The 60,948-nt window shown below is 44.3% G+C and overlaps 2 protein-coding genes across 3 annotated transcripts; both read left to right on the top strand.

Moving 5' to 3' along the window:
• Positions 1–1,503: 1,503 nt before the first annotated feature.
• Positions 1,504–33,878, top strand: HAO2 (hydroxyacid oxidase 2). Of its 2 annotated transcripts, none has more exons than XM_002715392.6 (8): positions 1,504–1,660; positions 18,368–18,506; positions 21,259–21,410; positions 23,075–23,358; positions 24,583–24,792; positions 29,994–30,152; positions 30,493–30,562; positions 32,013–32,307. In XM_002715392.6, exons 2-8 carry the CDS (start codon positions 18,376–18,378, stop codon positions 32,066–32,068), a joined length of 1,062 nt encoding a protein of 353 aa, XP_002715438.3. In that variant the 5' UTR covers positions 1,504–1,660; positions 18,368–18,375; the 3' UTR covers positions 32,069–32,307. The 2 variants fall into 2 exon arrangements, with proteins under 2 accessions (XP_002715438.3, XP_069933907.2); XM_070077806.2 differs by lacking the exon at positions 32,013–32,307 and adding an exon at positions 33,439–33,878 and having other exon boundaries at positions 1,536–1,660.
• A 5,379-nt stretch (positions 33,879–39,257) lies between these two features.
• On the top strand, positions 39,258–50,281 carry LOC100347914 (3 beta-hydroxysteroid dehydrogenase/Delta 5-->4-isomerase). Its single transcript, XM_002715686.6, has 4 exons — positions 39,258–39,307; positions 39,429–39,658; positions 45,961–46,125; positions 49,065–50,281. The coding sequence occupies exons 2-4, from the start codon at positions 39,508–39,510 to the stop codon at positions 49,874–49,876; spliced, it is 1,128 nt and encodes a 375-aa protein (XP_002715732.3). The 5' UTR covers positions 39,258–39,307; positions 39,429–39,507; the 3' UTR covers positions 49,877–50,281.
• Positions 50,282–60,948: the final 10,667 nt, after the last annotated feature.

Here is a 60,948-nt window from a genome sequence, read left to right as displayed (position 1 = left end):
AGTTGGTGGCACTGCACTTTTGAACTCAGTGCCAGGACCATGGCTGGTTCATCTTACTCATGAGATGTCAAAGTCCCTAAAATAGCTCTGCTTGTGGCCCTGTATCCTTCCATTGAGATGAACTCAGACTAAGCTACTATATAGGCTAACCCTACAGTGAAGAAAGAATATTCCTTAGCTCACAGCAATGATCAGATTCAAAAACCCCTCAGGATGGGAATTCATTCAAACCTGAGACCTCCACTGTCCTGTCGACTGCATTATCTTATAGGTATCAACTCGCCTCCTTCTATGACAGTGGGAGATGCTTGGAGAAAATTCAGGCATAGAGAAATGATAGAGTAATATGGAGCAAGAAAGTGACTACAGAGTGGAGCTCTGGGCTTGTGTTCTGTGTCTCTTGTAAGCCACCACACTGTACTGTCCTCTGGAAAGGAGGGTTACGGTCCAAACTTGGAAACCAGCAATGGAAGATCTGCACCCAGGGCAGGCCATGAGCAGGCTGCGTGACGTCAGAGTTGAGTGTGGACATGGCCTGGAGGCTGTTGGCTGTGGAAAAGGAAATTTCCCCAATTATGGCCTCTTTGGAAAGCATCTTTGAGGTAATTCTGCCATCTAGTGTCAAGACTACAGGTAGCAGTGACTCCAAGCAGATATGGAATGAGCCCGGAGTGGGGAAGCTATGGCAAATCAGGGGGAAAGTTATTCTCACTCCAATGACAGGCTCCAAAAGGCAGGCAAATCCCACTGCCATGGTCACCAAGCAGCCTTGAGAGCCATAAGCGAGGTTCAAATCCCAATTCTGCTCATTACTGTTAAAGGGCTTTTGGCAACTTTAGTCACCTCATTTTCTCTTAAGAGGAGAAAATTTCATCTCGCCATTTGTCTGCTGAAAGGATCAAATGAAATAACACACATAATGTGCCTGGTACACGGTGAGCGTTTAATAAACATTCGTTGCTGTTGTAACATGGACAGGTGGCCAGTGCTGGGTTAGGAGAAGAGAGCAAAGGGTCTGGACGAATTCACTAGTGACCATCTTAATGAACACCCACAGGACTCTTTTTGCAGAATTAAATCTGTGTAGTTTTTTTTATGTACTTTTACGTCTGCTTTTCCCAGGGTTCATCCTACAATGCTGAACCATTTCTCCATTCTGCCTACTGTATCATCATGGATTGTCTGGTCAGGCACAGGCAGGGTGGTGCTGGCCTGAGTCCCCACTGCTCCCCTGCCTGTGGGCTCACAGGCTGTGGCTGCCCTCCTCCCACCCTTTACCAGCTCCCAGACAAGCCCTTGCAGTTCCAACACTGGGGCTTTGGTCATTCACCTGCTCTCAGCCCTCTTTAATGGACAGTAGCTAAGATACAGTTGGGGAGAGAATGAGAAACTCGCTTATTTAGATGTGTTTATTTTGTAATGAACCTCACTTTGAGACAGATTTGAAAGCCAATGAAGTTCATTTCAAAGTTAACCTTGCTCTGGTCTGGTTGTCCATTTACTACCCTACTGCATATTCTCATGAAAAGATTAACTTTTAGTCTTGAACTTCTCATTTACTCCTAAGCTCTGAGTAGTCGCCTGCTGTTTTCTAGCCCATCCAGCAGTGATCCAGGCCTTTAAGGAGCTGTTTGTAGACGCCTGAAGACGTTAGATTCAGGTTTGTTGTTGGGTGTCTTCTGGGTGCTTGGGGCTGGGCAAGGAGACAAAGCAGTAGACAAGGGAGAAGAGAGAAGCTTGAGAGCATTGTGGGAGCTGAGTGTGAGTTTACAGGTGAGAACATTGGCAAAGAGGGGTCACATAGAGACAGGCAGCAGGGGACACTCAGGTACTGGCAAAGAAAGATTAGGTGTCAGAAAGACCACAGACAGAGTAAGTGAGGTCTAGTGAAGTTAAGTCATGGAACCCGCCAGAGGAATGTCAGGAGACTTCAAAATGTTCATGGACGGATGGAATGAAAAGATAAACATGAATTGTTTGAAGAGCCCTGCTCATATTTCTGAGTATGCCTAGGAGGGAGAAATGGGTCAAAATGTGTTCACTTGAAAGGGTTCTGAAAATCTAAAAGCCAAAATCCTGTATTTGAAAATTGTGTTTAGTACTTTGACCAATGCTCCCTGGTCACAGGGAGAGGAAAGCAGCAGCAGGGCTACGGCTTCTAAAGAGCAAAGAAGTTAATATTTCTCAAACAATTGGACTGCTGTGGTTTATTTGCAGAAAAAGCTTCTTAGTAAAAATTCCTTCAAACAAGAGTCTCCTGGGATTGTGACTGAGTCAAGTTGAATCTATGGATCCAGTTGGGAACCACTACTCTAGAGCAGTGATCAAGACAAGGCAGTATTGGTATAAACAATAGAACAATTGTACAGAATAGAGAATGTGAAAATAAGATCAAAGGAGAAATGCCTTTTTAAGATCTACCTCCTAACAGGAAGCAAAACTCGCAAATCCTTAACTCTCCAGTCACTGGTATTGTTCAATTTACAAGAACCTTTGATTCTTAGAGATAAAAGAGAATTTGGACTTAACTAGAATAGAAGAAGTGGACATCAGCTATGGAATATTATTTGAGAGGCAATTGGAATATTCCCAATTATACTTAGTATAAAGTTAATTGAAAATAAATCTTAGTAAAAAATAAGACTGGGAATAGGAGAGGGAGGAGGAAGAGGGGTGTGACTGTGGGTGGGAGGGGAGGTATGGTGGGAAGAATCACTATATTCCTGAAGTTGTATTTATGAAATGCATGAAGTTTGTATTCCTTAAATAAAAGGTTCTTTGGGGAAGAAAATAATTAAGTTAGATATCCTATAATAGAATTAAATTAGATGTCAATAACAGAAAGATATTTGGAAAATCCCCAAATATTTAGAAGTTAACCAATTTTTTTTTTAAATAACCTCTGGTTCAAAAAAATCACTAGATATATTAGAAAATATTTTGAGTTTATAAAAAGAATTTGGGAGGATTCTGAATAGTTTGAGAAGAATTGGAGTTAGTTCTTCTTTAAATGTCTGGTAGAATTCAGCAGTGAATCCATCTGGTCCTGGGCTTTTCTTTGTTGGGAGGGCCTTTACTACTGTTTCAATTTCTGTCTCAGTTATGGGTCTGTTTAGGTTTTCTATGTCTTCCTGGTTCAATTTAGGTAGGTTACATGTGTCCAGGAATCTATCCATTTCTGATAGAGTTCCCTGTTTGCTGGCATACAAGTCCTTGTAATAATTTCTGATGATTCTTTTTATTTCTGTAGTGTCTGTTGTTACGTTTCCTTTTTCATCTCTGATTTTATTGATTTGGGTCTTTTCTCTTCTTTTTTTTAGTTAGTTGGGCCAATGGGGTGTCAATTTTGTTTATTTTTTTCAAAAAACCAGCTCCTCATTTGGCTGATTTTTTGTAATTTTTTTTTTGATTCAATCCTGTTGATTTCTTCTCTGATTTTCATTATTTCTCTTTTCCTACTAGATTTGGGTCTGGTTTGCTGCAGATTTTCTAGATCCTTGAGATGAATTGAAATCTCATTTATTTGCTGCCTTTCTAATTTCTTGATGTAGGCACCTATTGATATAAACTTTCCTCTTAACACTGTTTTTGCTGCGTCTCATAAGTTTTGGTATGTTGTGCTGTTATCCTCATTTACTTACAGAAAGTTTTTGATCTCTCGTTTAATTTCTTCTATGACCCATTGTTCATTCAGGAGCATGTTGTTCAATCTCCATGTGTTTGCATATGCTCTAGGGATTCCTGAGTTGCTAATTTCCAACTTCATTCCTTTATGGTCTGAGAAGCTGCATCATATGATTCTAATTCTTTTGAATTTGCTGAGACTTGCTTTATGGTCTAGTATGTGGTCAATCCTAGAGAAGGTTCCATGTACTGCTGAGAAGAATGTAAATGCTTTATGTGTAGGATAAAAAGTTCTGTAGATATCTGTTAGATCCATTTGGGCTATATTGTCGTTTAAATCTACTGTCCCCTTGTTGATCTTCTGTCCGGATGATCTGTCTATTTCTGAGAGTGGAGTATTGAAGTCCCCCAGTACTATTGTATTGGAGTCTAAGTCTCCCTTTAAGTCCCTTAACAAATCTTTTAAATAAACCGGTGCCCTGTAATTAGGTGCATATACATTGATAATTGTTATATCTTCCTGTTGAATTGATCCCTTAATCATTATATAGTGCTCCTCTTAGTCTCTCTTAATAGTTTTTGTGTTAAAGTTTATGTTGTCCGATATTAAGATGGCTATGCCCACTCTTTTTTCATTTCTGTTGGCATGGTATATCTTTTTCCAGCCTTTCATTTTCAGTCTACATGCATCTTTGTTGGAAAGATGTGTTTCTTGTAAGTAGCAAATAGATGGGTTTTGTTCCTTAACCCAATCAGCCAATCTGTCTTTTAACTGGACAGTTCAGGCCATTAATGTTCAATGCGACTATTGATAAGTGGTAACTTTGCCCTGCCATTTGCCAAAGATATTTTCTAATATATGCTTTGAACTCCCTGTGACCTTTTGCTGTGAGGTTTCCTTCCTTTACCTTCTTTCATATTGATGACCGTGTTTCTGTGTTTCTGTGTGTAACACATCTTTAAGCATCTTTTGCAGGGCTGGATGAGTGGCGACAAATTCTTTCAATTTCTGTTTGCTATGAAAGGTCTTTATTTCACCTTCATTCACAAATGAGAGCTTTGCAGGATATAATATTCTGGGCTGGCAGTTTTTCTCTCTTAGTACCTGGGCTATGTCTCCCCATTCCCTTCTAGCTTGTAGGGTTTCTGGTGAGAAGTCTGCTGTGAGTCTCATTGGAGATCCTCTGAGAGTAATCTGACGTTTCTTTCTTGCACATTTTAGAATCATTTCTTTATGTTTCACTGTGTTGAGTTTGATTACAACGTGTCGTGGTGAGGATCTCTTCTGGTCATGTTTACTAGGGGTTCTATGATTTTCCTGTACTAGGATGTCTCTGTCCTTCTCCAAACCAGGGAAGTTCTCTGCAAGTATCTCACTAAAAAGGCCTTCTAATCCTTTCTCTCTCTCCATGCCTTCAAAAATATAACACATCAAAAAAAGAGGTGGTATGAAAGAGAACCTCTCTCTCTCTCTCTTTCTTTCTCCCTTTTTAATGTTCATTTATTTGGAAGGCAGTGACCAAGAGAGAAGGAGAGACAGAAACAGAGATCTCTCATCTGATGGTTTACACCCCAAACAGCTGCAAGATCCAGGCCCGGGCCAGGCTGAACCCAGTTAAGCTACTGCTTGGCACCCCCTGTATCCCCTAGCAGAGTGCAGTTCCAAGTCCCAGTGTCTCTGCTTTAGATCCACACACTCCTACAAAAGGGAATGGTGACAATGGCAGTCAAGCAGTTCCCCAAGGAAGCTATAGGTGGCAGCACAGGAGCAGCCATGAACACCCAGCTCTTCAGGGCTCACAGAGAAGCCTAAAAGGATGGGCTGGCTCCCTGCTCTCTGCTTTCTCAGGACAAAGTAGCTGCTGCACTGAAATGTTACTGCAATCAGAAATCTTTGTATTTATGGTCAAGCAAAATGGATTAAGAGGACCTAGAGATGTAGCTCAGCTCCATCTGATTTCTGGTGGCTTCAAATCTACTGTGGATTAAAATAAAATATACAAAATCCTTTGGTGTTTGTGTTTCCACACAAACAGAAAATAAAAATGAGAAGAACTGGATATATTGATAGCAAATAAATAAACTTTAAATCCAAAAATTATAAAAAGAGATAAAAGGACGTTGTATTTTGATTAAATTTGATTCATCATAAAGACAGACCAATCATTATTATCTATGCAGCCAACACAAGATCACCCTGATATAACAGAAAATACTATTAGACCAAACGGAGAGACACTCCTATACAATAACAGTGAGTAACTCCTACAATGCACTCTCATCAATGGACAGATCATCCAGATAGAATATAAATAATGACACACCAGAGCTGAACTATTACATCAAGTAAATGACCTAACAGACATTTATAGGACATTTAACCTAAAAGCTACATTCTTCCCATCAGCACACTCAACTTTTTTTTTAATATACCATATATTAGGCCACAAATCAATTCTCAGCAAATCTGAAAAGACTGAAATCCTATCAGGTAACTAGAAATAAACTATAAGAAGAGCAATAGAACACTCATAAATACTTGGAAATTAAACAAAATGCCACTGAATGATGAGTGATCACTGAAGAAATTAAAAAGGAGATAAAACCTGTCTTGAAAAAAAATGAAAGTAAAGCAGAACTTCTCAGTCTCTCCATGGCTGGGACAGGCTAGTAGGGAGGAGTGGAGCCACTGCACCCTATGCTGTGGGAGTCCTGGGTACTGAGACTGGGACATCTGTGACTGCAGGAGAGGGCACAGGGTGTAGCTGGGTTACCAGGAAATCAATGTGTGCCAGTTCCACTAGGGTTGGTCACTGCAGTGGGATCCGAGCTCACAGTGAGGACTGCACAGATCCTTTGTACAGTTCATGTGGAAGCACAGATGAGAATAGCACAAACTGAATGATAACACCTTTGAAGAGGAAAGGTGAGGGTGTGATTATGCCAACAGAGGTGACCATGCCTCCCTTTCTGTAACAAGAGGAGATCTTTTTTTTTTTTTTTTTTTTTTTTTTTTTTGACAGGCACAGTGGACAGTGAGAGAGAGCGACAGAGAAAGGTCTTTCTTTTACCATTGGTTCATGCTCCAATGGCCACCACAACCAGTGCGCTGCAGCCAGTGCACCATGCTGATCCAAAGCCAGGAGCCACATGCTTCTCCTGGTCTCCCATGGGGTACAGGGCCCAAGCACTTGGGCCATCCTCCACTGCACTCCCGGCCCACAGCAGAGAGCTGGCCTGGAAGGGGGGCAACCGGGACAGAATCCGGTGCCCCAACCGGGACTAGAACCCGGTGTGCCAGTGCCGCAGGGAGAGGATTAGCCTATTGAGCTGCGGCGCCGGCCGAGAGGAGATCTTATACACCCAACTTGAGTGATACCCTGAACACTTATTCCACCCTCGAGCACTGAACAGAGCCCCAATTCCATACCCAACACACACCTCTGTGTATTCACTTAAAGAGCAGACACTCCACTAAACCACAGAGGCATAGCTAATATACAACAGCCATCAGAGGAAAATACTAACAAGTATCTCCACAAACACCACAAAATAAATGCAGAAGTTCAACAAACAAGAATAAGGAAGACAACATGAGCCCTCAGAGGAACACAACACATCGATATTAGAATGTGCAGATGATAAGAATGATAAAATGCCTGAAATGGAATTCAAAATATTAATCACAGGATTACTCAGAAGCAAGGAGATGTAAATTCACAAACTGAAGAGATCCATACATGACATGAATAAAAGCTGTCCCATGAAACTGAGATTCTGAAGAGAAGTTAAAGAAGTAACAGATATGCAGAATTCAATATGTCAAATCAAAAATACAATAGACAGCCTTAACCACAGAATACATGAGATGTAAGAAAGAATATCTGAGCTAGAAGACAAATCTTTGGAAATTTTAGAGTCACACTAAAAAAAAGAAAAAAATTTAAAAATTATAAAGAGCACAGGAGATTTATGCGATACCATCAACATATGGGTCTTAGGAGTTTCTGAAGGCATAGAAAGAGAGAATGGATTAGAAGGCCTATTCAGTGAAATAATTACAGAAATCTTAATTAATTTGGAGAAAAAAGTACACAAGTACACAAGGCAGATGGAGCTCCTTATAGACATGACCAAAAAAGATCTTTACCATGACACATTGTAGTCAAACTTTCAAAAAAAAAAAAAAATCCTTTGGTGTTTCAAACAAGCAAACTGAGGCCCATAGAGGAGCAGTTTGCTTCTTTTCTCATCATAAAGAAGATCAGCAAATTTCTCCCTGAAGCAGGCTGCCTTGCACTGCTGCAAACACTACCCCACCAATGTCACGAAGCAAGTGTTTATTCTGTGCTTACAACGTCAAGAGCAGCCCCCTTGGGCGATACTGGCTGAGCAGGATCAGAGGAGTGGGGACAGTGAAACCTGGTGTGGGTGAGTTGAGTCACTAGAAATCTTAGGTCTATGCTGTGAAGCTAACTCTCAAGTCAGGAGGGCCAATTCGAGGTCATGCTGTCAGGTTACTCAGCAGAACTGCAAGAGTCAAATCCGGCAGAAAGAACACCGAATGTAGATGCTGGAGGCCAGCGTTCATTGTTGAATTTCTGCTGTGAAACTCATGCTTCTCCATCTCTCCAAGGTCCCTCCCAGCTCCAACAAGTACAACTGTTCTAATTGTCTTCCAGTCCCAGACAGGCAGCATTTCTGGTTGTTATGGCCTAGGGAGGTAGCTAATGGCCTACTTAGGTTATGGAGCTCCAGGATGAGCAGGTTCCTAATGCAAATGTACCTGCACCCCATACCTCAAGAACTCTTTCAGAAACCCCTAGTACCCTAAGCTCCAAGAGTAAAACAGAGATAGGAGTCAAGGCCCCATCACAACTAAGGGGGCAGACCTGAGGCAATGTTATGTTCCTTGGGATATGTGGACATGTCCACAGATCAAGAGAGAAAGAATCCTTTCTGGGAAAGAAAACAGGCCCATGAGAGTGGTTGAGGGGCTGGTGGGCTGAAGAAGAGAGGTTGTTATTACACACAAGAGAGTAAGACAAAACATGGCCATAATAGCTTTGGAAAGGGCCTGAGTCTTTTACTCACTGATCCTGTGCAGACATACATAAACTGCAATCATGTGAACAACTGAACCTGCCAGACCCACCTTGGCGCCCTTTCTCCCTCACTCCTGTTCAGACTGGATCCTTGGATCCTCAGGCCACTCCTGGGCTAGGAACAGGCTGGTCCCATGTTTACTTTGTGGCTTAAACCTGTTACTTGGAGTCCTTTCCCCTTACATTGGGGTGGCCCTGGAGGCTCATGTGCCTCAGCCACAGGAAAATGATGATTTTCCACCATCACTGATACCTTCCTTGGCCACGGCACCACTGTCACTTGTGGGCTTACACTGGGCTTCTTCTCCCTCTGCTACCATTCCTGTTGCTGGGAAAGCCTATACTTGCCCCAGGCTCTCCCTGGACACCTCAGTTGCTATTGTGACGCCTCTACCCTTTGTATCCACATTCCTTGAGGCTAGGAAAGTCAGCAACATACAGTGATTAAAGTGTTTTCAGCCAACCTTAAAGAGTTCCATCTGTCAAACCAGGCCCCAAAAGCATAGCCTTGGATATTATCTCTACCATTCTGTTGGGAAACTTGGCATAAGTTCCTAGGGAACCCAGGCCAGAGGAACTTCAAGGACACCACCCTGTGGCACCAAGCAGGTGCAGCCTAAAGGAGTCAGGAGAAGCAGACTTGTTTACTACTAATTTACCATGGCCCACTGTGAGATTTTACCCCGAGACTGCCTGCAGAATGGGTAGGCAGTTTTCCATACAAGCATATGCTCTGATAACCCAGAGAGTTCCTACCGTGACACCACCATGAATCACGTAAGAAACAGGAAATCTTCAGAGGAAAACATCGCCTTATTGACACTAACTGCATCAACTTGGATTGCAATATTGAAGAAAGCAAAGTCTTCCTCAAAGTGCCTTCCAGCTCTAGTCTGTGCCCTTCCCTTTCCCTCCTGGGTCAGAGGAGAGAATTTGGGCTTGGGGCTGTGAGCAACAGGTTCTTCTGAATAGCCTTGCTCTTAGATTTTCACCTCCTTGTCACTGGTGTGCCAGTTTTATCTCACCATTTTTAACCAAGGGACTAGAGCTGTGACTACAATGCACAGTAGTGTGTTATAGACTGGTTAGTTCATAGGCTCCAAACACAAGGTAAGGATAAGAAGAATGACAGGCTGGTTGCCAGGCTTGATTGGTTTATGCTGTCTGTATGCATGGAGGTACTGCATTGTACCCCATGAAAATGTACAAGTGTTAGATGTTAGTCCAGAATTTTAAATAGCAAAAAGTTGGCTGATGCCGTGGCTCACTTGGCTAATCCTCCGCCTGTGGCACCAGCATTCTAGTCCCAGTTGGGGCGCCGGATACTAGTCCTGGTTGCTCCTCTTCCAGTCCAGCTCTCTGCTGTGGCCCGGGAGGGCAATGGAGGATGGCCCAAGTGCTTGGGCCCCTGCACCCGCATGGGAGACCAGGAGGAAGCACCTGGCTCCTGGCTTCAGATTGGTGCAGCGCCGGCCGTAGTGGCCATTTGGGGAGTGAACCAACAGAAGGAAGACCTTTTTCTCTGTCTCTCTCTCACTGTCTATAACTCTACCTGTCAAATAAAAAATAAATAAATAAATAGCAAAAAGTCTAATGAGGTTAAAAGAGCTGAAGTTTCTAGAACAATATATAGCACTTTAACAGTATACAAGAGACGTTTATTATTTTATCTCTGTCTCTTCCTCTAGGGTAATTGGAGCAGAAGAGAACAGGAGAAAAATACTGACATAGAGATAAAATAAAATGGGAATATAGGGGGAGCACCTGACATAGTGGTTAAGATGCTGCCTGGGACACCAGCATCTCCTATCAGAATACCTGGGTTGGAGTCTGAGCTCCCCAGTTCCTCTTCTGAGTCCAGCATGTTGCTAATGTGTATCCTAGGAGGCAGCAGATAATGGTGCAAGTACTTGGGTACTGCTCCAATGTAGGAGACTGAGGTTGAGGTACAGGCCCCTGCTTGGCCTGGCTCGTGTCTAGGTTGTTTTACGCATTTAGGGATAGAACCAGTGATGGTGGAATCTCTCTCTGTCTCTCTCTCTCTCTCTGTCTCTCTCTCTCTGCTTTTAAAATAAATAAACAAAAATTGTAAAGAAAAATGGGAAAAAAAGAAAACCACTAGATAACTTGAATGCACCTTTTATTTTCTGGTGGCTTCAAGTATGGTGTGGATCAAAATGAAATATACAAAAATATATTGTGCCAAATTCTTCTCACCCAAATTGAGGGGGAGCTTTGAACAAGAAGTCATCCTTCTCTTCTACTCTGAGTCTTATATTGACCCTCTAATAAAAATAACGCATTGAATACCACACTAAGCATTTAATAATCATACTTTTAACCATACAAAGTAGTTTTAAATTCAATATAACGTGTGATTAATGTGAACCAACTCTTTTGCTCTTTTCTATGAATTTAAACATGGATAACATCTGTGTTCAAAGGATACCAGGAAACTCAATTCAAGAGCCCTCCCCTATAATAACTTACTACCTCATCTTTCACAAGTTACTCATGGCTAGGGCTTCTCTTCAATGAACAATGGAGAGAATAAGACTTTCTCTGCCTGCTTCACATGGAAATGGAGAAGTACTAGTAGATAGAAGAGAGGTTAAGGAAAAACTAGAAGACATATAGAAATGTGATACAATTGTGTTTGTTATATGTTAGAGTGCTAAGGTTATATAAAGCCATATCATTATTTCAAGTAGCTTTGTTACATAATTCTCACTATTCTAGGCAATTTATTCTGAGTAAGTCTGAGCCACTCCTGTCATATCAGACACACACTTCACATAGTTTTTTTTTTTTTATTTGAAAGGTGATGTTATAGAGAGGGAGAGGCAGAAGTGAAGAGAGAGAAGTCTCCCATCTGCTGGTTCACTCCCCCAAATGCTTGCAACAGCCAGGGCTTGGACAGGCCAAAGCCAGGAGCCAGGAGCTTCATTCACATCTCCCGTGTAAGTGCAGGGGTCTAAGGACTTGAGCCATCTTCCACTGATTTCCCAGGTATATTAGCAGGGAACTGGTTCAAAAGTGGAGCAGCCAGGACTCAAACCCATGCCCATATGGGATGCTGGCACTGCAGGTGGTGACTTTACCCGCTGCACCACAATGCCTGCCCCATCACATAGTTTCTATGCCAGAAATCTGTAGAAGAGCACTTCTATAAGTATATGCTGTATAGGATATGTAGATCTGTTGAGATATCAGGATTTGAAACCTGGGAGAGAGTTCTCATCCAATAAGGCAGACAGACAGATGACTGATGGAGGAATGTTGAATTTATAAACAACATCTCAGTGTCATGTGCTATCCTAATGCCTGGGGATATAGAGTGTGTTGGGAGTACGGGGCTCATGGCTCATTAGAGGAATCACAGGACTCAGCGCACAGTTGAGGCTATGACTTCTTATAGTGAAAGGATAGAAGACCAATCTGTCAAAGGGAAAAGACTCATGATGCAAAATCTGGAGGAAGCCAAGTATAAGGTTCTGAGAGTCCAGTGGACTCATGCAGCCTGCACTTAATTCTCCCAGCACCAAGATGTGACAACACGCCTCTCCTATTGTCTACCAAGGAAACTCACTGAGACTCAAGGCCCACAGGTTTACGTGGGGAGCTGGACATAAAGTCACCCCTTGTCACTCTCTACCAAAATTCTAGACTTCCAGAGGGAAAGCAGATGTTCAGCAAAAACTGCATTGTTTGTGCAAAGTTTAGATAGAGTGAGTCATTCTTATCAGGGAATAGTGGAAACCCCACTCAAATTCAAGTTCCCAAGGTCCAATCTTGCAAACAGGCCTTTCAAAGAATAGTATCCTCAGGCCTGCTATATTAACTCCTTTATGCACACAGAGCTATACATAATTTTTGCAATATAATTTAATAAATGTGATGATTGATTCATTGATTAAAGTTTATGACCTCTCAGAGGGTCAAGTGGGAATGTGCTAAGTTAGATAGAACTGCTGTACTTTGTCAGATCCAACTCTGTGCTCAATAGCTCCCCACTCCTCCATGATGAGGCTGCCTGTAAACAGCTCTGGGATTGTGCTCCAAATTCCTCCTCCTCCTCAGCTCCATCCAAAACATACTACACATCTGAGGGGCTCTGTTTTGTATCATATGACTTCTTCCTACTTAGCTCCTTAAGAAGGCAATATGTGCTAATTCTCTGTGTGACATGGCTTGATTTTGCCTTAGCTCCAGAAGCTCTCAGGCCACCTCTGTCCCATTCCTACCCCAGCCAAGTTATGCATCACCAGCAGGCATTGTGGTATTGGGGGTTAAGCTGCAGCCTGCAATGCTGCATCCCATATGAGCTCTGGTTCAAGTCCCAGCTGCTCCAATTTCAACCCAGCTCCCTGCTAATGGCCTGGGAAAAGCAGACGAATATGGGCCAAGTACTTGGGTGCCTGCACCCAGGTGGGAGACCCAGAAGAAGCTCCTGGCTCCTGACTTTGGCCTGGCCCAGCCCCAGCCTTTGTAGCCATCTGGGGGAGTGAACCAGCAGATGGAAAATCTCTCTCTCTCTCTCTCTCTAATTCTGCCTTTCAAATAAATTAATTAAAATCAATAAAAAATAAAAATGATAAGCAACACTCCACATTACATGTGGACTCTTTGCTCTCCTTGTAAACTAGAGGAGCTATCCCATCTCTGGTTGAAACCCTGGTTCCTGGGACCTATCCTGTTCCCCCAGTTGGTGACTTAAAAGCCATTCAAGTTTCTACTCATAGCCTTTGGCTAATTTTCACACAGCTGCTAACCACCCAGAAGTTGGAAGAATCTTTGAACTTCTGGTTTCCCTGCCTTCCCTTCTAAAATCCTCTCTCATGACTTAGCTTTATGTGCTGTGATCTATTCAGCCAGTTTCTTCCGCATTTCTGTAGCTACAGCTCCCACCTGAGAAATTTACTGGTGACACCCTCTCCCCTACACCCCACAAAATCTCGACTCCCTCATATGTGGGAGCTAAAATTTAAAAAGAAAAAAAAAGAGAAAGAAAAGCCTGTGGATATCACTATTGTTGCAAATATATTTTTGTCAAACTTTTTTTTTTTTTTTTTTTTTTTGACAGGCAGAGTGGACAGTGAGAGAGAGAGAGACAGAGAGAAAGGTCTTCCTTTGCTGCTGGTTCACCCTCCAATGGCCGCCGCGGCCGGCGCACCGCACTAATCCGATGGCAGGAGCCAGATACTTATCCTGGTCTCCCATGGGGTGCAGGGCCCAAGGACTTGGGCCATCCTCCACTGCACTCCCGGGCCACAGCAGAGAGCTGGCCTGGAAGAGGGGCAACTGGGACAGAATCCGGCGCCCCCACCGGGACTAGAACCCGGTGTGCTGGCACCACAAGGTGGAGGATTAGCCTAGTGAGCCGCAGCTCCAGCTGTCAAACTTTTTTATATCTTTGTCAAACCAATGTTTACCAATGATATATGTGTGGATTGCTGGCCCAGCGACCACCATGGGTCTCTCCAAAAGCAAAGAAAATGACTTTCCCAATCAGACTTTCAGGGGGTTCCTTTGGAATTAATGAACATGATGTGTATGGCTTCTTGGACTTGGGGCTTCCGTGGCAAGTAGGCCTTGTTTTTTACTCTTTGGCTATATGCAATGTGAGCCAGCTTTTTGCCTGAACTCATCCGTGGCTATTTTGATTCAAGTAGCCCTGCAGTCAGAGAGCACTACATTGTTAAGCTGCTCTTTCACAAATGAAAGAAGGGTGTTTCCACTTTCAAATACCTCCTCACTCCAACCTGGGCTGGGTTTTAATGAAGCTGAAAACAGGCTAAAGTGAAGAAGTGAACCAAATAAACAATCTTACATGCCAGAAGTTGGTGAAAATCATGAAGTGAATTGTACAGCCAACATTCAAGCTTACAGAGTTTTGAATTTTGCATACGATGTGGAAAACCCTTAGTTTATGCAAGAAAGGCTTCGTTTTCAGGAACCTGTAAAATCTGTGGCCTTCCCCTTTTTGCCTATTTGTCTTGGACCTTTACCTGCCTAATTTACTAATATTGATTCAGAATAAGGATCTCTCTATGGATTTACCCCACGTATTTTGTTGTTTTAATTTTTCTAGGTCATTCAGTGCTTCTTTGATTCAAGGCTAAGGTCACACCCATTTCAGTCTTCTTAATTATTTCACCAATCCTGCCTCCATGCATTTCAGGCTTCTGAGGAATTTAGAGAAACTACACACACTCATGGATTTTATGATACTCTTTTTTAAACGAAAAATTTATTTATTTATTTGAAAGAGAAATTCAACTAATTATTTTCACCCTCTCTACTGAGTTTTAAATTCCTTGAAAACAGCCCCAATATAATTATTGTTTTTATTTTTTTTTTTATTTGACAGGTAGAGTTATAGACAGTGAGAGAGAGACAGAGAGAAAGGTCTTCCTTCTGTTGGTTCACTCCCCAAATGGCCGCAATGGCCGGAGCTGTGCTGATATGAAGCCAGGAGCCAGGTGCTTCCTCCTGGTCTCTCATGCGGGTGCAGGGCCCAAGCACTTGGGCCATCCTCCAGTGCCCTCCTGGGCCACAGCAGAGAGCTGGACTGGAAGAGAAGCAACCAGGACTAGAACCTGGCGCCCATATGGGATGCCGGCACCACAGGCGGAGGATTAACCAAGTGAGCCATGACGCCGGTCCCTATTTATTATATTTCTTAAAAAGATTTATTTATTTATTTATTTGAAAGTCAGGGCTAAAGTCAGAAGGAGAGGCAGACAGAAATAGAGGTCTTCAATCCTCTGGCCTACTCCCCAACTGACCACAATGGCCGGAGCTACACCCATCCGAAGCCAGGAGCCTGGAGCTTCCTTCAAGTCTCCCATAGGGTGCAGTGGCCCAAGAACTTGGGCCATCTTCCACTGCTTTCCCAGGCCATAACAGAGATCTGGATAGGGAAGTGGAGCAGCTGGGACTCAAACCAACTCCCATTTGGGATGCCAGCCCTGAAAGCCGTGGCTTTACCTGCTACACCACAGCACCAGCCCCCTGATAGTCTTTCATTGTTATCTACTGTGTTTGCTTTTCATTGAATATAGGAAAAGACATTTTACAGGGTGCTTCCTTAATACTTGGTGGGTTAAAAAACTAATTACCATGTTTAGTTAATGCCTTAAAAAAGTTACAGAATAACAAGGCTTATTCACACATATAGGTATATAAGATAGAAAGTTAAAAATGTTGAATGTAATACCATAAAATATGAAGTAATTGAAATGGTATTAAAATATTTAAACAATATGCTCTAGCTTAGTTTCCTGTTGGGTAAACTGAGGCCTAGAGGGCTTTTAAATGACTTGAACAAAATGGCAGAGGCAGTCAGAGACAGTTCTAGGATCAACATCCACACTTTCTACAAAAAGTGTTTTGGCAGAACCGGTGCTGAATAGGTAATACCTTTGTGGGAAGGTAGTAGTTGTTCCTTGCACGGGACATTGAGCATCCAGAGAATGAACACTGGTTCTATTGTCAGCATAACTGAGAGTGTGGTAACTGCCAAAGTGATAAACACTCTGCCTTCACATTTTAACAGGTCCCCCCTTGCCCCCCTGTTTTGAGCCAGCAACAGTGCAGTAGAAAACTTTTTAAAAAATGATATATTACGGCCGGCGCCGCGGCTCACTAGGCTAATCCTCCGCCTAGCGGCGCCGGCACACCGGGTTCTAGTCCCGGTCGGGGCGCCGGATTCTGTCCCGGTTGCCCCTCTTCCAGGCCAGCCCTCTGCTGTGGCCAGGGAGTGCAGTGGAGGATGGCCCAGGTGCTTGGGCCCTGCACCCCATGGGAGACCAGGAAAAGCACCTGGCTCCTGGCTCCTGCCATCGGATCAGCGCGGTGCGCCGGCCGCAGCGCGCCGGCCGCGGCGGCCATTGGAGGGTGAACCAACGGCAAAGGAAGACCTTTCTCTCTGTCTCTCTCTCTCACTGTCCACTCTGCCTGTCAAAAAAAAAAAAAATGATATATTACTACAGATTTAAAGATCTGTGATTATTTTAAAAATAACTGTATATGAGTGAAATGGTCATCTTTCCATTTGGTTATTGTTTATAGCCCTCTCCTATATCTCCAATGAACTATAATCTTTACTTTTTACTTGCTGGACTCTTTATTTGGTGGAGCATTAAGCCTTTGACTACAATGCAAATTAAAAATATCTTATTTCAAAGCTGAAAAGAACAGGGAGAGAGAAAGATGAAGAGAGGATGGAGGGACAGGGAGGGAGGAAAGGAAGGAGGAGGGAAAATATCATTACATTCTTAGAATTATATCTATGAACTACATTGAATCTATTCTCTGTATTAATATCACATTAACATGAGAACTGTGTTGTATTAATTATCATATATTTGCTGTGACCTGAGAATCTAATTTATTAATAAATTCCTTTGAAAAATGAAAGAAAACGTCTTTAAATATATATATATATTATTTAAGTTATACAAGTTTCATATATTACCTTTTTACCATTACAGGAAAATAGTGGTACTTTCCCCCACCCTTCCTCTCACCCATGCTCCAACCCTTCCTCCCCCTCCCTCTCATATTCCCACTCTTAATTTTTACAGTGATTTTTTTTAGCACATTTAATGTTCATTTAGTTAATGCTATCCTAAGTAAAAGAGTTCAACAAACAGTATGTAGAGAAAACAAAATAAAGTAAAACAAAATACTGTTCCTCAATGAAAGAAACAAGGCTATAAACCATCATTGATTGTCAAAATGTCTACTTCACTTCAATACATTATATTTCAGGTGCTCTATTCATTAGCTTTGATCAGGGAAAAATTCAGCCTTCATTCCTCTTTCAGATGTAGGAGTGCCACTTCCCAGATGACTGAGGTTCAGTTTGTGGATGGGAATAAGTGGAAGTGACACATGCCGTTTTCTTGGTCTCAAAATTAGCAAAAAATAGCAATTACGTAGATGGTGATACTTTGGCCTCCTGATGGCATTAAGCAATGTGTTCAAACACCCAGCCAAAGACTCACAAAACGTCAGCTGCCTCCTGCACAGCAGCCACAGTCCCAGGAAAATCAGATATCCAGAGGTTCCTGGAACTCACAAACACTAGTAATGATTTAGCCCAATTTTCCCAGATAGTGACTCCAATCACAAGTTAATGGAAGAGCCACCAAGAAACAAAGCTGGTGAGGCATTTAGGAGCAGGTGTTAAAAGTTGTGATACCTTATTACGAGCACTCTGGAAGCAAAGAGACATAGTCAGGCTTGTGTTGTAGACAGATCCAGGAAACTGGAGGGAGACAACATGGAGAGTGAACTTAGATGCAAGAGACAGAAATAACTTCCTGTGATAATCTTTTAAGAGATGCTCAGGTCTCAACTAGGTCTGAGGTAGTATGTGGGATGCAGGGGCCAGATATGAAAGGTACATAAAAGACTAAATAATCAGGACCTTGGAAGGAAGTTGGGAGAAAGCAGCAGTGTGCTCTCTGACTTGGGATCAGTGCCTGTGGTGGTAACTCCACTAAAATAAAAAATGCAGAAGGATCAGTATCGAATCCAAACAACTTCATACTATAGCTCCATCTTTACCCTCTCCTCTACACTGAAGTGCTCTTACCAGGTTTTGTTTGGTTTTGCTTATTCCTATGAAGGTGCAGATATGCCCTTGGCATGTTTGACAGACTTCGAGGCACATGCACGAGAGCGGCTATCTAAGTCATCGTGGGATTATATTGAAGGAGGAGCTGATGAAGGCATCACACGGGATGACAACGTGGCTGCATTTAAAAAGTTTGGTCTTCTATGTATTTTCTTTTCTTTTTTAATTGTAAGGATTTATTTATTTGAGAAGTAGCGTTATAGACAGAGAGAGGGTGAGATGGAGAGAAATGTGTTCCATCTGTTGGTTTGCTCCCCAAATGGCACATGAGTGCAAGGGCCCAAGTGCTTCAGCCATCTTCTACTGCTTACCCAGGCCATACCAGAGAGAAAGATCAGAAGTGGAGCAACCAGGACTTGAACTGGTGCCCAAATGGGAAACCAGCACTGCAGGCGGCATCTTTACCTGCTACACCACAGTGTCAGTCCCATTATAGATAGAATTAAAAAGGACTGAGTGCTCCAACATCGGAAGCAGCCCACACAGCAGACTCATAGAATGACAACCACTTTAAATAGCACTCTGACCTCAGAATCAGCCCTTAAGGCATTCTGATCTGGCTGGAAATCCTACAAGAGCTTTTCAGGCATGGAAAGCCAAAAGAGTGAGGCAAAAAATGTCCTACATGAAGGATCTCCGTGGGTGAGAGCCCAGTAGTAAGAAGTGGTTATCAAAGAAGGAAGTACTTTCCTCTCAAGGGAGGAGAGAACTTCCACTTTGCTTGTGGCTTTGTCTAAATATTGACAGAGTTTGTGGATTCAAGAGGCTTCTATAGCCTAGGTAGCTCATGTCAAGTGCTTTGGGTGATCACTGACATCATACATAAGAGTGTTAATTGTTAAATTAACAGCAGGAGTCACTATGCACCAACATCCCATGCAGAACTTCTGTCCTCAAAGAGCTATATGATAACCACGTCTAAGAGCTCCCAAAAGATTTATCATTCTTGGGTGCTTTGTTAAAATTAATTAACTTTCTAAAAAAAAAAAAAAGACGTGAAATTAGCTTCAAGATGCAATGACTTTGAACAGACCTTTTCTTTACTGTTGAGGAGCAGGGTTTTGTTTTGTTTTGTTTTTTGGTGTTTTTTTTGGGGGGGGGGTTACTATGCAAATTGTTGAACTCTTTACTTAGTATAGCGTTGGTCAGCTGTGTATAAAGTTAATCAAAAATGGATCTTAGTGGAGAATGGGACTGGGAATGGGAGAGGGAGGAGGAGGGGGAGGGGTGGGAGAGTGGGATAGAGGGTGAGTATGATGGGAAGAATCACTATATTCCTAAACTTGTACTTATGAAACGCATGAAGTTTGTATCTCTTAAATAGAGATACAAGGATTCTTTGGGGGGGGGGGAATAAATAATAGATAAGTAAATAATGTGTTTTCATCGTTTCTTTGCTTTGTTCTTTGGGTAAAAGGCCTGGGGGCTGGTGAGAGGATAGATGCAAAGGAATTTAGCAGTGAGTCACAGTCCTTCTGCATCCCAACAGCACTTCGATGTGCAAGACAGGACAGGAGTCCCAGGAGCACCAGTCACCCAGGTAGGGAGGGAAGAGAAGTCTGCAGGGTATGGCTAGATCTCCCAAGTTTGCAAACTCCTGAACTAGATAGAGGAGAAAATGTAAGACAGGAGAGAGGATGAAGGTTTGGGGGAAATAAGAAGATTCAAGGAGTCTTAAGGATGATGGAAGATGGACACAAAGAAGATGAGGGATTTCAAAAGTAGGGAAGGCATGTGGGTCAGTGAGTGCAGCCCACAGGCCAAGTCTGGCTCACCACCTGTCTTCACATAGTCCACAAGCAGATGACTTTTATTATTATTATTTAAATGATTGAGGGGTGAAATCAAATGAAAAATAATTATTGGTGACACATAAATATTATATGACATTCAAATGTCTGTGTCCACAAATAAAGTCTTATTGAAACACAGCCATGCTCAGTCATTGCCTGTTGTTAAAGGCTGTTGTTAAAGGCTGCAACAGTGGAGCTGAATAGTTCAGAGACAGCATGCCCCGCAAGGCCTGAAATGCTTGCTATCTGGTCCTGTATGGAAAGGTTTCTGTGCTTGTGATGGAGAAAACTGAAAAAGGAGATCCAAGTGAGAACTACATTCTGTAGTTTGATACTCAATCAGCACTAGATCGGGCTCTTCAAATGATTTTTCTTTTTTATCTTCACCAAACAATTAGGAAACTTGAATTCATACTCCTGCTTCACAGAGGAAGTAATTAAGACTAACAATCTCATTTACATAATTGCTATATCCAGAAAGTGTCTCTATTCGTGTACAAAAATAATGATATTTTGGGAAAAACAAAAGCTGTGGGACCCTGAGGCTGAATACTTTTTGTCACAAAAGTGTCATTCTCCTCTCCACTACTGTGAACGCCTCCATCATTTTTAAAGCAGTATTTGAGTCAAATCCAAACAGCGATCCCTCCTGGAATTTATGTTTTCAGTGGTTTTCTCACTTCCTGGGGAATCATTTCTAATCTGAGCGGGAAAGAGCCTGGGACTCCTTCCTACCTATTCTTGTCTTCCTTTTTAGACTTTCTTGGGAGGACTCCATCACACTGGCCAAGGGCCGAAATGCAGGAAAGGGAGGCACAGTTCAGAGACGCAGATACCTGAATGAACAAGGCAGAGAGAATAGTGTGCACCACGCATGCACCAGCGGATCAGGGATGGCAGGTTCATGGGGAGTCAGGTGTTGGCAGCAGCTTCCTGGAGGTCAGCCTTCTGCTGGACCCACACTGCTTCCCTTTCCAAGAGCCAGGTTTCACAGAACGTGGTCTGCTGTAGACCTACACCAGGACTCGGAGGTCCCAGCCCCAGACAGAGGGAGCCCGCCAACAGGAAATCTCTTTTCTGCCCAGCACAGGATTCGCCTGCGTCCCCGGTACCTGAGAGATGTGTCAGAGGTGGACCTCAGGACCACAATCCAAGGGGAGGAGATCAGCGCCCCCATCTGCATTGCACCCACAGGCTTCCACTGCCTGGCCTGGCCTGACGGGGAGATGAGCACGGCCCGAGGTATGAACCAGCCACCATGAGGCCCCTGCCAGAAGCTAGAAGCGTGCAAGGGGCCTCCCTAGACAGTGGCAGGGAGTGCCTGGCATGCTCAGGAAAGGCCTTGGGGACAGCAATCTGGTTGGAATCAAGGAAGGTGGGAAAGGGAATGCTTCCAGCTGTGTTGTGCAACATTTCACCCAAGATGGAGAAAGCAGCATTTCCCACAATGAAGAATTGCCAGAGTGGGAGGAAGGTTCCTGCTGAATAGGAGGGGCTGCAGTCCCCCCACGCATCCCCAGGAGAAGAGGCAGGGCCCTCTGGCTCACACTCCCTGTGGGAAAAGGGGTGGTCACTGTGGCCCTACAGGTAGAGCTCTTTACAGCCCCTTAGGGGTCAGGGCGGGGGCTGAGTGGTGAATTTCTGATTTCAGGGTAGGGAGAGAACCACGGCGGCATTAGGCTCTAACCCCAGGCCCTGGCAGTTGCCGTTCTCCAGGTGTCCCACTATCCTTCTCCGCAGTCAACTCGGTCCTCTTGTTTAACCCACAGTTTCTTGTAAACTGCCTGGGAACCTTCATTCTCTCTGACAACCCCTTACCACCAGTAATCAGAGCACAGGAGAAGTGGGCTGAGAGTACCCCTGTGACTCCTTTAGGTCGAATCTTGTTTTGTGCATTCCCCAGGGCTTTTCTGGGGTATTTTCCTTCGACTCCCTGATGCAGGAAGCAATGAATCCAAGAACTCTATGGTTGAAAGTGACATCCGTCTTGATGGGGCTAGGAATCAGATCTGTCTAGGTTGACATGTGACTATCCTACATGAATATGAGCAGTTTACTAAATATCACTATTGAATGTGCTGTTTTGGGGTAGGGTAAAACAATGGGCCATGCCAATGAGGAATTGAAAATGTAAATTTTTGACTAGGCCCAATTCTTTGCTCAGGGATTATGGCATGATCATGAAATTAACCTGTTAGAGACACCCACTGAAATGACTTGTGGGAAGTTAGAAATATGCAATTCAACAGCAGTAGCCGTGTCAGCATCACCACCATGATCCTTAACCTCATTATCGGTAACATTCATGCAGCACATCACTTTGCAATTTAAAGAATGTTTCCTTGCCTAGTACCTTATTTAATCTCATAACACCTAAAGAAAAGGTACTATTAGTTCTCCCACTTTACAGATAAAAAAATGAGACTCAAGGTCACATAGCAGAGTGATATAACCAGCATTTCTCTCATTTCAGATAGCATGTTTTTTACCGCTTCAGAGCTCAGGCTTCTGCACTGGAATTCTACTCTCTCATCTTCTGTCATCTCTAATTCTGTTCTTCTGCATTAAGGAGTTCATAAGAAGCCTGCTTTCCCATCTGAAGGCCATAAGACACTGAACATCATTCTGGGGGTAACATGGTATACATCCCCAGTTGGAAATATTTTATTAGGAGCTACAGGGCCTGCAAAACAGAATACACAGAGGTGACCAGGACACCCTTAGGGCTGTCAGGCTGAACTACCCACCATCCCTGCCAAGTGGAATGAAGTCAAGCTTCGTCTTCATTCACAGGGCAAGCTAGCTGGAGGTGACAGGGCTGACCCTGTCCCCCTGACCTCCAGGGCTTGTCACCTCGTCCAGAATGGTTCTGCCCCCTAACTGGAGTCATGTCACTTGCTTTGCAGCTGCACAAGCAGCCGGCACCTGCTACATCACCAGCTCATATGCCAGCTGTAGCCTAGAAGACATTGTCACTACTGCCCCCAGAGGCCTGCGATGGTTCCAACTCTATGTGCACCCAGAACGGCAGCTCAACAAACAACTGATCCAAAGGGTAGAATCCCTTGGTTTCAGAGCTCTGGTGATCACGGTGGATGTACCTATACTTGGCAACAGGCGGCAGGACATTCGAAACCAACTGAATTTGATGATGAATTTAATGCAAGCCAGTATTCACTCAACTAAAGAGGTAGGAAAGATAGGAGAGGCAATGGGCAAGCCTTACAGAAGACAAATTTCTTTCCTTCTTTCCTCTTTCCTCCCAATTTTCTGTCAACAATGTTTATCGAATGCATGTCCTGTACCAGACACAGGGATGCAGCAGTTCAAAAAGAAAATCTGGTTCCTGCGCCACAGAATTTCCAGATAAGCAAAACATGAGACCAGACATTCTCACCATGGGAGCTGCCCACCCTGTCACCAGAAGTGTTCTGGCCAGGGCTGGGTGCTGAGCAATAGGACAGTCATGGAAAGGATGCTGGCATGGAATAGAAGAACACACTAAAGAAATTCATCCAACATTTTCTACACTATGACGTACTTAGAAACTGATAGTTTTGGTTTCACGTGTAGATCAACTGATTGTCTGAAAAAGTTGTTCACAGGAAAGGTAACTGGCTAGCTGTCTAGCCAGCCCGGGCTCCCACCCTTAAAAAATGACTCAAGATCTCTGCACACCTAGAACTCATCCGTGGAATCCCAGGGTGCTGAAGCACCCATCCTTGGATTTTTAAGCTAGGTGACTACAGAGTGTATTTCCCACATTAAAATTCTGCAACTGATGGGAATGGAGTGTCCAAGAGAGAGAAATCCATGGCAAGGTTGAAAGCCCATCATCATGGGGAGATAGTGATCATAGCTATTTCAGCCAGTATGTAGCTCTGACACCTAACCACGTGTCTGAGTACTACTCACTTACCACAAATTGGCCTTGAGGTGCTCTAGAACCTTTAGCTGAGATACCAGAGGCACACTGAGATTTATGGATATTGTATGCACATGATGAGCCAATGGTAACTATTGCATATTATCTGAGTTAAGATGATTCAAGTATTGCTTAGTTTTCATTATCCTGCGCATATCAACTATAACATGTCAAAGTGACCTACACATCCTTTTACTTATCCACATCAAAAAACTCTGATTTTTTTTAAGAAGTAGAGGCTGCATCGTATTTGCTATTATGTCCCTATACCCTATCATAACAATGAAGCAGGGACATGATCAATGGTTAATCAATAAGCAATGGAAGTAAAAATTCTTTTGTATAGATTCTGTAAGAAAAGGGAGAAGATGGTTGGATTTGGTGCTACTGTTTTCAAACTTATAAATGGCCAAAAGTGTCTCATCTTTGGAAAGAGTCAAGCAGTCCTACAGGAGTTCATAACCAAGACTGTCTTTTTGTTCTCCACAGAGAAATTCAATACCTCATCTCCAAATGTCTCCCATTAGCACATCTCTCTGTTGGAATGACCTCTCATGGTTTCAGAGCATAACTCGATTGCCCATCATCCTTAAAGGGATTTTGACAAAAGAGGATGCAGAGTTAGCTGTGAAGCACAATGTCCATGGCATCATCGTTTCCAACCATGGTGGGAGACAGCTTGATGGAGTTGCTGCTTCAGTGAGTAGGATGCCTCCGGAGGAATGTGTGTGTGAGTGCTGTGCATACACACATCCACATCAAGCACCCTGTGCAAGCTGCTGGAGTCCCCTCCTCCTTTACCACACGCACTGGATTTTAAGGACTTGTAGTTATCAACAGTAGCCTAGTATTTGCAGACTCTTTACAAAATTTTCTTATCTGTAACTCTCTTGACAGTGCTGCAAGGTGGCTAATATGATTCCTGTTTCATAGGAATCATAATCACAGGATAGCAAGTAACTTGTCCAAATCTACTTGGATAATAAGCAGTTAGGTGGAATCTGATATTTCTGTTGCAAAGGTACTGAGGTCGCCTGCCTTCTGTCAGAAGCATTTGGCTTGAAGTTTACATCTTGTATGAATTGCACACTCACATTTCACCATTTGCTACATCCATTGAGGGAGTATTACTTCACTTAAACTAATAAATAACCATGTTGCACAGTAAATAAACCCGGAAAATGTCCCCCCAATGAATGTTTCACTAAAATCTATGACCACTTGTAATTTTGTCTCTAACCCATGAATTTATGTTCATTATTGATGAAGTTTGGAGGAAGAGGAAGGCAGGGAAATATTCTTCAAATGGAAATTAATTCTTGGTTTAGCTTCATGGAGATATATATGTTTTGTTTTTTCAAAAAGTTCTTTTATTGCTGTCTGACTTGCTTTAAGAAAGGGAAATAAGACTCTTTCTTCATAAATTTTATTCTTTTATTATGTAAATTAAACATGTCCCCTGAAGATAAATCATTAACTATAAATAAACAAAAAGAAAAAAATTAAAATCATCCAAAATTCCATCACTAACATTAATGTCAATATTTTATGTCAATATTTTGGTAACTATTGCTAACAATGTCAATATTTTAGCAATGTCAATATTTTTATAACAATTTATAATGCTAATATTTTAGAAACATCAACTAATAATAATGTCAATATTTTGGTAACTGTTATCATCAATAGCTACATTCTTTTTTTTTTTTTTTTTTTTTTTTTTTGGTTTTTTTTTTTTTTTTTTTTTATTTTATTTTTTTTTATCTTTTATTTAATGAATATAAATTTCCAAAGTACGACTCATGGGTTACAATGGCTTCCCCCCCCATACCGTCCCTCCCACCAACAACCCTCCCCTTTCCCACTCCCTCTCCCCTTCCATTCACATCAAGATTCATTTTCGATTATCTTAATATACAGAAGATCAGCTTAGTATACCTTAAATAAGTATTTCAACAGTTTGCTCCCACACAGACACATAAAGTGAAAAATAATAGATGATTTTTTTTAAATGATGATGAAATCAGATCAGACCTATTGTCATGTTTAATCCCAGTGAGAGTCAAGTTGGGAGTTGATAATTTCTTTTTTTTTTTTTTTTTTTTTTTTTTTACAGAGGATCAGTTTAGTATACATTAAGTAAAGATTTCAACAGTTTGCAACCCCATAGAAACACAAAGTGAAATATATTGTTTGAGTACTCGTTATAGCATTAAATCTCAATACACAGCACATTAAGGACAGAGATCCTACATGAGGAGTAAGTGCACAGTGACTCCTGTTGTTGACTTTACCAATTGACTCTCCTGTCTATGGCATCAGTAATCTCCCTATGCACCAGTTATGAGTTTCCAAGGCTATGGAAGCCCCTTGAGTTCTCCGACTCTTATCTTGTTTAGACACGGTCATAGTCAAAGTGGAGGTTCTCTCCTCCCTTCAGAGAAAGGCACCTCCCTCTTTGAAGACCTGTTCTTTCCACTGGGATCTCACTCACAGAGATCTTTTTGCCAGAGTGTCTTGGCTTTCCATGCCTGAAATACTCTCATGGGCTTTTCAGCCAGATCCGAGTGCCTTTAGGGCTGATTCTGAGGCCAGAGTGCTATTTAGGACATCCGCCATTCTATGAGTCTGCTGAGTATCTCACTTCCCATGTTGGATCACTCTCCCCTTTATTTATTCTATCGGTTGGTGTTAATAGCTACATTCTTAAAATTTAACTGACTGTTGGCCGGCGCCGCAGCTCACTAGGCTAATCCTCCGCCTAGCAGCGCTGGCACACCGGGTTCTAGTCCCGGTTGGGGCGCCGGATTCTGTCCCGGTTGCCCCTCTTCCAGGCCAGCTCTTTGCTGTAGCTCGGGAGTGCAGTGGAGGATGGCCCAGGTGCTTGGGCCCTGCACTCCATGGGAGACCAGGAAAAGCACCTGGCTCCTGGCTCCTGCCATCAGATCAGCGCGGTGCGCCGGCTGCAGCGCGCCAGCCGCGGCGGCCATTGGAGGGTGAACCAACGGCAAAAGGAAGACCTTTCTCTCTGTCTCTCTCTCTCACTGTCCACTCTGCCTGCCAAAAAAAAAAAAAAAAAAAAAATTAAAAAAAAAAAATTTAACTGCTTAAAAAGCATTATAACATTTTATCACTTCTTTTCCCTCAGCAATGTATTCAGAGCTTCTTTTGGTTTTGATATATTTGTCCCTCCTATTTTTAATGCTGTTCAGTGTGGATGAACAATTTACATCACCCATCTCCTGTTGTGGAACATCTGTGTTGCTTCCATCCTTTCACTGTCTTAAACAATGCACCAGCAACCATCATTAAAGCTAAAATCTTTAACACCTTCTCAATTACTTCTGTAGAAAAATATCGGTTGAACATCCCAACCCAAGGTCATCTGAAGACAGTGCTTAGTGTCAGATTAGTGAGGTATCTGTCTGGAGCTCAAAATTTAAGAAAGCATCAAGGCCGGCGCCTTGGCTCACTAGGTTAATCCTCCACCTGTGGCGCCGGCATCCCAAATGGGCACCGTGCTCTAGTCCCAGTTGCTCCTCTTCCACTCCAGCTCTCTGCTGTGGCCCGGGAAGGCAGTGGAGGATGGCCCAAGTGCTTGGGCCCTGCACCCGCATGGGAGACCAGGAGGAAGCACCTGGCTCCTGGCTTTGGATTGGCATAGTTCCGGCTGTAGCAGCCATTTGGGGAGTGAACCAACAGAAGGAAGATCTTTCTCTCTGTCTCTCTAACTTTATCTGTCAAAAAAATTAAAAAAAAGCAAGCATCAAAAAACTTAGTAAGATAAGTAATATTGTGCTGCACTATGTAAAAATTCAAAACTAATGCCCCAAATCCATGATGAGTCAAATTCTGAAATTTTAAATGTAGACAGGATCCAACCCTGTACTTATATAACCCTGTCATGCTCAACTCACTTTAATTCTGAGTCTGACTCCAGAAAAACCTAATTTATAAAAGCAAACCTTCAGCTCACAGGTCAAAATTTGTTCTTTGATTCTTTGAAACCTTGCACTCAAATATCATGTATCTGAGTTTTTTTTTTTGGGGGGGGGGCTCCCTCTTAAATTTCATTCCTGAAGTAAGTGTCTCATTCCTCCCTTCGGGCTGGTACCAGCCCTATGAGGGGTAAAACATTCTAACTTTTTATGAGGTTCCATATCTGACATTGTCCTGGGAGACCCAGATAGAGTTCCAGGCCGCCTGGTCCAGCCCTGGCTGTTGTGGGCATTTGGGGAGTGAAGAAGCAGACAGATGCCCCCCGCCCTGTTCTCCCAACACATCCCCTCTCCTCCCCTCCCCCTCCAGTAGATAACTTAAACAAGGGAACACTAAGGAAAGGATGACTCAGCAGTTGTCCCCAAAGACTCTACTGATGGTCCCGTCCTATTAAAAATTAGCTCCAAGGCCAGACTACACCCAGGCTGAAATTCTCTCCCTATTCTGGTTTGGACACTAATGTCAATTTCATGTCTGGAAGAGTCTGTACAAGTGTATTTATTTCTTTTCTCATAATATCGTAGAACAATTCCAAATAATACTATACTGGGACTAAAAAATCCCATTAGGACTGGCGTTCTCTCCGGTGATTACATTCAAGTCCAAAACATATGGAATTGCTCCCTCCACCTGTAAGTGAAAGTTCAGAAGTCTTTTTTCCCTGCTCTCTTACGTTGCTTACTTTTAGCTGAAGAATCTCAATCAGGTAAACATCGGATAGATTCCATCAGCAACAGAAAGGCCCCTAATGCCCTCTCAGAAAAGCACAGAGAGTTCCAGAACTCCCTCTCCAAGGACCCTCCCCCTCAAGCTCCTAAGGGACCCTGCTGTCCCTCTCCCTACAGGCTTGGAGGTGTCCCAGAGCATGACTTGGCTTGGGGCACCTTGAGTCCTCAAGGACAGTTGGCCCGTGCACTTGAACTTAAAGAAGCAAGATAAAGAACAAAGAGAAATTTTTGTTTTGTTTTGTCTTCCCAAGGCTTAAAGATCACAATGTTGCTGCTACATTCTTAACCCATTTCTCACATGAACTATAAGGGAGACAGGGACAAGTTGTTTGAAAGGGTACTGAGTAGTCCCAGGAGTCCTAAGGCAGGCTACAGTGTAGAGACTCGCCATGGCCCAGCATACTGTTCAGTTGTAAAGAGTTACTGCCTTAGCAACGGAGGCCTAGATTTCTAGTTCTGCCACCCAAGAAACAAAGACAGAAAATCCAGTCACAATGTTCATTACAGAAAAGAATGCTAATGTGCACATCGTAAGTGGAAAATATCTGCTTTAGGGGCCAGTGCTGTGGCAAAGTAGGTAAAGCCACCACTTGCAGTACCAGCATCCCTTATGGGCGTAGGTTCCATTCCTGGATGCTCCACTTCCAATCCAGCTCCCTGCTAATGTGCCTGGGAAAGCAGAAGCAAATGGCCCAAGTGCTTGGGCCCCTGCACCCACATGCAAGACCCCCAGGAAGCTCCTGGCTCCTGGCTTCAGGCTGGCTGAGCCCTGGCTGTTGCAGCCATTTGGGGAGTGAACCAACAGATGGAATATCTCTCTCTCTGTCTCTCTCTCTCTCTCTTTATAATTCTACCTTTCAAATAAAAGTCTGCTTTAAAACATGTGAGGAGGAACCGGACATTTCTTTCAATCTGTAGAGGATTAAACAAATGATTCAGGGAGAAGCTGGATTCCAGGGGAGGCATAAAATGACTGGAGGAAGAACCTGTGGAAAGGCCCTGGGCCTCAGGAGGGGCTGTTGGAGGATAAGCACCTGCTGCCCGGGCATGGGGAGGGAAGGCTCTGTAAAGGGCATGCCCCGGCTTAGTCTCTCCAGTCCTAATCCACATTCAGAGAGCGCCTGTCCCACCGCCCCTTCTGAGTCAATGCCACGTGCCATGTCTGCTTTTCAGATTGATGCTTTGACAGAAGTGGTGGCTGCTGTGAAAGGAAAAATTGAAGTGTACCTGGATGGTGGGGTCAGAACCGGCAACGACGTGCTGAAGGCTCTGGCCCTTGGGGCCAAGTGCGTTTTCCTCGGGAGACCCATCCTGTGGGGTCTCGCCTACAAGGTGAGAGCAGCAACGCCAGGACAGAGATCAGAGCTGCTCATTCTTGTCCACACTTTCCTGCAGCGTCCACTCCCACTGAGCTTCCTGCAGGTGCCTGACTCCTGAAGACTAGCTGTGCCCTCCCCACTCCACAGCAAGCCACGCTTCCTCTGAGGCAGGAAGTGCACCTGCAGCAGCTCCCAGCCCTGTCCTCTTCTCTTTGGGGCCCTTTATTTCCCACCTGACTCTAACCCCTTCCTCCCCACGGCTCTGACTGCAGCTGGAACTTGTATGCAGTGGAGGCTCAGAATGTCCCCTGATGGCTCTTTTTGTCTCCTCCTCCCCTTGGTCTTGGGAACAGGGTGAACATGGCGTCAAGGAGGTTCTGAACATTTTAAAAAATGAGCTCCACATCTCCATGGCCCTAACAGGTAAGTTTTTGATTTATTTTTCTCCTGATTTGGAACCTGAAGGACAAAGCCTAAAGAACGAAGTGGCAGCCCTTCCTCTAACTAACCCCTTCCTAGCTTGGCAGCTGACCAGAAGATGGATTAGGGATGACTGGTGCTAGATAAAGATCAAGCACCATTATCTGCCCAGGGGGAACCCAGAGCTTTTGTCAAGATCACTGTCAGTTCCAGGGAGACGCTCTGGCTCTGAACTCCTGCTTCTGCTCAAAAACAGTTCGACTCGCTGCCCATAGCTGCCGCTCCCGTCCCCTCCAATCAACCCAGACATGAAACCCAACCCTTCCCTGTGTTTCTATTCGCAGGAAAGGATTCTTGTTATTTATACTCTTTTTTTTTTTTTTCAGAACAGTACTTGTTTATTTTTTTTTTTTTTTGACAGGCAGAGTGGACAGTGAGAGAGAGAGACAGAGAGAAAGGTCTTCCTTTTGCCGTTGGTTCACCCTCCAATGGCCGCCGCGGCCGGCGCACTGCAGCCGGCGCGCCGCGCTGATCCGATGGCAAGAGCCAGGAGCCAGGTGCTTTTCCTGGTCTCCCATGGGGTGCAGGGCCCAAGCACCTGGGCCATCCTCCACTGCACTCCCGGGCCACAGCAGAGAGCTGGCCTGGAAGAGGGGCAACCGGGACAGAATCCGGCGCCCCGACCGGGACTAGAACCCGGTGTGCCGGCGCCGCTAGGCGGAGGATTAGCCTAGTGAGCCGCGGCGCCGGCTCGTTATTTATACTCTTGTAATACGTTCTGCTAAAGTTATGTTTGCAGAGGTGAAGGGGCATACACTGAGGACAAAGGAAGAGCTTTAAGGTTAAATTCTTTCCACCTTTCCAAAACCAGGGACATCTCACTGCCAGCTGCAGTCATGCTGGCTCCTCTTTCTCCTTTCTCTGTTTCTTATCTGGAGTTGTTCTCTTCAATCTGTGTCTAATCTCACATAGAGTTCTCATTTTTACATACTAATTAAAATCTTGGCGTAGTCTTCCTTTGACAGAGTTTCCTTTGGAGGGCAGTTTCATAAGGAATATTCATTCATCTATCTCTTAACATGAATCTTGAATCTTATTCCCCCTTCCCTTCTTCTCCCCTCCACCACTGGCCTTGCAGATACATCCTATATCCCTGAGCCTTATCAGAACTGAGTTAAATGTCAAGGGTATTGATTGCACAAAGGAGTTGATAAAAAATCTAAAATAAGGTTTCCCTGACATTTTGACATGACTGTTAAGACATCATGGACACAGGCTCATAAAATAACTCCTGATGCAATCACAATTGCATTATTCATTCTGTACGTGTAACACTCTATCAGGGAAGACAAAGAGCACATCAAGTCTGTTCCCAGTGGATTATCCCATACCCACGATGCATTGGGTTACTAGTGTTCTAGAGAAATGAGCTGTAACTTCATTGTTCTTTCAGGTTGCCGGTCAGTCACCGAGATCAGTAGGGACCTGATTCAGTTCTCCAGATTGTAAGGGGGAAATGCTAATAATGAGACTTCCCAACAGGAAGTCAGATTCATGCCGTGGGGTACAGCGCTGTCCTGCCTGGGCCCCATCCTTTCCAACAGCTCATGCCCTCTACCCCCAAACCTGCCATCCCCTGTGCTTCCAGGTCCTTTGCTCTCAAATGTCCAATGCCCTTCTTTGCCTCACTGCTTAAAGTCCTCCTCTGAAATAAAGATTTTAAAATGGCAGAATAGCCATGATTGAAATGCCTAGTGGGTTGTATTTTTCTGAATGTCCTATACATGTATAGCTGCAAAATAGTGATGAAACTTTACACTCTGGACAGAAGAGCCATACATAGAAAACATTTGCCAAAAAAAAATCACATTCTTACCCATAGATAATGAGGGAAATCATACCCCTAAGGACATGGGCTTTGGAGGCACAGAGACATGGGTTTGACGGGCAGTGCTGCTGCTGACTAATTCTGTGACTTGGGCAAGAATTTCAGTCTCTGCTTCCTTGTCCTGGTCTAGATACCATGGGGATTTTATTAGCTAGCCCAGTAACTCAGGAGAAGGATTAAATACAATAATGGTTGTAAAGTTCAGAGCACAATACATAGCATTCAGTAAGAGCTTATGAAATAATAACTGTGGTTATCACTATTGTTTGGAAAATTCCTACTAATCTTTCAAGACTTTGCTCAATTGTCACAGAATCTTACCCTGGCTATTTACTCTGTGCTTCCTATTGTACTTTGCACGTTCCATGATTATAACCCTTGTCATAATATGTCTCTCTCCACAAATAGATTATAATTGGCTCCATACAAGAAACTGCATGTATGATATGGTGTGGGACACATAGTAACATCTCAGTGAACATTTGTGGGATGGTTGGATACGTGGAGAGAAAAGGAATAATGAATGCTAATGCTATGGTTTGGGTAATAGCTTGGGTGCCTCCCAAGGCCCATGTGTTAATGGCTTGATTAAGGGTAGATATTAATCCCATTGTGCTGACCCAGGGTGGGGTGCTGGAAAGTGATTAGATTGTATTAGGCTGCTGGGGTGGGTCCAGGGTGAGTGGCTCATGTAGCTTCCTAGGGAAAGAACCATGGAGGACCAGCACGTTCCCTGCCTGCCTGCTTCTTGGTTCACATGGGATGCTGATCTTAATGGAGAATGGGACTGGAATGTTAGAGTGAGGAGGAGGTTGGGTGGGATTGTGGGTGAGCGGGCGGGTATGGTGAGAAGAATCACTACATTTCTAAAATTGTTCTTATGAAATTTGTACTCATTAAATAAAAGGTTTCTTTGTAAAAAAAAAAAAACAGTAGCTTGAGAGATCTTTTTTTAAAAAGTAAAATCAAGTCCTGTGTCTCTCCTTTTCAGAATTCATCTGTGGCTGCCCATTCCCTTTAGTGTAAACTCTACGTGAATCACCAGCCCTCCAAGATGCTGCACGATCTGCTGATTTCTTTCATCTCATTTACTAACCACTCTCCCCTGGACTCATTATACTCCTGCCATATTAGCTTTTTTCCTAACGCTTAAACAAGCAAACCTCTTGTTTGCCTCTGGACCTATGCTTTTTTTGTTCCCTCTACACAAAATGTTCTTCCCATGGTTGACTGTTTTTTGGCATTTATGTCTTAGCTGAAATATCACCTCCTCAATGAAGTAAGAGTTCCTTAATCATCCTGGCTGGAATAGGCTCCACTTTATTTATCATATCACCCTGTGTCCTCCTAGTTCTTACTGTAATCTGCAATTAACTTATCCTTATAATAAGTTAAATAATAAAACTTACATTTATTTTTACCAGTACAAAACCTTGGTTTCACCAGTACAAGAACCTTGGCTCTCTACTATATTCTCATGTCAAATACCATGGAGAGCCTTGAGTAAATATTTTTCAGATGAATTAATCCATGAAGGCAAACATGAATCAAACCATACTGTCACATTGGGAACTTTTCTTTCTCCCCTCCCCTCCCTTCCCTCCCTCCCCTCCCCTCTCCTTCCCTCCCCTTCCCTTTTCCATGTCAGTCTCAGAGGAAGAACAATGAGTTAGAACAGCACCAAGTGGAACACTTCAGTATCTAAGCCAGCAGGCATGAAACTCAGCTGAATACTTTTCTGCATGGACTCATGCCATAACATTGTTCTGCCTCTGCCCACATATCCTATATGATCAAGGATCGTTAGCAGGGAAAACACTAAAAAATTAGTCCCACAGTAGTCTCCCTGATCACAACTAACCTGATCATAACCACCCAAATATACGCAAGGTGCTGAACTCACCCCAGATATTTAGAAAGACACGATAAATTGTGGCAGTATTAGACAGCCCCACTTGACTATAATAGGGTTGTACTCAGAACACAGGGAAAAAGAAAACCCAGATTCCCAAATTGCTAATTCCCTGGAGTATTTTCAGAAAAAAATAAATCTTAAAAGAGCAAGTCAGTAATGATTGAAACAGTCAGTGAATTATAATTTTTGTATATCCTATGTATCACTACAAAAGAATTATGGAACTTGGCACTCTGGACAGAAGAGGTACACATCTGAGCTATTCCCCAGCAAAAACCATCCTCTATCCAACAGCAGAGAACAGATCAACCAAACAAAAGGAAAGCACAGCCATGGTCATTGAAATAGAAGCCTAATACATATTTTGTAGAAGCATTGTCTTTGAAAAGAGAATCAGGAGGCTAAGTTAGAAGTCATACTTTAATTTGATTCCAAGGATAGACTGCTCATGCTGAAAGTTTAACACACACTAGGAAAGGGCCATGTCAAGGGACACCTGTCTGGCTAACACAGCAATCACAATTGCATTGTGGAATTGGAGGCCTAAATGACCATGGTCTTCAAGATGGCCTTCAATACACTGACCAGAGTGGGCACATGTTCCTTTGAACAGATAAAACTTTCATGGGTAATTTATAAACAACAGAAATTATTTCTCACACTTCTGGAGGCTAGGAAGTCCATGATCAAGGTGCCAGCAGATTCAGTGTTTAGGGAGGGCTGGGTCTCTCCTTCCAAGATAACAGCTTGTTGCTGTGTTCTCTGGGGGGCACAGGCACTGTCTCCAGGTGGCACAAAGATTGGAAGGGGCTGGCTATTTCTGCTGAGTCCTCATGTAAAATCACAAACTCTAATCATGGGCACTCTGCCCTCACAACTTAATCACTTCCTAAGACACCCCCCCCCCAGTACTATCACAATGATAACATACAAATTTTGAGAGACATGTATACAGTTTCATGAGATTGAAAAAGAATATGAGACAAGGGTGATTTTTGTGGGTAATAATTCATTCACTGCTACAAGAAACCTTGAGAATTATTTTACTTTGATTCACAGAGCCAAGGTCAAAGATGCCAAATAATAAAGAGGCAAATGAAAATCTAAATTATTTGTGGTCATGACCCAGAATGACAGAATCTTATGACCCGTTAATTAATATATATTCAGTGCAGTGCATTGACCTCCAACAAAAATGACAAAAAACAAAACAAAACAAAAACCACAATGTTTGAGACAAGAGGTTCAGGAACTTTGGCAACAAATTGAAATTGACCAGTCCTTCATCAATAAATGAGAAAAAATAATATCCTTTACTTTGGTTATATTGCGAAGTTTCATCAAATAGATGGATGGTTTTAAAATAAACACTAAAAAGCTAAACTAAGATCGAAGTCTGAGAAATCAAGTATTTCTCAGAGGCCCACAAGTATACAGAGTGGGATCATGGGCAGATTCACATGAGAACTGTACCTCCCAGGGGCTCATATAGTTCATTTCCATACAGAGACAGAATCTGCTCTTCTCTGGCCTGTCCGCCAGCTCCCATGGCCCTGTCACCCATCAGAAGTCACTATCCATACAGTGGGGCTTCGTGCACTCTACAGAACTTCACTCTCTGCAATTACACTTCTAAATCAAAGGACACTGTCTCACACACCAATTCTCTCAGTGTCTTTCCATTTCTGTGGAATCTACCACTTTAGTTCCCTCCCATCAGAAATAAGAACATATCAGTACTAGGTTGCTCTTTGGGTTGAAAAAGAATTTTAAAACAACCTTGAAGATAAGGCTTGAAGCCAGAGAAAGTACAAGCAAGATAACATTTATCCCTCCAGCCAACCTACCACAGTCATATAAACAAATTTTTTTTTTTATGTTCTTATACTGGCTAGAGACCATAGTATAAAATTCTCCCTTGCTTCTATCTAAAAATTCTACTTGTTAAGGAGCATTCAAAGCAGGCATTGGTCACAGTGATAAAGACACCTCTTGGTATGTCCATGTCTCATATCAAAGTGCCTGGGATCAAGACCATTTCCATTCCTTATTTCAGCTTCCCACTAATGAGTACCTTGGGGAGCAGTGGGTGGTAACTCAAGCAGGTGGGGTTCTTGTCAGCTATTGCAGGAGACCTGACTTGGGTTCCCAGCTCCCAGCTTCAGCCTGGCTCAGCCTTGGCTATTGCAGACATTTGGACATGAACCAGAAGATTGGAGATTCTCTCTCCCTCTCCCCCTCTTTCTCCCTCCCTCTCTCCCTCCCTCCCTCCCTCCCTCTCCCCCCTCTCCCTCCCTCCCTCTCCCTCCCTCTCCCCCTCCCCCTCTCTCCCTCTCCCCCTCCCCCTCTCTCCCTCTCCCCCTCCCCCTCTCTCCCTCCCTCCCTCTCTCTCCCTCCCTCTCTCCCCCTCCCCCTCTCTCCCTCCCTCCCTCTCTCTCCCTCCCTCTCTCCCTCCCTCCCTCTCCCCCTCCCCCTCTCTCCCTCCCTCCCTCTCTCTCCCTCCCTCTCTCCCTCCCTCCCTCTCTCCCTCCCTCCATCCCTCCCTCTCTCCCTCCCTCTCTCCCTCTCTCTCTCTCCCTCCGTCTCTCCCTCTCTCCCTCCCTCCCTCTCTCCCTCCCTCTGTCTCTCCCTCTCTCCCTCTCTCCCTCCCTCTCCCCCTCTCTCCCTCCCTCTCCCCCTCTCCCCCTCTCTCCCTCTCTCCCTCTCCCCCTCTCTCTCTCCCCCCTCTCCCTCTCCCCCCTCTCTCTCTCCCCCTCTCTCCCTCTCCCCCTCTCTTCCTCTCTCCCTCTCTCCCTCCCTCTCCCCCTCTCTCCCTCCCTCCCTCTCTCCCTCCCTCCGTCTCTTCCTCTCTCTCTCTCCCCCTCTCTCCCTCTCCCCCTCTCTCCCTCCCTCCCTCTCTCCCTCCCTCCGTCTCTTCCTCTCTCCCTCTCTCCCTCCCTCTCCCCCTCTCTCCCTCGCTCCCTCTCCCCCTGATATCTAGACCAGGACAAGGAAGCAGAGATTGAAATTCTTGCCCAAGTCACAGAATTAGTCAGCAGCAGCACTGCCCATCAAACCCATGTCTCTGTGCCTCCAAAGCCCATGTCCTTAGGGGTATGATTTCCCTCATTATCTATGGGTAAGAATGTGATTTTTTTTTGGCAAATGTTTTAAATACTTATCAAAAGAAAGTTCCAGGTTGAAAGCAGGAAAGGGATAAGATCAATTATGTAAGCTTTTACCATAACAACCACAAAAAAGAGTAAACTGAGTAAATAAAGGGAAACAAATAATAAAAATAAAATAAATAAAGTCTGGTGCTGTGGCCTAGCTAGTAAAGCTGCCATTTGCAGTGCTGGCATCCCATATGGGCACCAATTTGAGTACGGCTGTTCCACTTCCAATCCAGCTGCCTGGTAATGTGCCTGGGAAAGCAGCAAGAGATGGCCCAAATACCTGGGCCCCAGAAGAAGCTCCTGGTTCCTGGCTTTAGACCTGTCCAGCTCCAGCCATTGTGGCCATTTGGGGAGTGAACAAGTAGATGGAAGATATCTCTCTCCCTCGCTCTCTCTCTTTGTCTCTCCCTCTATCTGTAACTCTACCTTTCAAATATATAAATAATTCTTTTTTAAAAAAGAATAAGAGAAACTAATAAGATAGAAAAATGATAGACAATAGAGAGTACCACCAATTTTTCTTTGCCCTATGTAGATTGATTTTACATTTGAATATATACCTAAAACCATAGAGCTCCTGGAAGAAAAAAATTAGAATACTGGAACTTTTGGAAACAAAAATCAGAAAGTAGTTGCTTCTAGGGTCATTTAGGGGAGGACAGTCAAGTCCAGAACAAACTTTCTGGGGTAAAGGAAGTACTCTATATCCTCTTTGGGATGGTATTTACATGAATGTACTTAACTACCAAAGTTCACTGAATTAAACATTTCAAATATGGCATTTTAATATATGTAAATTCTCTCTTAACTTTTTTTTTTAAATTTGAGAGCCAGAGAAAGAGACAGAAATGAAGAGCTCCCATGCACTGATTTATTCCCCCAAATGCTCCAGGAGCTGGGGTTGGGCCAGGCTAAAGCTGGAGTTAGGATCTCAAACCAAATCTTCTCTATGGGTGGCAGGACTCAACCACCCGAGCCATCACCTGCTGTGTCATAAGGTGCATTAGCAGGAAGCTGGAATCAGAAGCAGAGCTGGGATTCAAATCAAGGCACTCTGATACAGGATGTGGGTATCCCAAAGGGCTTCTTAACTGCTAGGCCAAATGCCTGACCCACATCTCAGCTTTTAAAAGTTGAGGAACAACAATGTCTGGAGGAGCTTTTGGCAGAGACATTTGGGCATAGACATCAGAAGCATCCATGGCATCTCCAGTTCCAGAATTCGCTGAATCTGATTTTGCAGTGAAAATTATAAGATTCATTTTAGCACACAAGTACCAAACCTTAGGCCAAATAAGTGGTTATCACTACACAGCTTTCTTTCAATGATGCTCTACTTTCAAAATCCCAGAGGTCTCCAGAAACAGGGGTGGAGCATGGTATAGAGGATTGGGATACCCTGGATGTAAAGAAAGTACTCAACTTAAACCTTGCTAATTGGCCCTGCCATCATTACAAATTTCTGATTATCACAACTTGGCAACATTTCAAATGACACTGTGAAACCAGAAACAGTGGGCTAACATGGACTTTTCCCTCCACAAAGCCAAAATTCACATTGCAAATGCAGAGGCATCCCTGCCTAGTTTAAAGTTCACAGGTTGTGGATCGCAGAGAGCTGACATCAGAGAACAGAAGTCCAGCTGAAGCTGAAAATCAATGAATATGCAGCAAGAGTTCAAGGTGATGGGCTGGGCCAGAGGCCACAACACATAAAGTTCCACTCCAGCCTTGGAGAATGAGGACACCAGCACCAACACTCTTTCGTTTGGACATCAACAACCAAAAAGGTTAGACTACTTTGATTTTCTTTCAATTGCATGTGATGCTGAGGATGTGGAATTTTTACCCAGATGGGGGCATAAAAGAGCAGTTTCTATGAGCTTCTGTCAATTTGACTTCTATTTTTAGCCTTCTTCAGGGTCCCCCAGTAACCAGATCTTCAGGGAGGTGATTCCTGGTTCCTAGCACCGTTTCCTTGTATCCACGAATGGCCATGTCTGGGTGGAGCTGCCTGGTGACAGGAGCAGGAGGGTTTCTGGGTCAGAGGATCGTCCACCTGCTGGTCCAGGAGCAGGGACTGCAGGAGATCAGGATCCTGGACAAGGTCTTCCAACCAGGAGTGAAGGAGGAATTTTCAAGTAAGTGAACGCGAGCCTTGGGTGCTGAGGCTCCACTGTACGATCTGTGTGGGTGCGGGGAGGGGGTCCTTGCCTAGCAAATCAAGAGAAGTTGTAGCACAACCAAGGCTAACCTCACGTCCACAGTCATCAGAAAGGAAATCCCAGCAGGCATAGTAGGAAAGACCCTGGAGTCAGTGTAGGAGACAGGAACGTGGCTACATCCAGGGCCAGAGAGACGATCTGCAGGCCAGCACTTCCACCTCTAGTCCTCTCTTCTCATAGAAAAATCCACACATCACTGCCTTCCTGTGTTCACAACTCCCATGCTCATGAGGATTTATGACTTGGCACTCGCTGTGCACACCTGCAAGGACCAACAGCCTGGAGGTCTCAGCAGTGGGTCCCTGCCTCTCCCAACTGCCCTGGGTCCCGCTTGTTGCTGTTTTGCTCTTGTGGTTCACACAGCATTTGCAGGGAAGGCAAAAAAAAAGGGAAGTGAAGGTAGGACTGTGTGTGTGTGTGTGAGAGAGAGAGAGAGAGAGAGAGAAAGACAGAGAGAGAGAGAAATTAGAGAGAGCACACAAGTGCACAGCGCAGAGCAGGACCCAGACCGAGAGACAGAACAGCCTGGATGTGCCTTCCCTGGATTCCTCGTGCATGTCTTTCTGACCATTTCTCTGCTCCTCTGCACCACAAGAAAAGGGCTTCAGAAGTGGCTGGAGCAGCTCACCATTCCTTCCCCAGCTTGCTGCCCTGGGGCAAAGCCAAGAGCTGCCTGGATGGCGATTTCTTCACGTAACAACTCTGTAGGGAACATAGCAGGGGCGATCACCCATCTGGATAAGGAGGACTTTGAGGTCCAGGGAAGCAGGGGGCCTTGCGTGAGGCCCCCTGGTTGATGGGGAGCACGGCTCAGACTAGAACCCCAGCACATGGCCCTGGGACTGCCTCCTGGCAAAGTGAATCTTCAGTCTCTCCCGTGGCGCTGCTGGGTGCCACAAACCAATTTCCTGTCTCTCTCTCTCCAGCCCCTAGGCTCTGGGTGTCCATGTGTAGCCACTGGCTGCCCTGAGACCCCTGCACTGCACACACATAGCTCCCTGCATGCAGACTCACTTGCTCCTGGTAAGAACCCTAGGAGGGGAAACATCCTCCCCTTAGCCCAGATGGAGACAGACACAGAGAAGTTCACAAACTTATGCAAGTTCCCATAGGTAGAAGATGGACTGGAGCCCTGGAGGTTCTGCTGCAGCAGGACTAATAGCCTCTCCCTGGGCCTCCTTCTACCCCAGTTCACACCTGAAGAACAACTGCCAACTCAGTCTACATAAACCACTTGCCAAGTGCCCAGTGCTGGGAGAAGAAGGGAGCTCTGGCTCCATCAGCAACACACCCGAAGTGCCCGCTCCTGGGCTCACCAGGTTCCTGGAACACATGGGGTGAGGCCTCTCTTTGAGCCAGTGTCTGAAGTCAGCACAAGGGAGGAGGGCTCAAAGGTGGAGACCATCAGAGAGAACCCACTCCTAGGAGTCCCAGCTCCTTCCTGCAGCCTCTTCCCTATCTTCCTTGTCTTCAGGACCTGCCTGGAGACTCCTGACAATGGAAAGGGGCTGACTGTAGACAGAATTCATCAGATCCTAAAGAAAAGAACTGGCTGTGGTTGCATTCCAACTTGGATGCAACCTGAGTTTGCATCCCTGAGTCTGCTCCCTGAGTTTGTCATCCTCAATTTCTCTCCCACTGTCATTCTTCTTGTATTTTAGCTTTAATATTTTTTATTAACATTAGGGCTTGTACATCTTGTGGGGTACAGTGCCAAGTTTCAATGCATGTATACAGCATACACTGATCTCATCAGGAAAATATAGCATTTTCATTGCTTTTTTTAATAAAAGGAACTTTCCAAGTCCTCTCTTCAAGCTCTTTATACAATTTTAATACATTATTATGAACTGTTTGCCCCCACTGGGCTGTGGAACACTACAACTTGTTCATTGTATCTGTGTTTCGGCACCCATTATCCAATCTCCCTATATCCCTATCCCTTGTCCTTCCCAGCCTTGAGGAATCAGTCTGACGTTTTCAATTTCCACAAATAAGACAGGACATATGATATTTATCATTGGATCATGCTTATCACTTAAAATAATAACCTTCAATTCCATAGATTTTGCCACAAATGTCGGGATGTCATTTTTATGCTTACTATTCCCTTGTATGTTTATACATGTTTTCTTTACCCATTCATCCATGAATGATGGACACATGGCTTGTCTGTCATGAATTGTACTGCAAGGAACACTGGAATGCAGTTTTCCTTGATATACTGATCTCATTTCCTTCAGCTCTCTGCCCAGAAGTGGGATAGCTGAGTCATTTGCTAGATCTGCTTTTAGTTTGTTGAGGAAACTCCATCCTTTTCTCCATAATGACCGCACTAATTTACCTTCTACTAATAGTGTATAGGGTTTCATTTTCCCTATAGCCTTGCCAACATTTGTTATTTTCTGTCTCTTTGATGTTAGTGATTACTCGAGTGGGATGATATTTCACTGTGGCTTTTATTTGCATTTTCCTGATAGTTAGTAATATTGAGCATTTGCCTCATGTATTTGTTGATCATTTGTATATCTTCTTTGGAGAAACGTTTGCTCAGATCCTTTGTCTATTTCATAACTGGACTGTTTGATGCTTTGTGTTGGGTTTTTTGAGTTACTCGTGTATTCTGTGTATTAATCCTTTCTCAAATGAAGAGTTTGAAAATATTTTCTGCTATATATACTGCCGGTTCCCCCTTCACTCTGTTGATTGTTTCCTATGCTTTGTGGATGCTGCTTAGTTTGTTATAAGCCCATGTGTCTAACTTTGTTTTTTGTTGCCTGTGCTTTTTGGGATCTCACTTGAAAAATAGTTGCCTGTACCAATGTCTGCAAGTATTTTCCTTATAATGCTTCTAGCAGAGGTTGTTTCAGGTCTTATATTTAGATCTTTGATCCAATACGATTTGATTTTTGTATAAGGTGAGATATAGCACCTAGTTTCTTGATTCTGCCTATGACTATCCAGTTGCTCTGGTACCGCTTAGTGAAGACGCTGTCCTTCCTCCAATGTATGCTTTCACCGCCTTTTTGAAAATCATTTGCCAGGGCCTGGCGCTGTGGCTCACTTGGCTAATCCTCTGCCTGCGGCGCCAGCATCCCTTATGGGTACCAGGTTCTAGTCCCGGTTGCTCCTCTTCCAGTCCAGCTTTCTGCTGGGAAGGCAGTGGAGGATGGCCCAAGTGCTTGGGCCCCTGCACCTGCATGGGGGACCAGGAGGAGGCACCTGGCTCCTGGCTTTGGATCGGCACAGCGCCGGCTGTCGCTGCCATTTGGGGGGTGAACCAGCGGAGGGAAGACCTCTCTCTCTCTCTCTATGTCTATAACTCTACCTTTCAAATAAATAAATAAATAAACATCTTAAAAAAAAAAAAGAAAGAAAATCAGTTGCCTATATATAAATGTATCTCTGGGTTCTCTATTCTGTCCCATTAATCTATGTATGTTTTCTTCATGCCAATACATGTTATTTTGGCCACAGTGATTTTGTAGTATGTTTTGAAGTCAGTTAGTGTGATGCTCACAGCTTTGTTTCTTTCCTTCAGGATTGTTCTGGCTCTTCTGAGATTTTTGGGCTTTCATATGAATTTTAGAATGTTTTTCCTTTTTTGAGCTCTATGCAAAATGTCGTCGGTATTTTGATGAGGATTGCACTGAATCTGTAAACTGCTACACACAGTATGGACAACTTAAACACATTAATTCTCAGGGCCGACACTGTACTGCAGCAGTTTAGGCTGCCGCTTGAAAACCAGCACCCCATATCAGACTCCTGACTCAGGTCCCAGCTACGTGCTTTCTATTCAGCTTCCTGTTTTGCTCCTGATGAAGCAGCAGAAGAGGGCTCAGTATTTGGCCCCTGCCACCTATGTGGGAGACCAGGATGGAGTTCCTGACTTCTGGCTTCAGTTTGGCCCAGACCTGAGTGTTGTAGCCATTTGAGAAGTGAACCAACAGATGGACGTTCTCGCTCTCTTTCTCTCTGCCTTTCTTTTTTTTTAAGATCTTATTTATTTATTTGAGAGGTAGAGTTACAGATAGTGAGAGGGAGAGACAGAGAGAAAGGTCTTCCGTCCACTGGTTCACTCCCTAAATGGTCACAACGGCCGGAGCTGTGCCAATCCAAAACTAGGAGCCAGGAGCTTCTTCTGGGTCTCCCACGTGGGTGCAGGGGCCCAAGGACTTGGGCCATCTTCTACTGCTCTCCCAGGCCACAGCAGAGAGCTGGATGGGAAGAGGAGCAGCTGGGACTAGAACCGGCTATGGTGGGGGGAAATCCCTGCGCAGACGGTTTGAATTATTTCGCTCTGCAGCAGACCCATATGGGATGCCAGCGCCACAAGCAGAGGATCAACCTACTGTGCCACAGCTCCAGGCCCTCTCTCTGCCTTTCAAAGAATTAAATATTTTTTAAAAAATAATACTTTCTTCCAATCCATAAACATGAGATGTCTTCCAATTTTTGTTTTTTAAAATTTCTTTCACTAGTGCTTTATAATTTTCATTGTAGAGATCTTTCACATTCTTGTTTAGTTTTATTCCAAGGGATTTTATTTATTTTTGTAACTGTAGTGAAGCAGATTTCTGTTATATTTCTTCCTCAGTATTTTTGCTATTGATATAAAAATGCTATTGTCTTATGTGTATTGATTTTGTATTCTACAGTTTTATTGAAGTTGCTTATCATTCCTAGCAGTCTTTTGATGGCTTTTCTCTTTTTTAAAGATTTATTTATTTATTGACTTGAAAGTCTGAGTTACACAGAGAGAGGAGGAGAGGCAGAGAGAGAAAGAGAGAGAGAGAGAGATCCGAACCATACCTGCACCCCTGGTACAAATTCAAGTTGATCAAAGTGAATTGTCTTTTTTGATGTGTTGTTGGATTCAATCTACTAGTATTTTGTTGAGAACTTTAGCATCTGTATTCATCACGGATATTGGTCTATACATTTTGTTACCGTTGTGAGGATCAAGGTAATGGTGGCTTGTAAAATGAGTTTGCTAGGATTCCTGCCCTTTGAATTTTTTTTAACTAGTTTAACAAGAATTTGCATTAGTTCTTCCTTCATAGTTGGGTGGAAACCAACTATTAATATAATAGCTGGGTGTGAAACCATCGAGTCCTTTCTTTTTGTTCTTGAGAAACTTCTTACCATTCATTCATCCCCTTACTAATTGTTGGTCCTTTTAGGTTTCTATGTCTTCATGGTTCTATTTTGGAAAGTTCTGTACACCAGACATTTGGCCATTTCTTCTAGGTTTTTCAGTTTGATGGTATATACTCATTCATTCTCTTCCTATTCCTCTGCCTTAATTGTCAATGTCAGTTAAATAGATTCACCCTCACTCTGCCTCAGAAAAGCTGATTCTAAACAGCCAGTCCTACATGTGAGATGTAGGTAAAGTGAGTGATGGTTGGAGGCAGGGAGGCAGCTTCAAATCTGCACTACAAGTACCATCTTCAGTCTGTCTCATAAGTGGTCTGATCCTCAGTCCCCTCACTATTAAGGGCTAATCAAAATAACTATAATCTTAAGCAGGCACAATAAGCCTCATCATGCTTGCTCCTTTCCTCTCATCCCATATCCACTGAGTACCAGGACCTGTCCAGAGGAGGTCTGAACTGAACATGTTGGCCTATCTCCTCTGCTCCCACCACGGTAACCCTGCTTTGGTCCTGCTTGTCTGAACTTTCCACGGACGTTCTCAGGATCACCTTGCTTCTCTTACACTCCCTAGACCAGTCCATTTGACATCCTGAGGCCAAAGCTAACTTCCTACCCGACAACTGTACCTCTATTTTTCCTCCTATTCCAAATAAACATTCAATTTCCTACTCCCCACAGAGTTAAATTCAGATTCTTTCCTCTTACATCCAACTCTGTACACCACCCCCTCTCCTTAATTAACTTAATGAATTTCCCCTGACTCTATTTAATGATATTTATGTTCCAGCCACACTTAGCTCCCTGTTCATATTTCTTTTCTGGAATGACATGGAGTAGAAACAGATGTTTGCTCATTCCCATGCTGCACATCCAAATTTCTGTGTCTTTGCTGACTTGTACCAAGTGTGTTTGAGTGTGGGGATGGAGAATGAGACCCCTGAGCACCATGCCTCCACTGTTAGTGTCCTTGAACACCTAGGGAAATGCCACCTTTACCAGGAAGCTTCTGGGACAGTCCAGAGAGTTTCCCAATGACCTGCCTTGTGTTCACACAGAGCTCCAGAACAAGACCAAGCTGACCATGCTGGAAGGAGACATTCTGGATGAACAGTGCCTCAACACAGCCTGCCAGGGAGTCTCTGTTGTCATCCACACTGCCTGTGTCATTGACGTCACAGGTGTCATTCACCGAGACACCATTATAGATGTCAATCTGAGAGGTAAGAGTAGCCTGGGGAGGAGATGGAGCAGGTGAGAAGGTGAGAGAGAGAAATGGGACAGGAAAGGAGAGAATCTCCCATGCCAGGCACCTACGGTGCTCTGTAACAGGCGCCTTTGCCTCTCACTCCCAACTGAAAGAGCTCAAGACTGTTATCCTCAGTGTTTTAGATGAGGATACTAGGGCTGAGAGAGAGCAAGCGATGTGGCAGTGCCTCCAGATGGTAAATAAGAGAGCGAGACTACCAACTCACATCTATCTGGCCCAAGGGCTAGAAATGCTCTTCTTTTACTGTTACAATCTAAGTTAATAAAAAGCCAACCCTAGCACTTGAAATCCAACCATCCCATGCCCTCCCACGTCCTCTAGGCCAGAACCAAACTTTTAAGGTGCTTCCTTGGCCATCCTTTTAGCCCTTCTGTGGGGAATCAGAGGACGCTGCAAGGATTTCCTGCCCACATCAAAGATGTGCTCTGGGATCTCTTGTGGCACAGCAGGTTAAGCTGCCAATTACAACACCAACATCCTATGTCCGAATGCCACTTCGAGTCCCTGCTGCTCTACTTCTGATCCAGCTCCTTGCTAATGCACCTAGGAAGGCAACTGATGGTGGTCCAAATGTCTTGGCCCCTGTGACCCTGTGGGAGACCTGGATGGAGTTTGAGGCTCCTGACTTTGACATTTGGAGAATGAACCAGAGGATGGAAGCTGTGTGTGTTTGTGTGTGTGTGTGTGTGTGTGTGTGTGACCCTGCCTTTCAAATAAGTAAGTCTAAAACAACAAAAACAAAGAAAATGAACTGCCTTCAAGAGAACTGGCAAGCCAGGCCACAGAGGTCCACCAGGACAGAACGATACAACATTCATCTTCCTATAACATTTCCTTAACCACAGCTTCCTACTGCCCCACTGAGGAGCTAAGCAGCTCTGACCACGTCCTCAAAGACACACTAATTAGGCCATCAGCCAAAAAGCCTTGGAGTTTCTCTCTGAAGTGTGGGTTCCCAACTGACTTGAAATCTAGACACAAAACCCAAGCTCCTAACTGTTGACATCATCCCTTTATCCCCTGGAAACCAACTCTTCATTTGATCTCTTTTTTTAAAAGAATTATTTGTTTACTTAAAAGTCAGAGTTACACAGAGAGAGAAGGAGAGGCAGAGAGAGAGAGAGAGGTCTTCCATCTGCTGGTTTACTCCCCAATTGGCCCCACCAACCGGAGCTGTGCCAATCTGAAGCCGGGAGCCAGGAGCTTCTTCCTGGTCTCCCATGCGGGTGCAGGGGCCCAAGGTTTTGAGCCATCCTTTACTGCCTTCCCAGGCCATAGCAGAGAGCTGGATCAGAAGTGGAGCAGCCAGGTCTCGAATCAGAGCCCATATGGGATGCTGGCACTTCAGAACAGGGTGTTAACCCTCTGTGCCACAGCACTGGCCCCTCTTCATTTGATCTTAGCCAAAAAGCTGAGAAGTAATGGAGACAGCTTTGCAAGCACCACAATCAGTCAAACGCTGGCCCTCTGTCCTCCATGCCTTGACCTCCAAATTTCCTCTACTCACTAACTCTGGCTCTAGAGCAACTAAGTGCTTGGGGGCTCCAGCACCAGCTAGAATAGGTCCCATGCTGGTATCTGCTTAACAACACCACTACCTGCTTCCACACCATGACGACTGCACAAGGAGATCACTTTTCAGGGTTTTGTCACTACTGTCCACAGCTCCAAATGTAGGGGATGTGAAAAGGAAGACAAAACAATGAGAGGGTCACTTTACTATACCAATTATACCAACTGCCAGCTGAGAAAATATGTTGCAATGATGGCCATTTCCACCCTTGGTAAACCAGTCCCAAGTTCTCTCTTGCAATGGACTTACTTTGTTAAAAAAAAAAAAAAAAAGAAAAAGAAAGAAAAATTGAAAAGGGAGTCTCTCTCTAGAAAATCATATTGCACGATCTTGAGGGAGCAGAGGCACCACACCACATTCATACATGTGACCACACACACACACACACACACGAAGAATGACCCTTTGGCCCAGATGCCCTTCTTCTTCAAGGGTAGGTTCAGCTGTGAGCTTCATTCTGCACAGCCATAAGGATGCCACATGATGCTCCCATTACATGGATCACCAGCAGGGGGCGAAAGCTTCCAACCACCTGACTCAAAAGGAAAGGCCAGTGCAGTGCTCTGGGTATTATGTAATAGGAAAGTTTATCACCCCCAGTGTCCACAAAGAGGTCAACAGGGCCATAGCCAAAATTAGGCACCAACTTTACAGGGAACACACAGACACAGTCTGAGCCTCCAGCATCATCCCACAATTCATGAACACTTTCTGCAGGGACCTAAAGAGCAGTCCTGGTGACCAAGTGTTCACTAGTCTATGAGAAAACCACAATCAGTTGGAGTACATGGCAGAGTATGTGTCGCCAGTGCACAGTGGAGTGGGAGTGAGTGTGACGGGAATCAGGCTGTGTCCTTGGGTGGCTGAGGGTCAGATTGCTCCCTAATCAGAAAGTGGAGCCTTCTGATTTGTTGGATTTGGAGCAACATGGCCTTCATGAGATGGTAGGGATGATAAATGAGGATTTTTTTCTGAATGCTCTCACTTGGAAACATAAACTGGCAATGCTACATTTATCCAAAATTAAAATATACCAAAAAATTAACAAACACACACACACACACACACACACACACACATAGGGAAATGAAAAACAAGTCTAGAAATCCCTGCTCTGCACAGTGCCCATGTAGTTCTCAGCTTTGGGGAGTTCCCGTGGCTGCAGAATGGACACATCCCATCCAGAAACCAGGAATGACATCCTCTGGAATTACAACAACCACCTCCCTCACTGGGTGTGGACAGGGAGTGAATGTGACCATGAGAGTCAGAACACTTGGGTTTATTTCCTGATAACGACAGCTTGTTCCCCATGGCAGGTACCCAGCTCCTGTTGCAGGCCTGTGTCCAAGCCAGTGTGCTGATCTTCATCTACACCAGCTCAGTGGAAGTAGCTGGACCCAACTCGTACAAGGAGATCATCAGGAATGGCCACGAGGCAGAACACCACGAAAGTACATGGTCTGCTCCATACCCATACAGCAAAAAGTTGGCTGAGAAGTCAGTGCTGGCAGCCAATGGGTACACTCTTAAAAATGGCGGCACCTTGTACACTTGTGCCTTAAGGCCCATGTACATCTATGGGGAAGGAAGCAAATTTCTTGCTCAAATGATAAATAACTCCCTGAAGAACAAAGGGATCCTGATAAGTAACGGCAAGTTCTCCATAGTCAACCCAGTCTATGTGGGCAACGTGGCATGGGCTCACATTCTGGCCACGAGGGCACTACGGGACCCCAAGAAGGCCCCGAGCATCCGAGGACAGTTCTACTACATCTCAGATGACACCCCTCACCAGAGCTATGACAACCTCAACTACACCCTGAGCCAAAAGTGGGGCCTCTGCCTGGATCCCAGACCGAGCCTCCCACTACCTCTGCAGTACTGGCTCAGCTTCCTACTGGAAGTAGTGAGCTTCCTGTTGACCCCAATTTACAAATATCGACCCCCCTTCGACCGCCACTTGGTGACATTATCCAACAGTGTGTTCACTTTCTCCTACAAGAAAGCTCAGCAAGATCTGGGGTATGAGCCCCTCTTCAGTTGGGAGGAAGCCAAACAGAGGACCATGGAGTGGATTGGTTCCCTGGTGGAACAGCACAGGGAGACCCTGAAGACCAAGACCCAGTGATCTGAGGACATCAGGAATGTGCACGTGCTGTTGTGTGGCCAGGTCTGCACAGCGCGCCCCTCTGACTCCATCAGATAGTAGCATGCACACAACCCGGGTCCTCCTGCCTCCCTTTCACTCAGTAGCCGACTTGCTGTCCTCCTCTGGCCATCACAAACCTTCCCAGTCAACCCCAATCTGAAGCTCAATGACTTCACCACGCAGCACAGGACACACAAGCTGATTTGCTTCAGCTGCTTTTCCAAAGTCTCAGATGCTGGTTCTCGATGAATGGGGTCCTTCTCGACAATATAGCTTAGCCTATAAATTTGATTTCCATCTTACTGCCAAAGCATTGCTTTTATAATAAAACTACTAATCCTATACATGGCTTAATGAAAAGAACAATAAACGATTTACGCCTAAGGTGGAACAGATGTGGTTTCTGTGACACGCACTTGCCCATTTTCCGGCCATCATCAGCAGTGGCATGCCCCAGGAAAGGAGAGGAGCTGGGAACTGCAGTGGGCAGAGTGGGGACAGTCAGGAGTGGGGAGCTAAGACCTACTAGGCTTCCTCATGGTCTCCGTGACTGACATGCATGTCCCCATCTTGTCCTCGCTGCAAATCCCTTCTATTTCCCCTGTTCTTGGTGAGGTTCATCAGCTGGTTGCTGGGCCAGTTCACCAAGGAGACTGCCTGAAAGCCCCATTTTGCCCTGAATCACGCAGCTAGACTGGGGTTTGCCATGGAGCAGCACAGCTCGGGAGCACAGAGAGCTGATCTTCAGGGACCCCCACTTCATGGGACGCCTCCTCTTGCCGAATCCTATGCCCTACACTCTTTGGACCTGGAGTATGCCTGGGCATGTGGGTGGGAGCATCTGGGAACTTGCTGTCCTTACGTAATAGCCCCAGGCAGGAGAGGGACAGCAAGGAAGCTCCCAGCCTCCAGCTCCAGTGACGGCATCTTGACGTTCTGCTTAACACAGCAGCACAGACGCGTTTGCCCAACCGCTGTTTCATTACCTGGAATTGTGACCTTTCCACTCACACAATGAAGCCACAACACAAATTCCCAGGAGAAAACAGGACAGGCAGTAAATTCCCTTAATAACTGACCAGCTACTCACACAACATGGAGCCGTGTCACTCCACACCCCCGTTCCCCATTCTCCTTGCCCCTCCTCCCGTCCTGCCCCCACGCATCCTCTGCCTCCATCCTTCCCTCCCCTCATCCTTGCTCCCCACCATCCTCCCCACCACTGCCTTCCACACTTCTCCCTTCCCCTGAAAAGACAAAGCCGCTCAAGGCACAGTGAGGATTTGAATGAAGACATCCTTGTTCATGGATCAGAGAACTGATGCAAGCTGAAGCCCTGTGAGGCATGCAAGACAGTGGCCACCAGAGGCAGGGGAGAAGGCGGCGGTGGGGGTCTGGGTGTGGGGAGGGCAAACGGGCTCCCTCCAGACCCGGTGTTGCCTGTCCTGCCTTTGGTATCACCACCACGACACGAGTCCTCCACCCTGTCAGGGTCACTTCTTTAATGCCCAGTGTCCAGTAAAGTATGTAGGGGACCACAGTTTAGGATGAGCCCCTGCATTAGGTCACAGACCAAAGCAAAATGGTGTTGCACTTGCAGAAATTTCATACTTCCAACCCACGACCAGGGTGTTTATCTGATCTATGGGGAAATCACAAGACAGGTAGATACAATAAATAAATAAGTAAGTAAGTAAATAAATAAATAAAAATAAGCTAAAATAGATAAGCTAAAATCCTCAAAGGTCAGACTGAGGGAGTTTGACAAGGAAAGGTATCTCTGCTTTATCTTCTAAGCAGAGTAACTTGGAAATAATAAATATACTTACTGGTCCCTGAGTTTCCTTTTCAGACTTTCTGTGACTATAAACCAACCTTGTGGGACTTGTGTTGTGTAGTAGGTTAAGCCACAGCCTGAAGTGCCAACACCCTATATGGATGTCGGTTGGAGTCCTGGCTGCTCTGCTCTGACCCAGCTCCCTTCTAACGCACCTAGGACAGCAGTGTAAGATAGTTCAAGTGCCTGGACCTCTGCATCCATGTGGGAGACCAGGTAGAAACTCCTGGTTCCTGGTTTTTGCTTGGCATAGACTGGCCACTGCAGCCATCTGGGGAGTGAACCAGTGGATGAAAGATTCTCTCTCTCTCTCCATCCATCCCTTTGATCTCATCCAGACTTGACAATTGTAAACACTGGGAAACTGAACCAGTAGATGAAAGTGTCTTTTCTCTCTCTCTTTCTCCACCTCTCTCTCTAACTCTTTCAATAAATAAAATAAATATTAAAAATAGAAAACCACCTTGGATGCTCAGGACTTCACAACATTAAATCTGTTTATAGAATTATAAGTTGTTCAATGCTAGAGTCACAGATAAAGGCCAATTAGGATCTTCAAATTGGGGGCTGGCACCCTGGTATACAAGGTTAAACCTCCACTTACAGTTCTGGTATCCCATATGGGCACTGGTTCAAGTCCTGGCTGCTCCACTTCTGATCCAACTCCCTGTTAATGTGCTGGGAAAGCAGCAGAAGATGAAGGTGGTGGAGCCTGGGACAAGGCCTCCACCCTCTGGGCTGGCATTGTGCCAGTGGCTAATCTGCAGCCTGCAATGTCCACATCCCATATCAGAGTGCTGGTTCTAATTCCAGCTGCTCCACTTCTAATTAGTTCCTGTTAATGTGCCTGGGAAAGCAGCAGAAGATGGTCCCAACTACTTGGGCCCATGCCATCCCTGTGGGAGACCTAGATGGAGTTCCACAATCCTGGATTCATCCTGGCTGAGTCTGGTCACTGTGGTCATTTAGGGAATGAACCAGCTGTTAGAAAATTCTCTTTCTCTCTGTTGTTCATTTCCTCTCTCTGTCACTCTGACTTTCACATTGTATATGTATATATACATACATATATCGTGTATATATATAAATATATGTGTATATGTATATATATGCTTGTTTATACTTTTTTAAATAAAAAGACCATCACTCTCATTTATAGCCTAGAGAATTCCCACACCTGTTCTCATAGGAAAGAGAAGGGTACTGTTTCCACAGGGCAAGGAGGACTGAGCAAAGAAGAGACTGGATCTGCTGGGGGTCTTGACTGAATACACATTGAGACCTTCTCCACGCTAGCCAGGTGCTCCAGGCTGCTGCACACAAGCCTGGGGCACTGCCCAAAATACGCCTCACAAGACAACAAGGACTGGGAAACTCAGAAGGAGCCCATCCTGTCTGGACTTTCCTTCCCTTCCCCTGCCTGGGACCCTCTGCACAGTGTGGGATCCAAAGGAAACACAGCTAAACATCCATCCAGGGTCAGTGCTGTATTCAGAGCACAGAGGATGGAGCTGAGCTGAAGGCACTGGGGCAGCTGCACAGCAGGTGTGATTGGGGCAGCCAAGGGAGTGCTGTAAGGCAGGGGACTGAACTGGATGAACAGCAGAGGGCAGAGGGGCTGAGTGCACAGGTGGCATGGGAGGAGACCAAAGGGAAGTGAGCAGGCTGCTCATCCAGGGAGGCAGAGCATACTGGAGACAGTGAGTAGCGTAGGCACCACACCCAGCAAGGACACACAGGAGAGATCTTGCAGGGCCACACTGGGGCTGGGGAGTGCACCATGATCACCACTGGCAGAAAACACAACAGAAAGGCCAATTTTAGGGTGAAAATCAGTCTGGGTAGACCAAAGAGCACAGGAACATGAGAGAAGTGGAAGATACACGTGGAAAGACAAGAACACAAATCTGTGAACCTGGGATCTCCCGAGAAGGTACTCTTCCTCCTTCCTGTTCTCATCTCAGAATAGAAATTCTATGCCCTTTCTAAAAAACCGTATAACATTCAAATAATTCACAATTCTCTTAAAAATTGGATTTGTGAGGGATAAGAGAATGTCTCCTTTAGCAAGGAATATTGACAGGCTATGAAACCAGACATTGCATTTTTCAAAATGCAATGGTAAACCAGTGAAGATTCTTGCTTAGTTTTCCCTGGAGGGCAATTTGGAAAGCAGCATGAAGTGAGGATTGAAAGAGGTTAAGAGGACATTTCAAGAACCTAAGCAAGAAAAGAAGGCCTGATTCCTAAAATGGAATGCAGAGGCAGCTGAGACAAGCCGGAGAATGGATATGACTTTAGGAAAGCTGAGTGCCTTGTGGTCACAGCACTCCCATGCACCCACTTGCTCAGGCCAGAAACCTGGATTGAATCCCTACTCCACCTACAAACTATCATTGAGTCCTGTCTAGCTTACCTCTGAAATACTTCTTAAATGTGTCTTCTTCCTTAGATGTCTTGCACCATCTAAGAGAGCTGCATCACAGATGTCAGCCTTGGTTTAGGCCCTCAATATTCCTTGGCTCATCCCTTATGAAGACCATGAAATACATTCTTGGCAGTATTGTCAGAGCTGTCTCTCCAAACTGACACTTGACCCTGCTGTTCCTTCTGAAAACCAGTCACTGGAGGATGATGCATTGCCATTTCCCACAGTACTTCTTAAAATGTAATGGGACTGGTGAGAAATTTAAAGTTAGCCCACTCTTTTATCATGCCTCTAGCTTCCACACAAGGACAATGCGCACCACCAGCTGACCTTGCACATCATCCTGAGGCTACAAAAAGCAGTTGGGCAGCCCCTACCCAGAAGCCCAACTCACTGAGACCCTGAGAAGTTGACAAATGGCCTTGATCACCCACCCTCATCCCCCAGAAAGAAGCTGGATGCACTTCCCTTAGCAGATCAGCCTCTTGAGTCTCCCTGAAGTCCCTCACACAGCAGCTCAAACACCAATAGGCACCTCATCTCACCACCAAGAGTGTTATGCTGCAGCCTCCTGTGCCCATTGTAGCAGCTCCTCCCTCACACGACCCACAGGGAAATATGTTTGCCCCACACTCAGAGCCAGGTGCACCATCTAAGAGAGCTGCATCACAGATGTCAGTGTAATCCTAAAATCCTACAGCTTGGCCACTTAGATACCCACCGACATCATCAATGTTGATTATAGCTGAAGAAGCTACATGAGCACTACACTGAAAAATCCAGCTGAAAGCAAAGCTAACACAACCATCACCCTAGTGTATACCATCAGAAGAAAGTCTTACAATTCAAGCCACCTTTATAAAGTTGTTAGAGGCAACTGACCCAACATATGCACAAATTCCAATATAAAAATACAGGAGACATGATAAAAACAAAGGAACACAACGTCTCCAAAGGAACATGACTCAAACAACAGATGCCAAGGAAAAGGAAACTGAAGCATTGCCTTAGAAAAAATTCATAAACTTAATAAGACAAGTCAATGAAATTAGAAAGATGACAATATGAAAGAGAAATTTGGCAAAGAGACAGAGATAATTTAAAGGGAATCAGACAGAAACCTCAAAACTTATGCACTCAATAAATGAAATTTAAAAAATAATTGAGCACCTCAACAGTGGAAAAGATTAGGCAGGAGAAAGAATCTCTGAGCTTGAAGACTGGTCTTTTTTTTTTTTTTTAAGATTGATTTATTTATTTGAAAGGCAGAGTTACACAGAGAGAAGAGAGGCAGAGAAAGAAAGAGAGAGAGAGATAGGTCTTCCATCTGCTGGCTCACTCCTCAATTGGCCACAATGGCTGAAGCTGTGCCGATCTGAAGCCAGGAGCCAGGAGCTTCCTCCGGGTCTTCCCACATGGGTGCAGGGGCCCAAGCACTTGGGCCATCTTCTGCTGCTTTCCCAAGCCATAGCAGAGCTAGATCGGAAGTGGAGCAGCCAAGACTTGAACCAGCACCCATATGAGGTGCTGGCATTGCAAGTGGCGGCTTTACCCATTATGCCACAGCGCCAGCCCCTGAGGACTGGTCTTTTGAAATATCCTAGTATGAACTGGGGCCAGCATTGTGATGCAGTTGATTGAGTCATCACTTGCAACCCTGGTATCCCATATTGGAGTGTGGATTTGAGTTATGGCTAGTCTGCTTCTGATCCAGCCTGGGGAGGTAGTGGAAAATGACTAAAATACATGAGACCCCTGCTACCTATGTGAGAGACCAGAATAGAGTTCATACCTCCAGCCTTTGGCCTGGTCCAGTCCTGGCTGTTGCACTCCTTTGGAGAGTGAACCCGCAAATGGAAGATCTCTTGATCTCTCCACTCCACTGTCACTCTACCTTTCAAATAAAATAAATAAATAAATCTTCTTAAAAAGAAAGCCACCAAACCACAAAAATGAGCATGAGAAAAAAAGGTATATAAAACAACCAGAAAATTTAACAAAATGATTTGAGTATGCCTTTACTTATTAATAATTTTATAGATTAAATAATAATAAATAATAAATAATTATAATAATAATAAATAGATTCAATTCCCCCAGTTGAAAGATTTGTACTGACTGGATAAAAGAAAAGCCATAACCAGTGATATACTGCCTATGATAAACCCACTTTACCAGTAAGGAAACCCATATACTAAAAGTGAAATAACTGGAAAAAATATGCATGTGTATTGAAACCAAAAACAAGCGGGAATACCATAGTTACATCAGATGAAAATAGACTTTAAGTCAAAAATTGTAAAAACAGACAATGAAGGTCTTCATATACGAATAAAGGGATCAATTCTACAAGAGGAAATAGCAATTATAAATATATACAATCCAATGCTGAAGTACCCAATTATGTAAAGCAAACTATCAGGATCTCCCCATCCTGGAACTGGCCAGGTTGCCGCAAAGGCAGAGTCGAGAAGACTGAGGAAGGTCAAGCTAAACACTCTTTATTGATACTCTAGGCGACTAGGAGGAGAGATCGCTCAAGCCTACTCCTGCGGGCACTAGGCACTACGGACCAGGAGCTTCTCCCCACGGGCACTAGGCACTACGGCCCAGGGAGAGAGGCTGAGCAACCTCTGGTTTACAGCATCTGAGGGTCCCCTTATATACAGTTTCTAGAGGCTAGCCCCGCCCACATTCCCCCTCCCAGGGTCCCGTAGTCATGGCAACGACAGTTTGTGGTTAGGCCTTCCCTTTTCAAATCTTACCAGCTAGGGTGGTACCTTTCTACTTTTCTTTCAAGCTGCGCTACTGCACAGTTACTTTCTTTCAAACAGCACTACAGTTACTTTGTTTCAAATGGCGCTACAATTACTTTCTCTATGAATGTTTCCCTAACACAAACGTTATAGAGTCTAAATGGGAAACAGACTCCAACGCAGGTGGAGTTATGCTGCTTGGTTGAAGCCTTTGGACAAAGTCACCAACTTGGTCATGTCTAGTGGAGTTATGGGAGTAAAGCCATCTTGGAGACCCCAGGAAGGTAGAGATACAAGCAATGTGCACACCCCTGAAGGAACGTTGCAGGCAGTGTGCCACACAAGCTTAGGAAAGCCATGGCATCAGTGTGCATCCCTAAAGAGCAGCCACGTGGGCAGAGACCAAGAGAGCTGTGGAGGCATGGAAGCATCCACCTAGATTTCAAAGGACATCTCAGACAACCTGGAGAGAGGGGGCTCAGGCAGAGACCTGCCACAAGGGTGAATCCTGTGCAGAGAGCCCAGACTAATGCAATGCCAAGAGGAAATAGAAGCTTGGAGCTGGAACAGAGTCCCAGTCAGGATAAAGCCTATGGGAACTGCAGAGATGATCCTACAAACTATGAGAACGGAAGCATGACCTAAAACCAGCAAAGCCAAAGGAGTGACACTGCCCAATTACAGTGTGCCCAGGATACTTGACATGAAGCTTTAGATGTCATATTTGCCCTGCTGGGTTTGCCTTGACTCTTCCCTTTGAAACTTCCCTGACTAACCATTGTATCCTGGAAGTATATAATGTCAATTTTTATCAAAATCACAGATGGAGTTTGCCTTAAGTCTCAGATAAGACTTTGGATTGAAGACTTTTGAATTAATATCAGACTGAATTAAGATTTTGGAACTAGCTCAGAAAAATGTTTGTTGTATGTGAGAAGGACATGAATTTCAGTGAGACAGCAGCAGAAGCTACAGTTTGACCATGGTTTTGCTCCCCAATTCATGCAGGCATTTAATCCCAAGAGTCACATGTCACTGGGGGCATGTCCTTAAATGGCAGCTCTTGCAAGAGGATTGATTATCTAAGCCTGATTGATTATCTAACCGCTCCCTCTGTTCCTGGATCATCATGTGATCACTGTTCCACACACAATCCATCACTGCCAGCTGCAACCTCACCAGATGGCCAAACTGATAAGGCCGGCCTGCCCTAGGACTGTGACCCACCAAACACATGAGCCAAAATAAACCTCCTTCCTACACAAGTATCTTCTCTTAGGTGTTTAGTTGCAGTAACAAAAAGCTAACCAATATGCCTCTATAGTGAAAATTATACAATACCAATGAAACATATGGAAGTAGACACACAAACAATGGAAAGGCACCTAATGCACATGAATCAGAAAAGTTAATATTGTTAAATTTTTCTTACTATCCAAAGCAGAAAACAGATTTAATGCAATTCCTATCAGTATACCAATGATATTCTTCACAGAATTAGAGACTCTTGAACCAATGCACCAGAATAGAAAAATCAGAAATAAATGCAGATATTTACAGCCAACTGATTTTCAATAAAGACATCAAGAACACACACTGCATAAAGGACAATCTCTTCAATAAATGATGCTAGGAAAACCAAATATCCATATTTAGAAGAAAGACAACCCATGCTATCTTTCATGATATACAAAAATAAACACAAAATGAATTAAAAACTTTTTTAAAAGATGTATTTATTTATTTGAAAGGCAGAGTTACAGAGGGGCAGAGACAGAGGGAGAAAGAGAGAGGTCTTCCACCTGCTGGTTCACTACCCAAATGGCTGCAATGGCCAGAGCTGGGCTGGTCTGAAGCCAGGAGCTGCTTCCTGGTCTCCCACATGGGTGCAGGGGCCCAAGGGCTTGGGCCATCTTCCACTGCTTTCCCAGGCTATAGCAGAGAGCTGGATGGGAAGTGGAGTGGTTTTTTGGGGGAATGATTCCAAAAGCCCGGGTACAAAAGCAGAAGCTCACCAATAGGATTACATCAACCTTAAACACTTTTGAATAGCAAAGCAAACATTTAGCATAGTGAAGACGCTATGTACAGAAAATGTATGCGAACAACTATTCACCCAAATAACTCAAACAAATAACAAATGATCTGATTTCAAAACAGATGAATGACCTGAAAAGACATTTCTTGAAAGAGAATATACAAATGGCCCACAACTCTATGGGGAAAAAGCATTACTAACCTTGAGAGAAATGCAAATCAAAACCTCAGTGAGATATCACTTCACTCCAGTTAAAGTGGCTACCATAAAAGGGACAACAAGGGAAACAGGCATTGTGGAGCAGCAGGATAAACCATCACTTGCAATGTTGCATCCCATATCAGAGTGCCAGTTTGAGTGCCGGCTACTCAGCTTAGGATCCAGCTTCCTACTAATGCACCTGGAAGGCAGTGGATAATGGCTCAGCTACTTGGCTCTCTGCCATCCACATGGGGAACCTGAATGGAGCTCTGGGCTCCTGGCTTCAGCCTGGCCCAGCCATGGCTGTGGTAGGCATTTGGGGAGTGAACCAGTGAATGAACGATCTCTGTCTCTTTTTCTCTTTCAAATAAAAATGAGAATAAAAATAAAAAACATTTCAAATAAAAGACAACAAATAACAAATTTGCTGGTAAAGATTTGGAAGGGAACTCTCACACTGTTTGGCAGGAATGTAAATTAATACAGCGAGCTAGAAAATGATATGTAAGTTCACCAAAAATCAAACAAACTGAAATAGAGGTATTGTAAGATTGAAAATATACTACTGGTATATTTATATATCCAAAGGATATGAAATAAGCTTGTAAAAGAGACATCTGCACACACATGTTTATTGTAGTGTTATTCATAGTAGCCAAAATGTGGAATTAACCTAGGTATTTATCAATGGGTGAATGGATAAAGGAAACATGGAATAGAATATTGTAGAGAGGTAGGTATTTAGTCTAGCAGTTAAGAAGCCTGCATCTCATATTGAGGTACCTGGGTTGGATACACAGCTTCTGCTCCTAGTCCAGATTCCAGCTTCCTGCTAATGGGGACCTTGGGAGGCAGCAGTGATGGCTCAAGTAGTTGGGTTTCTGTACCCATGTGGGAGGTGTCTGCTGGTTTCCTCACTGACAAGCCCCGGCTATTGCAGGTAATGTGGAGAGTGAATCTGCAGACAACAGTACATGTACCCACTCTACAATTAATAAATAAAGTTTTAAAATAATTTATTATCCAGCCATTTAAAAGAATGAAGTTCAGTTATCTGAAGCAACATGAACAGGACTGGGGAACATTATGTTAAGTGAAATAATTCAAGCAGAGAGAGACAAGTAAAGCATGTTCTCACTGCTATGTGGAAGCTAAAAGTTTCTCTCAAAGCAATAAAGAGGAGAATGGTATTTACCAGAGCCTGGGAAGTATGTAGGGTAGAAGGGCTGGGAAGAAGGTAATTAGGGGTACAAGGCTGAGTTGGATACCAGGAATAATTAATAATGTTCTATAGCATAGCAGGTTAACTGTGGTTGATAACAATTCACTGAATATTTTTGAAAAAGCTAATAAAGAGCACTTTGAATAGTCCCAATACAAAGAAATAATAAATGTCTGGGGATATAGATATATCAATTACCTTGATTTGAGCATTCAGCATTGCGTATAGATAATTAATTTCATATCGTACCTCACAAATACGAACAAATATTATGTGCCACTAAAATACATACTTTTTCTAAAGAAGGAAAAATAGCCTGAAAATGAAAGAAGGCTTGGAAAGCAGGCAAGCAGCAGGATTCAGCAGCAAACCACCGCCTCAGCATTTGTCCCGCCCATGGGGCCCAACACCGCTGCATGAATGTCAGCTTGCAGGACAAGGGCCCCGCACAAATGGAGACACAGGTGCACAAGAGTCACTGAGGGTGAGGCCGTGGCCAAGGTGTAGAAGAAGGGGAAAAGTAGAGGGTGCTCTCCTATTTGGAACCAGACTATCACTGCCAACAAGAC

This window comes from Oryctolagus cuniculus, chromosome 7, assembly GCF_051225735.1.
Source record: "Oryctolagus cuniculus isolate XC-2025 breed Fujian yellow rabbit chromosome 7, ASM5122573v1, whole genome shotgun sequence".
Lineage (NCBI taxonomy): Eukaryota > Metazoa > Chordata > Mammalia > Lagomorpha > Leporidae > Oryctolagus > Oryctolagus cuniculus.
Note: the sequence above shows the minus strand (reverse complement) of the source record. Positions and strands in the feature narration are given on the sequence as shown.

Excerpts from the sequence above, each read along its gene's own strand:
- LOC100347914 (XM_002715686.6), top strand. The coding sequence starts at position 39,508 with ATGGCCATGTCTGGGTGGAGCTGCCTGGTGACAGGAGCAGGAGGGTTT. Across the intron at positions 39,659-45,960 it reads AGTGAAGGAGGAATTTTCAA|AGCTCCAGAACAAGACCAAG; the intron begins GTAAGTGAACGC and ends GTGTTCACACAG. Across the intron at positions 46,126-49,064 it reads TATAGATGTCAATCTGAGAG|GTACCCAGCTCCTGTTGCAG; the intron begins GTAAGAGTAGCC and ends TCCCCATGGCAG.
- HAO2 (XM_002715392.6), top strand. The coding sequence starts at position 18,376 with ATGCCCTTGGCATGTTTGACAGACTTCGAGGCACATGCACGAGAGCGG. Across the intron at positions 23,359-24,582 it reads GTATTCACTCAACTAAAGAG|AGAAATTCAATACCTCATCT; the intron begins GTAGGAAAGATA and ends TGTTCTCCACAG. Across the intron at positions 30,153-30,492 it reads TGTGGGGTCTCGCCTACAAG|GGTGAACATGGCGTCAAGGA; the intron begins GTGAGAGCAGCA and ends TCTTGGGAACAG.